The sequence below is a fragment of the Eubalaena glacialis genome, chromosome 10, assembly GCF_028564815.1.
Source record: "Eubalaena glacialis isolate mEubGla1 chromosome 10, mEubGla1.1.hap2.+ XY, whole genome shotgun sequence".
Classification (NCBI taxonomy): Eukaryota; Metazoa; Chordata; class Mammalia; order Artiodactyla; family Balaenidae; genus Eubalaena; species Eubalaena glacialis.
Genome location: NC_083725.1, coordinates 50,214,031 through 50,274,978, shown reverse-complemented (window position 1 = coordinate 50,274,978; position 60,948 = coordinate 50,214,031). Strand labels below are relative to the sequence as shown.

The 60,948-nt window shown below is 45.6% G+C and overlaps 1 protein-coding gene across 1 annotated transcript; it reads left to right on the top strand.

Moving 5' to 3' along the window:
• Positions 1 to 491: 491 nt before the first annotated feature.
• PANX1 (pannexin 1) lies at positions 492 to 41,188 on the top strand. The gene is made up of 5 exons (XM_061202699.1): positions 492 to 684; positions 25,501 to 25,640; positions 37,924 to 38,147; positions 39,229 to 39,887; positions 40,444 to 41,188. Exons 1-5 carry the CDS (start codon positions 504 to 506, stop codon positions 40,521 to 40,523), a joined length of 1,284 nt encoding a protein of 427 aa, XP_061058682.1. The 5' UTR covers positions 492 to 503; the 3' UTR covers positions 40,524 to 41,188.
• The last annotated feature ends 19,760 nt before the right edge of the window (positions 41,189 to 60,948 follow it).

Genomic DNA, 60,948 nt, shown 5'->3' with positions numbered 1-60,948 from the left:
GATGCTGCCGCGCCCACCCGCCCCGCGTCGCCTCAGCTTCCGGAAACTCCAAGCCCCTCTGTACTCCGGCTCTTCCGAGGTTCCGGAAGAGCGCAGCGGAGCTGGCCGAGAGCGCACGGGCTAGTCGCCAGGGCGCAGCGGCGGAGCCGCGGCGAGGCTAGCGCTTTGTTCCGCGGTTGGGTCTCGCGCTCTCGGGCGCGCGCATCCCGGGGACCTGCGGGTGCGGCTCTGCCCCAGGCCCGCGGCGGAGGAGCAGGGGCGATCCCGTGCGCCCGGAGCAGTCCCGGGAGCCGCCAGGCCAGGTGCCCAGAGAAGACAGCTGCGGCGCTTCGAGACACAAAGACCAGTGGGATGTGGAAGCAACTGGGGAGCCGGCAAAGGGAAAGCGAAAGCCGCGGGCTCGGTCAGTGACCGGGTGAAGGCGCCGCGCCGCCCTCCCGACGCCGGGGGTACCCGGGCCTGCCCTTGTGAGCCTTCCTGGCCCAGCCCGGTGCGCCGCAGCCATGGCCATTGCTCACCTGGCCACCGAGTACGTCTTCTCAGACTTCTTGCTGAAGGAGCCCTCGGAGCCCAAGTTCAAGGGGCTGCGGCTGGAGCTGGCCGTGGACAAGATGGTCACGTGCGTCGCCGTGGGGTTGCCGCTGCTGCTCATCTCGCTGGCCTTCGCACAGGAAATCTCGATTGGTAAGGCCCGGGGACAGCGGCACCGGGGCGGGCTGGGCCGGCGTTATCAGAGGTGCCCGGGTCTCTGGCGAGAAGTGATTTTACCGCGCGTCCCTGGCGGTGCCGGCCGTTGTCATGGGCGTGAACGTTGGGAAGGAAGGTAGCCCGAGTTGATGGGCCGCAGCATTCTTTGTTCGCGTGCTCCCTTTTTCCCCCCTGCTGTGGACCCTTCTCGCATCCCTGCTACCCGTTTCTGTTCCCTGCTGCCCACTGATCCCGACTCTGGCTTAGTGTTCAAGTCCCACTCTTAAGACCGGCGCCGTTGTCACCAGATTTGCCTCTCTTTTCCCTCCCACACATTTCTGCCGTCCCCCAAAATTTGTGTCAGAGAAGCTCCTGAGTGGCTAAACGGAGGACGTGAAGAAAAGTAGCCCATGAAAAGTGCTCTCTCCCTTATCTTACATTTAGTTGATGTGTACTGAGACTTCACCTCTGCAGGGTTGTGAATGATGGGAAATAACTGCTCTTGGCCAGTATTAGAAGGGATACCCAAATCCTCTACCTGGACGGCCTTATTTTGAATGTGAGATGAACGAGTCCCCTTCATGTAAACTCTCCTTTATCCTAATAACAGTTCTGTGAGATTCTGAGAGTCTGGTGGTTTGGTCAAGATCACGTGGCTAATAAGCAGCTGGTCTTCCTCATCATCTCTTCTGACTTTGAGCGCAGGAGAGAGTGTTTATGAGTCAAGAGGAAGGCAGTGTATGAGGCTAGACACAGCTCTGTGGGGAAGGAGGCCGGTGGGGCTGGACAATGGGGAAAGCTTATGTGTGAGATTGGGCTGGCCCTGAGCCCCTGCCCGTGGGTGGGATTTGGATAAGCAGAGGTGAGACCTTTGCCAAGATTTTGGGATGTCAGAGAATGGTACGTGTTCCTGGAAGGAGAGAAACAGCGAGGAGTGTCCTAACTGAGGCAGGAGGATTAGTCAGGGTTCCTGGAATATGAGAGTGAATATGGGCCTGGGTTAGTGAGAACAGAGGAGTACAGACTTGATGGTTTAAAAAGTGCAAAGTTATTATTTGAGCAGAGGCTGGACTGGTTGAAAACAGCCCTTAATAAGTAATAGCCTGAGGGTACATGTAGGGTCTGTGAAGGAGGGGAGTTGGAGCTAGGGAGGATGCCATAAAGATGAGGCATCAGTTGAGGTCTTGTGCGAGGGTGGGCGCCAAGACTAGAAGGGAAAGGATGGGAAATTTCCAAGATCAAGGAGTAATGATCCACTCTTGGGCCCCTAGCTTTTCATCGGCCGCAAAGGGCCGAGACTGATCAGAGATATCAGAAAGGCTGCAGGCCTGGGTGATTGGAGAATGATATTGATGGAAATGGTGAAGTTGAGGGAAGAGTTGGTTAGAAAAAGGTTACAGTGAGCTTGATTTTGTGATCCACACCACTAAGTTGTTCAACTTGGCAGGAAGTCGCCAAATTCATTTTGGAAGGCAGTCTTCAGTTTTCCTTGTCATTGGGCAGGCAAAGATAGTCAAGGCTTTCCCTCTGCCTTCCAGATGGCCGGGAGTTGAGGCTTCCGGTTGGAAGGAAAACCGCCAAGTAGCATGGGTCCTGGAGATAATCTTTCCCTTCAGCAAATGTTTCTTGAGTACCAGCTGTGGGCTGGACCCAGTGCTGGGCACTGAGGACCCAGGAGTCAGGGAGACATGGACCCTGTCGTGGAGGAGCCATCTGATGCCAGGAGGGAGAAGCTGGTTACCATTCATGATGAACCCCGTTCAGTTGCCCCACTTGACTTGTAAGCATAGGTTGTATTGCAAGTACCTCAGATTTCCTTTTGCAGTAATTTCCTTTCGCAGTATTTTTATGGCAAGGCAGAATCTGTGTTTGAAATGTTGAAAGGCTCAGTGGGAGGTGGATGAGTGTCATTCCGTATGGCTCCATAGAACACATGAGTGTCGCCATATGGTAGGTGCAGGAGGTCAGAGTTCTGTGCCACAGAAGGACCTTCATTTCTACCACACCTGTCCCCAGATGCCTCTAGAGGTGCAGCCCCTTTCACCTGGAGGTATATCTATATCTATATTTATATTTATATCTGTATCTAATCGAGAGAGAGTTAGTGAGTTAGTTTAGGAAATAGCTGAGTGACAACTCTGTGTAGAATTACAAGCATAATTAGGCTACATAGCCTTCAAGCTCTGAAATTCTAGGAGTATTTATCTAAATCGTTGAAGAAACTAATTCCCTAAGCATGCTACTTTTCAACAGACCAGACTCTGAATGGGATTCTTGTTCTTGGGGTCTTTTGATGGGTCTGCAGTACCCTCGGCTTAGGGCTATTCAGGATCTGGGAGCGAGATGTCCTCCCTCAGGGACTGCTTTGACTCTCTGGTGCCCTAGCCTGGTGTCTTAGGAGACGCTGGGAGAGCAGAGCTCCTATCTCCCACCAGGATGCTTCATGCCCGGCGACAGGGTGGCTGGACCAGATGAGCAGCAGGGGCAGCCACTGGACCCCTGGGGAAGGGTGCCTGGTCCGCCCAGGGAGCCTTCTCTCCCTGCTGCCCTCCCAGCAGGCAGCTGTAGTTCTGGACAGAGGGACTTGGTCCCTTGGGGTTAGCTCTGCTCTGCTGCTGTCATTTACAGGGCAGGCGCTGGGCCAGCCCCAGTGAGCCAGGGGACAGGGAGAGCTGCAGCTGCTTCCAATGCTGTGAGTTCCCAGTTCCCCTCGTGTTTCCTCCAACTGAGTCAGCAGCCAGGTGGCTTAAGTCATCTGCTCTGTCATGGCTGATTGTAGGCACATCTTTGGGAATGTGTTCGGGCTGCCCTTCAGCATGCACCAGGCGGCAAAGCTGATTCTTCTTTTCAGGGGTGTCTATAAGAATGGGCTGATACTTAGGGTCCCAGGGCAAAGGTCCCAAAACAGCACATCCTCAGCTCACATTTAAAGCCAAAGCACCAAGGGAGCCTCCTGGTCCCTTTCCAGAAAGATGCCTGCTATCCAGAGAGGCTACTGATACATACATGTTTTTCTTTGTTAATTTTTTTTTTTTTTTTTTTTGGTATTTTATTGTACAGATAGTACCTAAATACCTTCTCATGGTAAAGGATTCATAAACCTCCTTCACTATGTGTTAGAGGTGACCACCGTAAAACAGCCTTTCTCTGCATTAATATAACGTATACACATTTTTTTAAACCAAACTGAGTCACATTGTAGTCGTTTGCATTTTCCTGCTTAGTATGGAAAGCATACTGTGTGGAAAGGTGTGGAAAGCCTTCTGTGTCAGTACAGAGGTGTCACCTCACTGCTTTTTCATAGACAGGCAGGCAGATCTTCCATAGCGTGGAATGTTCTCATCATAGTTCAACCAGACACTCCCCTTGTGATGTACATTTAGGTTCTTCCGAATTGTCCACTATTACACATCAGGCTTGTTGGTACATAAATCTTTGTAACTACTCCCCTCCTCCCAGCATTGAAAGGAAAGGAGAAGAGACCAGTATCGGTTTCCAGAAGGATGAAGTCATTTTCCAGGATAGTTTTGCATTCCTGAGTTCTTATTTCAAGTAAGGAGAAGAAAATGCTGCTTTGTATACCCTCCACCTCCAGCTCCCTCAGAATGTGATGCTGTCAGACGAGTGGAAGAGGGATTTTGATGTGCTCCTGGTTTTAAGAAAGAAATAGCCTCTTTCAGGGGTAAGATTGCAACTTGCCATGGACTTTCTGATGTGTCCTCGTAGCACACTACATTTCCGTCCAAGCACTTATCACAAGTTGCTGTTAGGTAATTATTTGCATGATTATTTGTTGACTACTGTCTCGCCACCGGCCTGTAAGTTCATCAGGGACAGGGACCATCTGTCCTCTGCCGGGTTGACTGCTCTGTCCATAGCTTCCACCACAAAACTTGATACATAGTAGGCATTCAATAGAGTGTGTAAATGAATGGAATCATCAAGGATATCAGTAGGATTTTAGCATTTGGGGATCCTGAGTGTTAGTTATTCTGTTGTCTGTAAGATGGGATTTTATGTATCTTGAAAGAGTTCGTCTTAAAAAAAGTACCATCAAAAATATTTGAAAACTCTGTATAATGTCATTGGAGCTGACTAGCATAACAGGAATAGAGCGTAGAATGTGAACTGACAGATAATAAGCAAACATTTAGTAACGATGAGATCGATTTTAAAAATATACTAGAATTTACCCAAATAGCATTTGTTCTGTTTCAGTGTACACTGTTGCCTGACTTTGAAAGACCCAGTGAATTAGAAGATCTATTTTTAATTATTTACTAATCCCTTTCTCTTCCCCCCACCCCACAGAAAAAAAGAAAAGAAAATGAAGTTGTGGGAAAAACCCTATTATTTCAAAACAGATGAAACTCCCACCCTTAGCAGAAACTGAACATATGTCTTGAAATCTTTGCAGATTCTGGGTTTGGATTAGCAACATCCTTTTTCAAAGCCATGCAAACACCCACCCTTCCTCTGCACATTGCTTCCTTGGATTGCTTTCTTCTCAAACCCCTAACTGAGGCAGTGAGCTTAGTCCAGAGTGGGGGAGGGGAGGCAGTTTGGGAGCATCGTGCCCTGGCTGAGTGAGTTGGACACAGCTGTGTGCTTTGGGGTTACCGAGGGCAACTGGGGCCACTGGTTTCCAGGGGAGAAGGCACCGAAGTGAGCCTGGCTCTGTGTGGGGCGCAAGGTGTATGGCAGCAAAGGGAGATTCTTCTCATTTATTTATTCACCCTCTCTAAAGCTTGCACTCCTTTTTCTCAAAAGCCATTTGTGTATGTGTATATTTATCTGATTAAAAAGATATGGCTGACTGTAGAAAATATGGGAAATGTAGAAGAGAAAAGAGCTGTAATTCCACCACCGTTATAACACTGAGATAACCACTTAAATCTTGGTGTGTTTTCCCCCAGACTTTATTATGTATACATAGCTGACAACTTGTATTCTACTTTTTAAAAACCAAACTCCATTTCGGGTCATTTTTGCCTCATTCTTAAATCTTAAAAACTTGCTTTTTGTTGGCTACCAAATTAAATGTCGAATAGGTGTATTGAAACTGAACCCATTTACAAATTTTTTTGCTAATATAAATAGCATTGTGAGGAACACTCCTGAACATACACCTCTAAGCTATAAAGATCTCAGTATTTCAACAAATTATATAAATCTAATTACAAAATCAAAGAAGAGTGGCATTGTTTTCCGATTTTGCAAGTCTCCTTAAGGCCTGGCTCAGTAGAAGACCTGCCTGCTCCTATCAGCTTCTCATTCATTGTGCAGTGATATCGCACGTCAGTAGCCTCTGGAAACCCTACTGTACATACTCACAAGAGAATGAGAATGAGAAGGCAGATAACAACTTAATAATATTATGAAAAGAGGGTTCACATCATGAACCTCCTGGAAGAGTCTCAGTTTCCGGATCCCCCTCTGAGAACCATTCTCTGGGGTCAAACTGGAGAGTGGCGTTTGCAGTTAGAAGCACACGAGGTGTGCACGTTTCACGTTCAAAAGGCACTTCTAGTTGCCCTTCAGAACACAGTTTACACTCCTGTCAGCATGTAGGGAGCAGCCCTTCCCTTACTTCTTTACTGCTACTTAATATTTTCAGAGTTTTCCGTTTGCCATTCTCATGATTAAAAATAAAAATTCAAAAAATTTTTTAAAACTACACATAAAAAAAGTCTATTTTCTCTGATTAAAAAAAAAAGAAAGAAAGAAATGGCATCTCACTGTTTCAGCCTGTAGTTCCCTGTATGCACTGGGATTTCACAAAACATAGTTCTGGGCTCTTTCTCTGACACTTGGCAGTTTCTAGAGGCTGTTCATTGCCTCCAGGCTAATTACTATTGCCTTTTGGCCTGGAGTATTTGATCCTAGAGACTGTCAGGTCTCAGCTGGTTATCATTAGCTTATAAAATATTTCCCTCCTTCCTCCACCCTTCCCCAGTCTCTTTTTATCTTTTTTTTTTTTTTAAGCTAAAAGGTTAAAAAAATAAGTTGTTTCCCTTCTGACCCCTCTGTTTCCTGTTTAAATTTAATTAAGTAGCAAAACTAGCAAATACCATTTTTTAGGAAATATAAAGATGTCTTTACAAAATCTTTTTTTAATATTAACATGTACTCCACATTTGATGATCAAATGTGGGTTCTCAAAGTTGTCAAAAAGCATAGTCACTGCAGTGTGGAAAGGTGACTTTTCAGAGAGACAAGTGCTTATTCAGCTGTACCCTTTCTTGGCAAGGTTCACCTCTCTCTGATCAGGTTTTCTTTTGCAAAACAGATAATGATGATGTTAAACAAGATAATACATGGAAAGAGCCTGACACATGGCTTGTATTCAGTACATGTTGGTTGACTCAAACTAGTGGCATAAGCTTCTACAATCTGAAGGTAATTTGCAGTATTATGAGCAGCCGACAAAGCTGAGACGGAGGCCTCACGCTTCTCTCCAGGGATCGTGCAGATTCAGGTGCTATTCACACAGGCACTGGAGGCTCAGCTCGGATGAGTCTGGGTGACCGTAACTGTGACTTGCCCACCTTCCCTTCCCCTGTGTTCCTTGGAGAGAGGAGAGTCCAGGGGCTGATGGTCTTGACCTTCTTCTTCTTTTTTTTTTAATAAATTTTTAAAATTTATTTATGGCTGCATTGGGTCTTCGTTGCTGCGCACGGGCTTTCTCTAGTTGCGGCGAGCGGGGGCTACTCTTCGTTGCGGTGTGCGGGCTTCTCATTGCGGTGGCTTCTCTTGTTGCGGAGCACGGGCTCTAGGCACGCGGGTTCAGTAGTTGTGGCACGTGGGCTCAGTAGTTGTGGCTCGCGGGCTCTAGAGCGCAGGCTCAGTAGTTGTGGCACACGGGCTTAGTTGCTCCGTGACATGTGGGATCTTCCCGGACCAGGGCTTGAACCCGTGTCGCCTGCATTGGCAGGCGGGTTCTTAACCACTGCACCACCAGGGAAGTCCCGACATTCTTCTTCTTAATAAGGCTTTATTCTTTTTGAGTCTCTATAAACATTCTAAGCCCTTATGTTCTCCGTGCTTCTGTTTTGCACACATTGAAGTGAATTCCAGAACAGAAAAATTATGCACTTTGGAGAATTGAAGGAACACTCTTCCGGCATTTCTTGCTTACCAGAAAGGAACAGCTGTGTGGAGCGTATGTGACCGGAAGGCGTCTCACCTTGACTCAGTTTCATCCTTTGTAACATGAGGACATTGGACTAAAATTAGTTATTATGTGCACTCCAGTACCTTTCTGATTCTGGCAGTGGTTCATGCCTCGCCTTACTGTAATTATTCTTTCTTACCTTTTGTGTCCGTTCATTCACATCCTCATTCATGTCACTTATTCACTGAGCACTGCTCTGTGTTCTAGGATCTATCAGTGAAGGAGACAGACATTGTCCAGGAGCTTGCAGCCTGGCAGGGGAGACAGCTTCCCAATAATTACACAGTTCTGGCTGTGATAAGTGCTTTGAGACAAGTGCCACTGCAGGAGCTTCGTCCAGTCGGGGGCATTGAGATGGCTTTCTGAGGAAGTGACAGACATGATTTCTTGGAGAATGGAAACGGATCAGTGTTACTGGGGCCTGCTGAGCAGGGGGGAAGGGTGAGTGGTACAGATACGAGAGCTGGGCAAGGATCCGATCGTGGAGGGCCTCATGGGAATTTGGATTTTAGGGTTTATCCAGAGCAGTCGGAGGGCTTTTAGTTATACATGACATAATCAGGTACACATTTGAAAATCTCACCCCAGATACTTTGTGGAGACGGGAATGGAGATGTGGAGAGACTAGTTAGGGGCTGTCACGGTTAAGTTAAGGCTTACTAACTCTGTGCACTTGGAGGACGGGGACTGTTATATGTATCTTGGACTCCACCATGGTGCTTTGTATGGGGCAGATAGTTTATAAAAGTTTATCGAGAGCCATTGCTGGGAGCTCTGCGGGCACACGCGATACCTCCCCGTTGTTCTGGGATGTTGGAGCTGATTTGGGAAGGCCCCAAGCTGGCCGCATTCAGCGGTTCTGCTCTGGGGCTCCACGGTCTCGTGGAAGCCCGGCCTGGCACAGTGTACTGTGAGGAAGGCTGTGCCTGGCAGGGGTGGGCCGGGTCCATGTGGAAGCCTGGTCCAGGGTAGACCCCAGCAGCCGGCTCTCATCGCCTGGCACAGCAGGAAGCCCTGTCCGCTGAGGGCCTGGGAGAAGCTGCAGCTCTGGAAGGGCCTGGCCGGGGCCCTGCAGGTGAACAGCCAGAGGGGTTGGTGTCCAAAGGGAAATGTTGCCTCTCACCTCTGCACTTAGGCCATTGCTTCTAATGCCTTCCTTCCCCTGCTGTCCTTAGGAGCAATGTTAATAGCTGCTGTGTGTATGTGCACACACACACACATGTACATTTTCATTAAGACTTTACTTTTTTAGAGCAGTTTTAGTTTCACAGCAAAATTGAGGGGAAGGTACAGAGATTTGCCATGTACTCCCTGCTCCCACACATGCACAACCTTCTCTGTTATCAACGTTTCCCACCAGAGTCGTACATTCTGTGGGTTTGGAAAAGTGTATAATGACATGTATCCATCATTGTGGTATCATATGGAGTATTTTCACTACCCTCAAAATCCTCTGTGCTCTGCCTATTCAACCCTCACCTGTATAACCCTTGGCAACCACTGGCTTTTTTACAGTCTCTATAGTTTTGCCTTTTCTACAATATCATACAGTTGGAATCATGCAGTACGTAGCCTTTTCAGAGTGGCTTCTTTCACTTAGTAACATGCATTTAAGATTCCTCCATGTCTTTTCATGGCTTGGTAGCTGTTTCTTTTTAACACTGAATAATATTCCATTGTCTGGATGTACCACAGTTTATTTATCCATTCACCTACTGAAGGACGTCTTTGGTTGCTTCCAAGTTTTGGCAGTTACGAACAAAGCTGTAGTAAACATCCATGGGCAGGTTTTTGCGTGGACATGAGTTTTCAGGTCCTTTGGGTAAATACCAAGGAGCACGTTTGCTGTAAAAGTATGTTCAGTTTTGTAAGAAGCTGCCAAACTGTCTTCCAAAGTGGCTGTACTGTTTTGCATTCTGACCAGCAGTTAATGAAAGTTCCTATTGCTCCACATCCTCGCCAGCATTTGGTGTTGTCCGTGTTCCAGATTTTGGCCCTTCTGATAGGTGTGTACTGGTATCTTGTTGTTTCATGTGCTTATTTTCTATCTGCATACCTTCTTGGGTGAGGTGTCTGTTAAGGTCTTTGGCCCATTTTTTGAGTTGTTTGCTTCTTATTGTTGAGTGTTAAGAATTTTTTGTATATGTATTTTTTATTTGAGGTATAGTTGATTTACAATGTCGTGTTAGTTTCTGGTGCACAGCAAAGTGATTCAGCTATATATACATATATATACATTCTTTTTCAGATTCTTTTCCATTATAATTTACTACAAGATATTGAATATACAGGAGGACCTTGTTGTTTATCTATTATATATACAGTAGTTTGTATCTGCTAATCCCAAACTCCTAATTTATCCTCCCCCCCCCCACCGTGCTCCCCTTTTTTTTCTATAATCTATGACTGTACTAAAAGTCAAGGGGTATGTTTTATTTTAAATTTGGGTGCTGGATTTCTTTTTTTTTTTTTTTTTTTTTTTTTAACATCTTTATTGAAGTATAATTGCTTTACAATGGTGTGCTAGCTTCTGCTTTACAACAAAGTGAATCAGTTACACATATACATATGTTGCCATATCTCTTCCCTCTTGCATCTCCCTCCCTCCCACCCTCCCTATCCCACCCCTCTAGGTGGTCACAAAGCACCGAGCTGATCTCCCTGTGCTATGCGGCTGCTTCCCACTAGTTATCTATTTTACATTTGGTAGTGTATATATGTCCATGACACTCTCTCACCCTGTCACATCTTGCAGCTCTGTTTACAATAGCCAGGACATGGAAGCAACCTAGGTGTCCATCATCGGATGAATGGATAAAGAAGATGTGGCACATATATACAATGGAATATTACTCAGCCATAAAAAGAAATGAAATGGAGGTGTTTGTAATGAGGTGGATGGAGTTAGAGTCTGTCATACAGAGTGAAGTAAGTCAGAAAGAGAAAAACAAATACAGTATGCTAACACATATATATGGAATCTAAGGGAAAAAAAAAAAAAAAAAAAAAAAGAGGTCATGAAGAACCTAGTGGCAAGATGGGAATAAAGACACAGACCTACTAGAGAATGGACTTGAGGATATGGGGAGGGGGAGGGGTGAGACGTGCTCCCCTTTGGTAACCATAAGTTTGTTTTCTATGTGCATGAGTCTGTTTCTGTTTTATAGATACGTTCATTTGTATCGTTTTTTTAGATTCCACATGTAAGTGATATTATATGAAATTTGTCTTGCTCTGTCTGACTTACTTCGCTTAGCATGATAATCTCTAGGTCCATCCATGTTGCTGCAAATGACATTATTTCATTCTTTTCTATGGCTGAGTAATATTCCATTACATATATATATATACACCACATCTTCTATATCCAAGGAATTCTTTGTATATTTTTAATAACAGTCCTTTATCACGTGAAGCCACCATACATTGACACTGCCTGTGTGCTAGGTCCTTTTAGCATGATATTTTTCCCAGCAGAAATTCTTCAAAACAGGTATATATTTTAATTTTGGGGAGACTGTGGAATATTGGTTAAGATGTGAGTTTGGAGACAGACTGCCTGGGTTCCAATCCTGGTGCATCATGCATACACTGTGAGACGTTGGGCAAGTTACATAATTTCTCTGTGCCCCAGTTTCCTCATCAATAAATGGGGTAATAGTAAAACCTATCTCACAGGGTGGTGAGGATTAAATGCATTAACACACGTGAGCCCTAGAACCATGTCTGGGACATAGTAACCTTTCAGTAAAGGTTAGCTGCTACACACGCCCCAGTACTTAGGACTCTGACAGATGAGGAACTGAGGCCAATAGAGGCCAGATAACGTGCTCAAGGGCACACCGAGCAGAGCTGGAGTGCAGCTTTGATTCTGAAGCCTGAATTCTCGGGCACTGCTGTGTACTCTGCCCTCTCCCGTGTCCCGTGCGTGAGGAACAGTGCGCTGAAAGCAGAGCGTGCTTGTACCCAGCACAGAAGCTACTGGTTTGTTCTGGGTCTCGGCCCTGCTGCCACGGGATCATCCTCCCCACTCTCGGGACCATCTTCCCCATTCCTTGCTTTCTTGCTGGGGAGGGTGCCTCCTCCGTTAGAATCATGGCCAGCCCCATCCCCAGTTCAGCACTGCAGCCTCAGCAGGGCATCAGGACCATGGGTGCATGAATTACAGCCCTAAGGATATTAAAACACAGTCCCTCCACCCATCCTGCCAGACCTCCTTGCCATTATCAGAGCATCAAGTCTAGACTTCCCAGCATGTCATCCCAGGATGTCCTTTATCTGATTCCCAGATCTGGACTCTCTTCCAGGCACGGTGGTGTGCTCCCCTTTGTAATATGCGGTGAACTTTAGAGACTCCGAGCCTTTCTCGTGCTCTTTCCCAGCCTGGGTTTTCTCCTCTCCTCCCTTCAAGTATGAACGTCTGCCATGGCTCAGCCATTACCTCATGCAATTTTTTTGTTTGTTATCGTTAGTGGTTCATATTCTTGGCCTCCTCCTGGACCGCAAGCTCTTGGAGTACAGGGACCATGCTTTCTTTGTCTTTGAATCTCCCGTGGTACCATACCCAATAAATGCTTTTTGGGTGGAGCGACCATCAAGGTCTGCGTACCTTCGGGAGAACAGCTGTGCTCTGTTGTACCAGAAGAGAAACAGCAGGAACAGCCCTTGGGGAGAGCAAGGTCCTTGGCTCTTTCTGGTATGCTGCTGGCACAAAGGCTCTGTGGCATTAAATACCAAATGTAGACACTCAAGGCCTTCTACGACACAATAGGATTTCTTTGTTGCAGGAACTACAAAATCTAGCTCTTAAAATCTAGCAACTTTGAGGGAGAGGCGATACAAAAGGACTTAACAAAGTTGGGTCTAGTTTCAGGCTGGGGCCCCGTTAAATCTCAAATCCCGGTTATCCAAGGCCTGCTTTCACAATGCGTATGTTCAAGATTTACAGAAGATAAGACCAACAGGTAAACCAGTAAGAACGGTGAAATTCAAATAATTACAAATGCACTGAAGAAAATAATACAGGATGTGACAAAGGAACCGTATATCTTTGTATCTCCAGCGCTTACCATGGTGCACCCGATGCATAGAAATAAAAACAGCTACCATTTATTGAGTTCTTCCTATCTGCTTGCACTGTGGCAGATATTTCATTAATCCTTATAGGAATTCTATGAGGTTTTGCAAACAAGAAAAATTAGGTTCAGAGAGGTTAAGTAACTTGCTAGCAAGTAAAAGAGAAAACTTAATAACTATTGGATATAATGGGATCTTAAAGCAATATTCAGGAAATAAAGATTCTAGAACCTCTTCTTATAGATGTACCTAATTTTTTCCATTTAGGCTAAAATCCCTTCCCCACACCTAACTGGACTTCCATGTTGTTTCACACAAATTAGGCCTCTGTGTCAGTGAGGACCAGTTGGACAATAATTTTCTTCTAACCCTTTTTATACTTAAAAGTATCTATTAACTTGCCCCTTGGCCTTAAATGAGCTGTTCCTTAAATGTTTTTTTTCTTAAGCCCCCTCCCCCTGCCTTGGGGGGCAGCGTCCATTTCTCATGTTCATTTTGGGATGGTGCCTGGTTTCCCCACTGCCCTCTTACAATGCAAAAACCGAGACCTCATTTCCTCTAGTGGAAGTGTGACCCGCCTCGGGTTACTGCAAGGATTTATTTCTGGCTCTCACATGTCCTTCTTGCTGTGATGTTTCTGATGATGTAGATTGTTTGATCTTCCTTCCCTCCATGGGTGCAGCCTCCATCCCTACTGGGTGAACATCTCTATTGGTTGGCCCCCTCCACCCTGCCAACAATCTTTAACTGCATCGGGTCTTAGTTGGCAGCATGTGGGATCTTCATTGCGGCACACAGGCTTCTCTCTAGTTGTGGTGCACGGGCTCCAGGGCGCCTGGGCTCAGTAGTTGTGGCATGCAGGCTCTCTAGTTGTGGCGTGCAGGCTCAGTAGTTGCAGTGCGCTGGCTTAGTTGCCCCACAGCATGTGGGATCTTAGTTCCCCAACCAGGGATCGAACCCGCGTCGCCTGTGTTAGAAGGCAGATTCTTAACTGCTGGACCACCAGGGAAGTCCCTGGCCCTGAGGTTTTTGAGGACAATTTCTTTTCAGCTCAGGACCAGCTGCCAGGGAAATTGAGGCCGGCCCTTTCCTGCTCTGCTTGTGTTACTGGCTGGCCTTGCTGTCCACAGCGCCTGTCCTTCTCCACGGCGCCCTGCCTCCACCTTCTCCTTCCCCTGGTCACTTGTTCTCAGGGTGTCATCACATTGGGGAAAGAGGAGGGCCACACACTTGGGATTGTATGGAACCTACACCAAGTATTAGCTGTCTGCCTCTGGAAGTTGCTTAACCTCTCTGAGCCTCTGTTTCCTCATCTGACAAATGACACCAAATGATAACTAGTTCACAGGTTCTTTTATTTGATTGAGTGAGAGCATCTAATTCCTATCTAATCGTAGTATTTAGTAAATCACATCTGTTCTTGGTGATTCTGTGATGGAAAGTAGCCTATATGTGATTAGCACATAGGGAATACCAGTATCATGTGTGAGTCACATTGGTTCATACACTTTTTTTCCAGCATGTGAATGATTTGTGCCACCAAGGAAGAAGATCTGGATGAAGCAAGCTTCAGAGGAATATGGCGCACATGATGCCCATTAACCCCACGCTCTCCCTCTTGGCTGCACATGGTCAAATGCCCTGTTTTGAAGGTGCTATCTGTCGGTCTGTCTGGCGGTTTTGTCTGGTCTTTGTGTGTTTCACTTTTTTACTTGGGTGCATAACTCAGCAGCCTTTCTTACACACCCTTCATCACACTACTGTGTTTTTAATCAGGATTGTTGCTGTTTGATTAGTGCTCTAGGTACAAAATCTGCAGAGACTTTGAGTGATCTGCCTCAATCCTATATACTCCATAGCTCTGTTATTTTAGTGATTTTGCAGAATACTACTTTTTTTTTTTTAAATACACAAATTGTATTATAGCAGAGATGTTTGTATTGATTTCCCTTTTTACCTTTCATCTACCTTTTGTGTTAATCTTCATTTCACAGAAGCAAAACCTTTGCCCTGGACCAGGCTAGGACCTAGAGGTGATGGAAGAGACTTCAGGCAGACGTGTGCTGTGACTATTTCTTCATACTCTCTCTCACCTGGACTATTTTTTTTTTTTTATTTGTGTTATCGTTATTTTTATTTTTATTATTTTTAAATTAATTCTTATTAGAGTATAGTTGATTTACAATGTTGTGCTAGTTTCTGCTATACAGCAAAGTGAATCAGCTACGCATATACACATATACACTCTTTTTTAGATTCTATTCCCATATAGGTCATTACAGAGTATTGAGTAGAGTTCCCTGTACTATACAGTAGGTTCTTATTAGTTATCTATTTGATACATAGTAGTGTGTATATGTCAATCCCAATCTCCCAATTTATCCCTCCCCCCTCTTCCCCCTTGGTAACCATAAATTTGTTTTCTACATCTGTGACTCTACTTCTGTTTTATAAATTTTTTTAGATTCCACATGTAAGTGGTATCATATTTGTCTTTCTCTGACTTACTTCACTCAGTATGACAATCTCTAGGTCCATCCATGTTGCTGCAAATGGCATTATTTCATTCTTTTTTATGTCACTTGGACTATTGCAATAGATTCCTGACTGGTCTCTACTTCGGTTCTTGACCCTGAATGGCCAGTTTTTGACATAGCATCCAGAGTGAACCTTTTAAAATAAATACCAGAAGATGTCTTTGCTTTAAAAATTCTGAAATATTATTATTATTTTTTTTTTTTTTTGGCTGCATTGGGTCTTCGTTGCTGCACGCGGGCTTTCTCTAGTTACAGCGGGGGGTGCTACTCTTCGTTGTGGTGCACAGGCTTCTCGTTGCGGTAGCTTCTCTTGTTGCGGAGCACAGGCTCTAGGTGTGCAGGCTTCAGTAGTTGCAGCACGTGGGCCCCAGAGCGTGTGGGCTTCAGTAGTTGCGGCGCGCGGGCTCAGTAGTCGTGGTGCACGGGCTTAGTTGCTCTGCAGCATGTGGGATCTTCCCAGACCAGAGATTGAACCTGTGTCCCCTGCATTGGCAGGCGGATTCCTAACGACTGTGCCACCAAGGAAGTCCCTAAAAGTTCTGAAATTATTTTGTGTGAATTTTTAGGATTGAGCCAATGAGTAACTATGTTGATGTATTTGGGAGCTAAGGGTCTAAATGAAAGAAAGATACAAACATGGAATGAGGGAAGACAAGGAAGATCCCAGTGGTGTTGGATTGGAATTAGAAGTCTCAAGTCTCATCATAAACTCACACACACACACACACACACACACACAAATCGATTTCCTATCTGTCTGTTGAAAGGGCCTGGGAGCAATGACATCTCAGTAGCAGTGAGCACAGCTAGCATCCAAATCTTTGTTTTAAAATTTTATTACCAGGACTTCCCTGGTGGCGCAGTGGTTAAGAATCCACCTGCTAGTGCAGGGGACACGGGACACGGGTTCGAGCCCTGGTCCGGGAAGATTGCACATGCTGCGGAGCAACTAAGCCTGTGCACCACAACTACTGAGCCTGCGCTCTAGAGCCTATGAGCCACAACTACTGAGCCTGCGTGCTGCAACTACTGAAGCCGGCAAGCCTAGAGCCCATGCTCCACAACAAGAGAAGCCACCGCAATGAGAAACCTGCGCACTGCAGTGAAGAGTAGCCCCCCACTCGCCACAACTAGAGAAAGCCCGCGCGCAACAACGAGGACCCAATGCAGCCAAAAATTAAATAAATAAATAAACTTATTAAAAAAATTTTTTTTATTACCGACTAAAGGAACCGAAGGCTCGTTGGAGAAATGGCCAATTTTAGGGCTGGGGCAGGGAAAGTACAAGATAAGCCCAGAGCATTTTGTGCCAGGAAGTATGGAAGTGCTCAAAACCAAGGGGAGCATGTTAGGTACAGGAGCTAGTTTGAAACAATTTAAGCATCAAAATAAATAAAAGTAACGGATTATAAAATATTGAAAAACAAAAGACTACATGAGTCCATGTTTATGCTAAAAAAGAAAAACATGTGGGGAAGGTGAAGTTCCTTTTTATAGTAAAATGCCAGCTAATAAATGTAGAGGGAAGAATAAAGTTGGAAAATCTTCATTTTGCAACCACAGTTGAAGTATTTGACTCACCACTGGGTGAAAGCTTGTTGGGGAACAGAATACTTACAGTCTAGGAGGGTCGTCTCCCCATAGACCACTTATTTCTCATGGGAAAAAGGCACTTTTACAGCAGAGCCCTGGCAGAAGGCACCTTAACCAAGTGACCATCATCAGTGACATTACCTGTCATGGGGGAAACTGTTGTCAGGTGCCTCCAGGGGTGTCCTGTGGATGACCAACAGCCCTTCCCTTATTGGGATCCCTGCCAATAATGCAGAACCTAGATCAGAGCATGGAGAAACAATGAACAAACACAAATGAAGGGGTGTCGCACAAAACAGAGGGCCAATGCTCTTCACACATTAGGGTCTTGAATGACAGAGAAGGGCTGTGGAACCCTCCCAGGATAAAGCGACTAGGGAGACATGACATCTGAATGTACTGTGTGTGGTGAGGGATTGGATCCTGAGTAGAGGAAAAAAAAAAATTGCCGTAAAGGATAGTTCGGGAAATCTGAATATAGATAGCAGTAGTGTTTTCTTTTTTTTGTTGTTGTTTTTTAATTTGGTAATTGAACTGGGTTATGTAAGAGAATATCTTATTTTAGAAGATACACACTTTTGAGAGGAAAGGGTCATAATCTCTGCAAGTGGTTCAGAAAAAAGGTATATATTATACATACATGTATATAAAAGGAGGATGTGTGGCAGAATGTTGACAATGGTATTTCATTGTAATGTTATTTTTTATGGTGATACTGTATTTTATACATTTACAAATTTTATTTATTTTTTCCAGTTTTATTGAGCTGTAATTGACACATAATATTGCATAAGTTTAAGGTGTGCAACATAATGAATTGATATATGTATATATTGTGAAGTGATCACCGCAGTAAATTTCATTAATATCATCACCTCAAATAGTTATAATTTTTTTTCTTATGATGAGAACTTTAAAGATCTACTTGCTTAGCTTTCAAATATACCATACGGTATGGTTAACTATAGGCACTGTGCTGACGTTACATCCCAGAACTTATTTATCTTATAACTGGAAGTTTTTACCTTTTGACCACCTTTACCCATTTCCCTCACCCCACCATGCCCGGCCTCTGGCAACTACCAATCTGTTTTCTGTCTCAGTGAATTCAGTTCTATTAGATAAAACATATAAATAAGATCAGAACTATTTGTCTTTCTCTGTCTAATTTATTTCACTAAACATAATGCCCTCAAGGTCCATCCGTGTTGACACAAATTACAGGATTTCCTTCTCTTTTATAGCTGAATATCATTGTAATATTCTTGTAACTTTTCTATAGGTCTGAAAAAAATTCAAAATAAAATGTTTAATTTTAAAAAAGAGATGAGGTAAACAAAGCAAAATGTCAATATTGTTTTAAACCCCTAGGTATCTGTTATGTTATTTTCTGTAATTTTCTGTATGTTTGAACTAGTTAATCTCAGATGATCAAAATTAAAAAAAAATAATATTTAAATACATTGAGTACTTTTTTTGCATCTTTACTAGAACATTAAGTTTTCATATCTTTTTTCCCTGGTACCCAGGTCATTGAAACTTTATTCACTGGACAATTGTCAGGTTTTACGTTGGATTAATACAAGTTCTTCTTTTGTGTGGTCTAGACGTTCTGGATGTACTGAGGGACTGGATTCTCCACCTCAGGAAAGCGACACTTCAAACCGCTGCTTAGTTGTCTAGTCTCTTCTTCTGGGTATAGTGCTGGCCTCATGGTTCCTTCAAGCTGCAGTCTCTGTCTGGCTCCCTTTTCACTTCCGCTCTTGCACTTAGCAGGCTGTATAATATTATATTGTTTACGCCATCATTCTTGACTGAATTAAAGGAGCCCTGCAGTTTCCATCGGAGGCTCGCCACCTTGACTGTATGTCCCCTTGGCTGTCTGCCCTGTAGTCACAAATCCTGGACCATGTGGTCCGGGCTGTTATTCCCTTCCATACGTGAGAGCATTGTGCACTGATGGGCCTTTGTCTAATTTGGTAGACCCAGAAGCAGAAAACTATTAATGCAGAAATGCCAAACAGTTTATTGCTTGGGATGGGTAGTGAAGTATCTGGGGACTTCTTGGGACTCATTTAGAAGATAACACTAGATTATGCCCATCTTATCAAGGAGCAGATATTAGCTCTGGTTGGGTTGTCTTTAAAAGCCAGGCTTAGCTGTGGGAAAAAAGAGAACTGGTGAATCACCTTGGTTTAAAGGAAAAGAAAACTATCATTCCAATTCAGTTTTTTCAGTTTGGGCTACAGAGAGTACTTATATATTTTCACACTGGTTTAAAACACCTGTGCCGTGGGGTCAGTTCCCGCAAAGCAAAAGTGAAGGCAAGAATGGACCATTTGGGACTTTATTTATTTGCTTGTGTTGGAAGCTAGAGGTTGGTTTGAAGTCGCCTGGAGAGGTGAAAGGGGAGGAATTTGTTTCTTTTTTAGAGAGAGAAGTAGTCCTGAGATTCTTGGAATTTTACTCTATTTTATCAGGGTTGGGATCTCTGAGTATTTGGCAAGAAGGGATCCTTTGGGGCAGACTTCATTTGGTCTTATGTTGGTGTCAAGGGTGCTTGAAACATTTTCAGGCCTGTTTCATCCTTATGAGTTCTTGTTACTATTTCATGTTTATTTTTAAGCGCTGACCACTACCCATCTCTTTCTCTATCACACAGTCAGGGTCCCTTTCTATGTGATTATCCCCATTGAACTTGAGAGTTTATAATACAGTTGTTTTCAGTTTTTTTGGCAACCTTAAAATATAGCAAAAACTTTCAAATTCAGTGCTTCATAGGTTGTATTATGACCTACCTGGATCCCCTGGGTATGTGTATATATATGTGTGAATGGTGTGTGTATGTGTATCATTTACATTAAAGTGAAATAGAACTGAGTTTTTGTTTTGCAAAATAAAAACATTTTGCAAACTTTTAAAATATTCTATCGATAGTAATGACTGCTGTGTTCCCTTTCTGCCTCCCAGAAACAGCAAGCCCAGGACTTACTGTTTTGTTCAAAGAAACTTTCCTGTCTCCCTCCTTCTCTTTTGACCTTCTCTGACCCAACTTTCTTCAATAACCTGTGCTTCTTGCCTCCTCTTTCTCGTGTTTGGAAGGTAAAGATGGAAACCTGGGTTGATACCCCATCTCTATAACCCACTAGTCACGAGATCCTCACTTTCCTCATTTTTAAAATGGGGTCAGTGTACACAGCAAAGGGGGGGGGTTCCCTTTTCTTGCTTCTGCTGCCCCTTCACTCTCTTCACTGTGCTGGTTACCAGGTTAGAATCTCTTCCGTTTGAAAATTCCTCTAATGTCCTCCCAGGCAGTTAACTAGATCTTTCTATTGGTGTTTTGTTAAACTTGCGATTTTGGCGAGTTGCATTAACTTCTCAGGAAGCCTGATTCCTGCGCTACCCTCACAGTTGCATGTAGCATTTAAATGCAGAAGCAACACAGATAACTTACTCCCACACAGCACCCGGGGAGGGAGGATGCATGTTTGTCGGAAGATGCTGGGGGCTTGCTCAGAACTCACAGCCCTTCACATGTGGGCCCTCCTAAGCAACTGGGTGACAATAATGAGAAGAATGAAAGAAAGCTTATCAAAAAAAGATGGACAGCAAAACGAGGCCAAAGCCCCTCTGGATGGGGTGGACCAGGAACAGAGAGCCTTGTACTAGCCTTGCACTAGCTAGTGTTGGTGCCACGGAGAAGCTGCTGGGCTGGCCCACCTCCCTGGCTCCCATCCTGTCTCCCCTCAGGCTGTGTTACCCTCTGGTTCTCCACCAGCTGCGTCTGTGGTACAGGAACTGGTTTTAGCTGGGCTGACACTTAGGGAGAAGGGGTGACCCACGCCCTAGGCTCCAGACCGGGGCCCGGAGGCTGGGTGGAGGGATGTCTGTGACATGGGTCACTTGTTAGCAGATGTTGCAGCTGCTGCCACGGAGCCCCCGGAGCACACGTTTCCTGCCTGTGATCTTTCGTTCTATCCGGCCAGACACATATGGAAAGCCCACAGCTCTGTCTGCACTCTCAGCTGGACAGAAGTGGTGGTATTGTTCTTGGTGTAAAGCCAAAACTTATTTCTCGGTTTCTGTACAGTTGTGAAAGGCGGTGCAGATCTCACTTAAAGCTACTCTCTAGAAATCAGAGTGCCCTCATTCAGCCAACACGCGGCAGAGCGGAGTGGAAAGGGCATGGGACCCAGGCTGGAGGATCACTGTGGATTAGGGACTCTGTTTCCTCAGCTGGGATAGTAGTATCTGACAGGAAGACTTGACTGTTAGTTGAGATACTATTTATCATAATACTTGGGAACGTTTAAAGCACCCAGACAGGTGTTATTTATTTGATACAGGGTGCTCTATGAAGTTGAGAGGGAGGGAAGGAGGGACGGAGGGAGGGAAAGAGAGAGAGAGTGTGTGTGTGTGTGTGTGTATGTTCACTCTGCTAGCCAAGAGTTGAGATATTACTAGAGGAGATAAGACGTGCATGTCTGTACCACATGGTTGAAGGTGATTATCTGTCTCTGATGGCTTTAAAGGGCTCTGGGAGTTGAGTGGGGACAGTTTCATGCAGAGGGTGATATCTGAGCTGGGCTTTGAAGGATGGGCCATGGAGGTGGACATGGAGGGGCATTGACTTTAACAAGTATTGGAGAGAGGGCCCCCCGGGCAGAGGGATTGATGTGAGGAAAGGCACAGATTTAGGAGCAAATGGGGCCTGTGCAAGCCACAGCAATAATTGGGTTGGATTGGAGCATCAGTTTGGATTTGTCTTCTGGGTGATGGGGAACCAATGAAAAAATGTTGAGCCAAGGGAGTGTCAAGATCAGAACTGAGCTTGAGGGTGGATGATCTGGCAACAGTTTAAAAAGGTGGAGGAAGGAGACCGGAAGCTCTCCTTACTGGAAGACTACTAGGAAAATATATAAAACACCTGTTTACCTCCCAATAGTATTGGTTTTTTTCTTCCAGTTTTATTGAGGTATCATTGACAGACAGCACTGTATAAGTTTAAGGTGTACAGGGTAATGATTTGACTTATACACATCCTGAAATGATGACCACAGTAAGTTTAGTGAACACCCATTGTCTCATATAGATACAAAATAAAAGGCAAAACAATTTTTCTTTGTGATGAGAACTCTTAGGATTTGCTGTCTTAACCACTTTCATATAGAACGTACCGCAGTGTTCATTATATGTATCATGTTGCACGTTACGTCCCTAACGCTTATTTACCTTATAACTGGAAGTTTGTACATTTGACTGCCTTCATCCAGTTCCCCCGCCCCCCATCTTCCACCTCTGATAACCACAAATCTGATCTCTTTTTCTATGAGTGTGTTTGGTTGTGAAGTACAATTGACCTACAACACTGTGTTAGTTCCTGGTGCACAACATAGTGATTTTGACATTTTTATCCGTTACAAAATGATCACCCCCCAATATCATTTTGAAGAGTAAATGAGATAAAGGATGTGGAGTTAACATTTGGAGATGAATCACGATGGTCCAGGTCCCGAGCATCCTAGCCCCATGGCTGCAGCTGAGCCTCCTGACATGGGTGCTTTTAGGCCAGGCTAGGCTGTCCGGCCCTGGGTGAAGGTGTTAGGGCTGTACAGCCCAGCTCGGGCAGGTCCCTGCACCCTCCTGCTTGGACCTCCTGCAGGTCCCTCCCTTTACTCCTGCCCTTCGCTCCCAATTTAGCTCCTGCCCCTTCCTGGCTCTTAACTTCCTTTGTTTCCCGTTTCTGGCCTGGGAATATCCAATACCCAGGGCTTGATCTGCTCCTTTTCTCAGATTTGACCTTGACCCTTGCTAGGAAGCTCTGCCCATGCTGGTTAGTTGGAGTAACCAAGTGTTCAAACCACCCCGCTCCACCAGAGCCCCGGCTCCCAGGACCTCCTCCAGCTCGGCCTTGTTGGAGTGACTGGTCCAGAGAGGGGCATTTTAAGAGACTGAGAGTTAGATACAGATTCAAATTCTGATGCTACCACTGACTTCCTTGGGTGAGGGATTGCTGAATTACTGTGAGCTTCGGTTTCCTCCAGGGTAAAATGAAGATGAGACCTATCTGTCTGTCTATTCCCCTCCCTCGATTTGGTTGTGAGGTTTAAATGAGGTAATGTAATGATTTAAAGGTGGTGTGGTGTCCTGTGAATATTGGTTGTCTTTTCTTCTGATCTACCATTCCAGATGAAGAATAGTTACTTAGGAGCTCAACACGTGCTCAACCTGTCTGTAGACTCTGTTAAATTTCCTTTCTTCTTCGTTTGCAAAAGCTTTGGTGTGAAGAAGTTGAGTTATTTATGCTCCAGCAGTTTCCATCACTGCCCTGGGGGAGGTCCCTGAGGTCCCAGGACAACTTGAAGCACTTTTCCTATGGAAAGAAGGTTACTAGATGCTGGCTACATGCACGAGGACTACAGGCCAGACAGGTTTCCATGAAATCCTAACAGCATTGTCCATTTTCAGGAGAATGTGTTTGGACAGATGCTGCTAAGCAAGCAACTGGCCAGAAACCATCCATCTATAACCTGGGGCCTGTCTGTCCTTCTTACGGTATCTGCTGTTTTATGCCCAGTAAGCCTTGGTGTCTGGGACCTCATTAGAAGCATTTGACAAAGGAATAACTGATGCAAGAGCAGAGTAAAGCTAGCCCCGGGGGTCCTGTGCTATCCTGATTGCTCTATTTTTTATAAAATGTAAGAACTCAAGTTTAATGGGATAAGAGTTGGAAGGGACCTTAAAATGTCTTTCCCACCCCCAACTCATATTTAAGCCATTCCTGGTTGGCAAGAAGTTACCCTATTAGAGGATGCTTTCAGAAAGTGTGTGACTTTTCACAGTCATCTCCAAGGGCTGTATCTGAGAAGTCCCTTCTTGACGTCTGTGGGCATAAAGGCACCTGATGAAGAAGAGGGGGTACTCAGAGCCTGGCCCGTTGTACCCCCTTCACCACAAGAATCTACTCTCCGGACAACATACCATCACTACCCTCTCCTATCACAAGTATAAAGGCCGACCGCTCACCAGAGGAGGGCGACCCTTTGAGGCTTTTTATGTCCCTCATGAAGGGACCAGGGAAGTCCAGCTCAGTGTCTTCCTACTGTCCTGTCCTCTCTGCAGGGTGGGGAGGGAGAATGGTGGGCACCCCTCTCCCGCATCTTTAAAGCTGTAACAGAATCTTCTAGCCACTTGGTACAGAAGGATGTGCAGTGTGCAACTGCCGGGAACCAGGTACACTACTCAGAATCTAGACATTAATGTCATCCCCATTTGGAGATCCCTGGCTTTGTAAGTAAGTGACCTGAGGTCACCCGGCTGTGAGGGTCAGAGTTAGGTTTAGATACAGCTAACATCAGAGCCCAGGCACTTGGCACTGTCCCGCTGTGCAGGCTGTGGAAGAGAGCGTGTCAGCTGTCCCCCAGCAGCTGGTCCCTGTGCCTGGAAGGGACACATGTTCCTGTACCTGCTTGATGGGGCAGGGGAGTGGGGCTGGGCTCAGGGCTGCCAGGCGAGGCTCAGCACCAGGCCCTCTGCCTGCTGGCAAGGAGGGGAGACACAGCTTCAGCCCTGCACCCCGAAAGTCCTACTGGCCTGTTTTCCACGGTGGCCCACGTGAGTCAGGAGGCACTCAGGAGCATGAAGAATCTTCCAGGTAGTAACGGTAGCATTTGCGGAGCGATGGAGTTCTCAGTTTGCAGAGGAGAAAACCGAGGTCCAGAGCCCCTTCCCAGAAGAGCAAGTTAACGGCAGAGCCTCGAGTGGGACCCAGCTCTCCTGGTTTCCCATCCCGCGCCCATCTCCCTGCCTGTAGGTTTGCAGTTTGGAGCACCTGCCTTCTGAATGGAAACCACTTGGGCTGCAGTTTTGGCCTGTGCCTTCTTTTTTCTTAGAGGAGTTGGAAAACGGTCGATTTGCCGTCCAGTGTTATATTACCAAATGTTCCATCAGCCTTCTCTTCCTCAGGCTGAATGTTCTTTGTTTCTTTGCTCTAAAAAGGACTCCTTTTCTGGTTCAATTTTCTGTATTGACTCTCCTCCTCTCTCCCTACTCCCCACCCTATAACCCTCTCCTTCCTCTCAATCCTCACCCCAAATTAAACCAACTCGGCATGTTTCCTTTGCACGTGTTTGGCTCTGGTTCCTTTCCTGCTCACTTTTCCTTTATGATGGTTTCACTTCTTTGAAGAGTTTTTCCCCACCTGAGCCCAAGCTGCTGTCATGACCAGTGTTGGCCAGAAAGCTCGCAAATATTCAGCTTTACTGCAGACTTGGGGGTTTGGTTTTGGTGCTGGCCTCGCTCCTGTAGTGGTGTTTGGTGACTTAGCAAACACCTGAACGTCTGAGGCAGGGAGGGAGGGATGATGGGCGGGGCAGGAAGGGTCCAGACACCTGCACTTTCATTTACTTGGAACAATCTGTTCTTGTTTCTTAGGTACCCAAATAAGCTGCTTCTCCCCCAGTTCTTTCTCGTGGCGTCAGGCCTCCTTCGTGGACTCTTATTGTTGGGCAGCCGTCCAGCAGAAGGACTCCTTGCAGGGTGACTCTGGAAACCTTCCATTGTGTCTGCATAAGGTAACTGGGGACATTGCAAAAATCACCTGTCTGCTTTATAGACGTGGGAACTGAGGCCCAGAGAGGCTGCACCAGTCCAAAGCCACATGGATGCATGTGGCCAACCAGGGCTGTAACTCAGATCGTAAAACTGTAGCACATTAAAATCAGAAGGAACCTCAGAGATTACTTGGTCCAGCACCTTCCTTGAGCAGATGGGAAACTGAGGCGCTCCTTGATTTTAGCTGCATAGTGGCCGGCACCTCATGTGTCTCGGTGGCCTTTCTACCCTTGATGCCCAGCGGTGTCTGAACCATACGAGGCTCTCAGTACTTTTTTTATGCCTCAGTGAGCTTTGTTAGAGAACAGCAGAGTTGGGACTCAGAGCTTCGGCCAGCTCCTATTCCACCACACACAGGGTCTCTTGGAAAAAGTAAGGACCAACGTAGAGGTCAGTAGCTTCCAGCGCATGTGTTATTGCAGCATCGAGAAGCCCAGGGATGACGCCGTCTGGGGGTATTGGTTGCAGCACAGTTTTTGGAATACATGCCTTTGCTTTCTGATGGGTCCACGTGCTGCAAGGAAGGGGAGATGCTACCTGGGAGACACCAATGTCCTGCAGAGAAGAGGAGCAGGTCAGGAGCTCCGTGGTCGGGGGAGTGTGGAGGCAGAGCTCACAAAGGCTGGGCAGTGTGGAACTTGGGCCAGAGTTGGCAGGTTTGTGCAGGAGGACGTTCTCTGCGTAATGAAGCAGCTCCGTTGGGTCTTCTCCATACTTGTGAAAGTAGGACTTTGTTTCAGCCTGTCATTACTTTCAGCCACTGGTTCTTTTGTTCACCGTGAAAATGAATAGAATGTTTGTGTATCTTCAGCATCCACCAAGGAAAGCATGGTATGTTAGGTTTTTTTTGTTTGTTTGTTTGTTTTTTTATTTATTTATTTTTGGCTGCGTTGGGTCTTCGTTGCTGCGTGCAGGCTTTCTCTAGTTGCAGTGAACGGGGGCTACTCTTTGTTGCGGTGCGCGGGCTTCTCATTGCAGTGGCTTCTCTTGTTGCAGAGTATGGGCTCTAGGCATGTGGGCTTCAGTAGATGTGGCACATGGGCTCAGTAGTTGTGGCACGTGGGCTTAGTTGCTCCGTGGCATGTGGGATCTTCCCAGACCAGGGCTCAAACCCATGTCCCCTGCATGGGCAGGCGGATTCTTAACCACTGCACCACCCAGGAAGTCCCGGTATGTTAGCTTCTAAAAAACCAAAGGCTGACGTTTGTTTGACTCTCTCCTGCCTTGACCTGTTGCTGAACACACAGTCAGCATCCTTTTTTAAAAAGAACAGTTTAAGTCCTTTGCTGTGACTCAGGCTTGTTTCCCTCATGTTTATGTATTGCGTGCCATTTGGCACAATGATGCCCTACACTGACTCCTTTCTTCTTTGGAGTTGGGCTTTTCTCTTGGACTTTCAGCCTTAGTGTCAGTTGAGTCCTCATCAACTTTGCATGACGTAGTAGCCCGGGCAGCAAGTAATAAGGATCTTCCGTATGAATGGGCACAGTTCTAGAGACTGAACATCTTTGTTTGCAAATCTAAATGCGTGCTGTTGTAGTTTAAATCTGTTTGTTTTAATGGTCTTCTGGGAATGGAAAGTTGTAATCAGTGGCTGGGCTGGAGATTGATGGATCCACAGAATAGGAATGTGTATCCTGGGATTGTCCAATGTAAGAGTTGGCAGGGACGTTGGAGACTGCAAAACCTTTAGAGCAGGAAGAAATACAAAGATTGTGATCCAAATGCATTTTACACGTGAGGATAAGGACACCTTGAGAGGTCACGCCCAGGAGTCACAGGACTAGTTGCTGGCTGTAAGATGAGAATCAGGTCTCTGGGCTCCCACTGCCCCTGCAGGATAGGAGGGGAAGTCTTGTAGAGCAGCGTGGGTAGTCAAGCCTTAAGTTTTCAGTGTTAGTGAAAGATGAAGGAGCTCTCTTTCTGTTGATGGTAGTCTAGCTTGTTTTGGTGGAAGTTTGGCTGAGGATCTGAGCAGAGTTCTTGCCAGATTCACAGGGCTGGAGACAAAAATTGAATAGGCCAAGTTGGAAGGACCCTGGTCAACACCGTAGGCTTGAAAGGCCATCACTGAGGAGTGAGGGGTGATCCAGAGTTCAGCCAGCCCTCATAGGGTCTAGAGTCTTGGTTCAGAGCATTTCAGTATCAATTGAATGAAGAAGATTTGGGATTGTCAGTGTCTCTAGTTCACCTGCCAGCCAGAAGCAAAAATAAGCCAGTCCTCCCTGGAGGAAGTAACTTCATCCAGAGCCTCAGATTCTTGCTCCAGTTTTTTCATATGTGATGTTCAGCACTCAATCAAAAATAACCAGAGTACGAGAGAAAACCCAGAACTAGAAACAGACCCACAGGAGATTCAGATAAGATAGGAGGATCTTACTTGGATAAGTGTGACTTTCTTAGCCAGGCCAGATTCTGTAATCACAGCTGCCTTATTTTCACATTGATGCCTTTTCAAGTGGTGTGTGTATGTGAGAAAGTATACACATCATAAGAGTCACCGTTTTAGCCGTTTTTAGGTGTGCAGTTCAGTGGCATTAAGTACATTCACTCTGTTGTGCAGCCATCATCACCATGCATCTGAACTTTTTTGTCTTCCCAAACTGACACTCTGTACTCATTAAACACTAACTCCCTGTCTCCCCTTCCCCAACCCTGGCAACCACCACTCTGCTCTCTGTCTCTTTGAGTCTGCCTACTCTAGGTACCTCATATAAGTGGAATCAAATAATATTTGTTCTTTTGTGTCTGGCTTATTTCACTTAGCATAATGTTTTCCAGTTTCACCCGTGTTGTAGCATGCATCGGAATCCTCTTCCTTTTAAAGGCTGAATAATATTCCATTGTATGTATACGCCACATTTTGTTTATCCATTCATCCATCAGTGGATACTTGAGTTGTTTCCACCTCTTGGCTTTTGTGAATAATGCTGCTGTGAACATGGGTGTATAGATATCAGTTCGAGTCCCTGCTTTCGGTTCTTTTGAGTACATGCCCAAATGTTGGGTTGCTGGATTCTTTTTTCAAGTTTAGAAAGCTTTTCCTGTTGGATTTCTTTTGGCCTCTCCACACTCAATGGGCTCATGACTCTTCAGCTGGCTGGGACCATCTCCTCCAGGCTCCTCATTTCACAGAGGGGATGCGGAGGACGACGGCAGGCGATGCCTTGTCCAAAGTCCCATGGCCAGATGGGTTGAGCACATGGCCTCTGTCAGATTTCAGGTGTTTTTCACATGTGAAAAGGTGCAGGTTTGATTTGTGTGGCTTCAGAAATCTAGACTCTCACCTGTTAGTGAAAGTTTACCAGTTGGTGAACTTTAGCTCAGCACCAAGAGGGTCTTTCCAGCAGAAGAGCTGTCCAGTGGGGGAGCCCACTGTGGACCCAGGGGGTCCTTAATTCAGGGTGGACGTGAAGATGTGTGTCATCTTCCCATATCTCTACTCCTCACTCTGTGCTTCCGTCATGTAAAAACCCACCTCCTTAGATTAGTTCTTCGTTCTTGACACCCAGCTATATCATCCCCACCCCCTCATTCATTCAGGACTTTGGTGAGAGTTCTTTACCCTAGGGTGCCTTCTGGGTCCTCCCAGATGACGCATCTGATGCACCATTCTCTTTCTCCAAGGACTTTCACCTCCTTTCCACTTGTCACCGTTCCGGTGGACGCCTCGCTCTGTGTGCCTCATTACCTAGAGCTACGTTAGGACATCCCACCCCGTACCGCCACCTCCTGCCCTCCGAGGCCCTCCCCCACCCCCTTCAGAGCAGACGGCAGCTCGGACACGAGAACACCCTCAGCTCCCTGCCATCACACGTCCCCGATGTCCCCACGCAGCACCAGCCTTCCCTGTCCTTTTGGTGAATGGATGAGGCCCCTTCTCCCGAATGAAGCTGCTCTCCTGTGTGACCCACCGTGCTCTGGATCCCCCTCCCCGGCTGCAGGAACACCTCCTTCCCATCTTTCTCCTCTGCATCCTCAACCCATCCCTTCTCGCAGGCTGTCTTCCCACTGACATTTTAGCACGTCCGTCTCCACCAAACTGATCTTGCCAAGGTCACCTACGACCTCCCTGTTGCTAAGTTAATTCTCACTCGCTGGGGCTTATGCTACTTGGCTTCTCTCTGACATCCAGTCCGGTGGACCACGCCCTCCTGCAGATGCTCTCTTGACTCTCTGGTTAGAGTCTCCCTTTGTCCATCTCTGAGAAGTTGGAGTTCTGTCCTAGGCCACCTCCTCTGCACCCCCTCCCTGGACCATTTCATGGCCCTGGTTTCAGTTTCTTTCCGTGGGCTGTTCACAGCCAGGTCTTTGTCTCCAACCCAGCCTTCTCTCTTGAGCTCCAGACCCACACACCCAGCTGAACCCTGAACTTGAACACTTGAAGGTCTGGCACGTGCCTCCGGCACAGCTTGTTCAGAGCTGAACTTCCGTTTCCTGCCTGTCCCCACTGTGACCTCTAGCTCAGTTAATGACACCACCAACCATCCTGTTACATCAGCCAGAAGTCTGAGGGCCATTTTGACTCTTTCTCCATCCCCACATCCTGTTAGTCACTGAGCCCCATCAGGTCTGTTTTCATAAGGAGCTCTTAAACTCTTCATCCTTCTGTCCAGCCCCTAGGGCAGCCGGCCGTCCTCTTGCCCATCTTGCTGCTGTCATTCCTACTCTCCTTCTACCCCTTTCCACATAATCACAGGTGTTCTTTTTTGCCTGACTGTCATTTCCCTAAACAAAACCCTCCAGTGTCCCTATGAAATGTCTTTATTTCTTTAAAAAAAACAAAACAAAACAAAACTATTTTGGCTAACAAGGTTCACTCTCCCTCTGGCCCTTGTGAACCACTGCAGCCTCACTTCCAAATCCGGTGAACTCCTAATGCATTTTCCCAGTCTCAGCTTAAATATCATTTCCACCTAGAAGCTTCCTCTAAACCTCTAGACTGAGGGTTGTTGCCAGTTCAGACTGCTTCAAGGGCCAGGTGGGTCAATGTGAAGCTTCCAGGAATAAAACTGTGGGCCTGCTGTGTAGACAGTAGACTACATGCCCTGCCTCAGACACTCAGATCCTAGAAATGGGCCAGTGGCCAAGCAGAATATCAGCTTCACTCCACCCTGGTCTGTGTTGCTTGGTTGTGTATTCCCAGAGCAGCCTGTACTTTTCCTGGAATCACCCTGGGATATGGTCATTACTTGTCTTAATTCTCCTTAATTGATTCTTTATTTCCAAGACTCTAAGTTCCATGCAGGCGGAGACCATGACGTGTCTTGTTCATCACTGTACCCCGAGAACAATGCACAGTCCACAGTGGGTGATCAGGGCACACATATGGAAGGGAGGAGAGGAATGAGGTGGCTTGCAGGTCCTGATCAGAACCAGACTTAGGTCTCTAGGAGCATTCTGACTGGTGCTCACAATGAGGGGGTTAGAGGCACAGGGTTTATGTGAACACTTCTCAACTCACTTCTGATGCCAGAGTTAAAACCAGGAGACCCAAATTCCCACCCCAAAGAAGTTACTCAGTGTAATATTGAAGTATGTATTGGTGTAGTTTATGGCAGTGGTAGAATTCATGCTGTCATCCCTCCCCACCTACTTCTTTCATTTCTCCTGCCCTGTTTCAGCTCCCTTTCTCTCCCGCTCCCTTTATTTCTAGTAGCCTCTAGTATCTCAGGAGTCTCTGGTGGAAATACGGGTGCATTCAAGGGGCCAGCAGGTGGCACTCTAGGACTGTTAGACAACTGGCCTTTTTTGGGTGTTCTGGTCTCTTTGTTCAAGTTCATAAAGTAGGCCACTGTTAGGCAAGATTTCTTTCTGAAACAGAAAAGCCAGTTTTTGACTGAAAAACAACAAGAAAATAAAATTAACAGTTGTCAAATCTTGCTATATTTCCTTTAAGTGGATTCACAGAAACTTAGTTGCAGGGGTTCTCTGAGGCTTCCAGACCAGAGTTTTTCAAACCTTAGCATTATCTGTGTGAAAACACAGGGTCCTAGGCCCCATCCAGAACACAAGTTGGAACCTGTGGGGTTAAGGCCAGGAATGTGGTTTTTTATCTACTTTTTAGGAGAGTCTGCTTCTGCTGGGCCAGGTTGGGTTCCAGTGTAGACACCACTCATCTAAACCAGTGTTTCCCAAACTCTGTGTGCACGCAGATCACCTGGAGATCTTATTGAAATATAGACTCAGATTCAGCAGGTCTGATGGGGGCCTGCATTCTGCATTTCTAACAAGCTCCCAGCTGATACTGAGGGTGCTTGTCTGTGGACCACTCTTTGCAAAGCAAAGATCCAGGGCAGGGGCTGGCAAACTGACATACATGCTCCAGCCAAATCCAGCCCATCACCCATTTCTGCAGATAGTTTTATTGGAATACAGCCATGCCCATTCATTTACACGTTATTACCTGTGTCTGCTTTTATACTATGACAGAGTTGCCTAGTTGTGACAGAGGCCATATGGCTCACAGGCATTTCCCGTCTGGCCCTTTGCGGGAAAAGGTTTGCCCATCCCTGATCTAGAGCTCTGAAGCCCTCCCAGATGATCCAGTGAAAGAGAACTCCCTGCCTCATAGGATAGTCCATATCATGTTCATACAGATCTTTAGGAAGGTTTTTCCTTGCTTCCTTATAACTTGGTTCTAATTCTATTGACAGGAGTCTTTTCTTCTTTCACACACAAATGCTCTGCTTGCCATCTTCTCTTTTACAGGTCTCTCCTCCTGTTAGGTCCCTCCCAGAATGTCACCCAGCACGAAGCCTGCTGCCTTGGGTGTCTTCCCTTGAGTGCAGAATAGAATGACATACCCCCTTAATTCTCTCTCCTCTGTAAACTGCCCATGGAATGCATCAGCCATTCTGGGGAGCTCTTCACTCATTGGACTTCCCATATTTGAGGTTATCTTTAAATGCATCACTATCCAAACAACATGCATTCAAGAACCCACATCTTTCACGAATCCTTATGTATCGCTTCCCCTATGGAATTTGTTCTTGGTTTACCTGCTTCCTGCCAACTGACCCTTAAATGTTAGGGTCTCATGTCCTCCCTGGTTCTCTTGTCTTCTTCTCCGTGTTCTCCTTGGATGATCCCAGCCATGTTCTTGGCTTTGACCATCTATGAGCTACAAAAGCCAGAGTTGCGAGGATGGCCAGATTGTCTTCTTTTTTTTAGTTATGTACGACACACCTCCACCAGGGCAGTGCCTTAACTACACCTCCACCACCCCTGCCTTAACTACAGATATCTCGCGTTCAGACTCTCATCTTCTCAGGTCTGCCTGACTCCCCTCTGCTGTGAATCTTTTCCTCCTTGCTTCTTTATTTCAACTACTGGTACCACCACCCATGCCCTCATGTAAGCCAGAAACCCAGGATTAGCCTTAGTTCTTCCCCTTTTCCATCCATCACTTCCAACTGGGCACTGGAAGGTATGTTTCCCCCTCTGTGTAGTCTCAAGTCTGTCTTCCTCTCCCCATTGCTGCTGCCTTAGTTAGTGCTTATCCCTTAGCCCCTCTTTGCTGCAGTAAGCTCCTGCCTCGTCTCTCCTCTCCAGTGTCTTTCTTTCTTCACGGCTGTAATAATCTTTGTAAAATAAATTCCCATCATGCCCCCCACCGGCGGCTTCCCATACTGTGGGAGCTTCATAATTCGGTCCCTGCTTCCCCTTTGTATGAGTCTCCTAGGACTGCCGTGACAAATGACCACAAACTCAGTAGCTTGAAAGAACAGAAATGTCTTCTCTCCTAGATTTGGAAATCAGGGTGTCAGCAGAGTCGGTTCCTTCTATGGGGCTCAGAGGGGAGGATCCATTGCATGCCTCTCTGCTAGTTTGTGGTGGTGGGCGGCAATCCTTGGCATTCCTTGCCTTGTAGATGCATCGCTCCAGTCTCTGCGTCTGTCTTCACGTGGTGTCTCCCCTGTGTGTCTCTGTGTGCTTAGAGGGATACCAGTCACTGGATTAGGGCCCACCTTAAGTTAGTATGACCTCATCTTCACTAGTTACATCTGCAAAAACTCTATGTCCAAACAGTGTCATGTTCTGAGGTTCGGGGTGGACATGAGTTTTTGAACCTACTACACACCCTTCCAGCCTCAGCTCTTACTACTTCCTCAGCTGTGGGCTTGCTCATTTACTTTGGTGCCAGGGATGGGTGAGAATTCACCAGGTAGACAAGGAGAAAGAATTCTAGACAGAGGAAAGAGGATGTCTGAAGGGCCACAGAGAGCTGAGTCTTAACATAATAGTGCTTTTTTTTTTTTTAATTTATTTTTGGCTGCATTGGGTCTTTGTTGCTGTGCGCGGGCTTTCTCTAGTTGCGGCGAGCGGGGGCTACTCTTCGTTGTGGTGTGCAGGCTTCTCATTGCAGTGGCTTCTCTCGTTGTGGAGCGTGGGCTCTAGGTCCGCGGGCTTCAGTGATTGTGGCACGTGGGCTCAGTAGTTGTGGCTCGCAGGCTCTAGAGCACAGGCTCAGTAGTTGTGGCACACGGGCTTAGTTGCTTGGTGGCATGTGGGATCTTCCCAGACCAGGCCTCGAACCCGTGTCCCCTGCATTGCCAGGCAGATTCTTAACCACTGCGCCACCAGGGAAGTCCCCATAATAGTGCTTTATGGGTTTTTTGTTGTTGTTGTTTTGCCTCACTGAAATTTAAGACATAGCTCAGACGTTACCTCTTTTACAAAGCCTTCCCTCACCTCCCCAAGGACATCTCTATTCCCTCAGTACTACATATTTTGTGATCATCACTTTTACGTTTTGATTATTTAATTATTAACTGGTATTCCCACCTGACCTGTGTGGTCCTGGGGCAAACTGTGCACTTCCTCTTTGGGGCCATGCTCCCAGCCCACTGCCTGATACCTGGCAGGTGCCCAGGATGTGTTTTTGAATGAATTTACCCATCCGCATTTAATCCCATAAGACGTGATCACATCCGTTTCACGGAAGGAGTCGTTCAGTCCTAATTGGATGCTCCTTTGCCTTAGATGAGCTAGGAGGGAGGCTGAACATGGAGGGAGGCTGGGGCAGATCCCCTCCAAGGTCCCTGCCATCTGGAGGGTCTGTTGTTCTAACTACAACCCTTTCCAGAAACAAAACAAAATTTTAAGGCAGATAGACTGAAAAGTGTACCTAGTTCTTGGTTTCAGCTTGCTGTGAGAAGCTTCACCAACTTTGGAATAGCTCAGCACTAACTAACATGGGCATCGTACAGAATCATGCAATCATAGCTTTGAAAGATGCCAAGCATCTCAGAACTAATTGGGAGTAGACAGAGCTTAGAAACAAAGCTGTTCCCATCCAGCAGATGTACTCATAAAGCTCGGTAGTTTTTCCATGTTCCTTATTTGGGCAAAAGGATTTTAAAGACTATAATGCTTTTTTTGGATTCTGATTTCATTTGAATTCATTTTAAAGCCATCTTGCTGCAGATTCACTGCAAATCACCTTTTTACGTTTGATGAAAAAGAAAACAGAGGTTTAACTATGGAGAAAAACTAAGAAACGGGGCATTCAACTACATTCCCCTAGAGGTGATCAAGGTACAAGGATATTTTAGAAGAAAGCAAACACCTTTAAACATTCACGTAATACCTTTAAACATTCATTTTTCAAATTGCAGTGAGCATTGTTGAGCTATTCATTGGTGCTAATTATTGCACCGTGTTGGCATGTTAGAAAAATTGCTACAGACTGTAAACAGTCACTTCCTAATTCAAAAGAACAGTTTGAGATAAAATGCTATTGTTCAAGTAGCTTTGAACCAAAAGTGACTTATACACGTATTCCACAGCCCCAAGTTAGAAATACTGTTCCCTCTGTGGTTCCCAGAGGAAATGTCTGTTTCTTTCAGTTATGGAAGCAGCACCAACTCAACGTCACACAGTTAAATTTTGATACTAATGGGCACCCTTCAAAGTGACTAGCATTGAAGGAACACTGCGTTTCAGTGTAGCCAACTATGAATTATGTAGCCAAAATGCAGCTAATCACAGCCTGTTGTGTATGTCATTGTGTAGCAGCTCTTTGCAAATTGGATTAGTAGTTTTGAGGACCCCATCCCATGCCAGAACCCCAAAGGGAAGCAGCTGCGTTGGTGAGGGCTTTGCGGAGTTTCTGAGCCATTTGTGCTATTTCTCTTGCCCTTGGGGCAGGGATTCCTTAAGCGGGCTCCATGATAGCATCAGGAAGTCCACGAGCTAGGATAAGAAAACAGAGGGCAGCTTTATTTTTTATGTACTTCAAGCTAAAACTTAACATTAAAAAATATGTATGTAAGTAGGCAAGAATCTCTAGTGGTATTAGTGCCATGTGTGACTGTCACCCACAGAAATCACAGCTATCTTGGAGTATTTTTTACTCTTCATCACTTCAGAGTTACTGTGTTGTTGGACCATCTGTTAGATCCCATTAAATGTGTTGACAAAGACGCACATACACATTTGTCTTTTAATGTTGTGACAGCTGTATATCAACATCATCCATTTCCTTTGCGAATTTATGTGTTATTTTATGCATTTAAAAATGTGACTCTTCATGAAAAACAAGGAAAGACTGAGGAGCTGTCACAGAACCAAGCTGTCTAGGGAGACGTGACAATAAAACTCAATGGATACCCTGGATGGGATCTTGAAACAGAAAGAAGACAATAATGGGAACACTGGAGAAATCCAAATAAAAGCCTGAAATGTAGCTAATGGTAATGTGCCAACGATGGTTCCTTCGTCTTGACAAGTGTGCCATGGAGATGTCCGATGTCAACAGAGGGGAAAACTGGATGAAGGTTATTCGAGAACGCACTGGACCATCTTTGCAACTTTTCTGTACATCTGATCTATAGTGAGAGTCACACTCTTACTTGGTCTGCTGCCGGCTCCCAGAGAGGTCGGGGTGGGAGTTTTGTGTCAACTCAAGGCCATCGTAACCTCTTCCTGTTACAACTCCGAGGAGCTGTGGAGAGAGACCAATCCAAAGGCAGGGAGGAGTTTTCCAGAGAAGTAAAATAATTTGCAGTGTATTACGGTGAAAGAGCCATGGCTCTGGGATCAGAAAGGTCAAGCTTCATATTCCGTCTCTATCACCAGCTTTGTGCTCTGTGGCCAGAAACTGCTCTGGGCGTCCTCTTTGCAAAGTGAGGCCATCGGCAATGGCTTTGCCAGGGTCATTGTGAGGATTGAAGATAACGTGCCCACTCAGTAGCCTTTCCGTTGGTTTTAGCTGCTGTGTTTTAGAGCCTATGACATGCCAGGCACCATGCAAAGCATTTTCCATAAATTATCTAATTTAATCTTTATAACACCTGTATTACGTGACCATTTGATAGATAGGGAAACTGAGGTCAGAGGCTCAGCAACCTCGCTGCGAAGACCACTACGCTGAGTTTAACTTCAGATCTGTTCTGGCTGCAGCTTCCTGCGTCTTCTCTGAGGCTAAGCCTTTCCGTACTGCCCTGCGGACCTGGTTACTGGATGCTCTTCGCTCCCTCTGACTTCTGAATCCCCTCTCATTTGTTTTGAATGTACATCCAGATCGGGTTGCTCCCCTCATGACTGTCACCCATTGTGGTTGGCTTCTCCGGGCTTGAGATTATCTGGCTGTAAAATGAGGATGTTGGGTTGCCCTCACGGTCTGTCCACTATGGAAGTCCGTTCTGCATTTTGTGAATTTTACCTGCTTATTTTAGCTGTTTCATGGGCTGATTACAGGATCACTGAAGCCAACATTTTTCTAATTTGTTTTGAGCAACGTTATGCATTTCTGTCATTCTCCCAAATTCCAGAGAGGAAAAAAAACAGAGTTCTAAAAGCCTTAGTGACCTCCTAAAACCATAGCAATTAAAAAAAAAAAAAAAAAAAAAAAGAAGAACCCAGAGGCCACTGTGACATTTACATGTTCCTTAATTGCGATTTTGTCAAGGGATTATTCTAAAGGACAGGGGGAATAATTTTATTTTTTTGTTTCCTTCTGTAATTAGGGAGGAGACACCATGTGTCACCATGTAGTTGCGAGTGATTTCAAATTAAAGTCTATCGAAGTGGAGGGGGGAAAGGTAGTTACCAGCGTCATGTATTACCTGGACAGGTGAATTTAGCCATAAGAAGTAGTTATTGGGTAAGGAGCCTGACTTTCACAAGCAATGTGGGCGTGCACTTTTGTGTCAAAATGAGAAAACCGCTAGCAGCGCTTAGCACGGTTACTTCGGGGGGTGGTCTGTTGATCCCGTGATTCGCTCTCCTATTTTTCAGTTTTTCCCCTACATCCTGTTACTGGTGGCCATCCTGCTGTACCTTCCCTCCCTGTTCTGGCGTTTCGCAGCTGTTCCTCATCTTTGCTCAGATTTGAAATTTATCATGGAAGAACTTGACAAAGTTTACAACCGCGCAATTAGAGCTGCGAAGAGCGTGCGTGACCTGGACTTGAGAGACGGTGCCTGCCCAGCTCGAGAAGTTAATGAGAACCTGGGGCAAAGGTAACTTAGCCCCCAGCAGCTAGCCCATCAGGATTTGGGAGTATGAGTTAGCAGCCCTTCTCCTGCCCATCTGGGCTTAGGCTTCTCACTACCAGTACATGGGGAACTGTCATCCACCTGGTGACCCCCTTTGGGAGCCAGGAAGGCCCACTGCCCCAAATCTCACCCCCACCTGTCTGCCCCAGCACCTGTCGTCACATCAAGAGTCCTTCCCTTGTGGAGTGAAACATCGCTGTCTCATGTTCTCAAATGCAGCGCTGGTTGCTTTGACCTACCCCTTCATGGAGAAGCACAGAGGATGATGAGGCCCCTGAGCACAGAGAACAGATGGGAGGGAAATGGGGAACAAGTAGACAGCGCCTTGCTTTTTTCACATTCTTGCTCTGGTTTTTGTTATTGACAATAGCAATATTATTAATAGCTCTCATTTTTAAAAATACTTAATATAGCTCAGACACTTGAGTTTTCTAAATTACGTTATCTCATCCTCAAAACATCATTACAGATAACGGCATTTATTTATCCCCCCCCCTTTTTTTTTTCTAGGTAAATAACACTGTCTTATAGCTTTAGGTGGGAGACCTGGGACCTGGACCCGGTCTGTGGGCCCGCAGGCTAAACCCACACCCACCACCCACCTGTTGACCTTCTGCTGCTCGCCTATAGGAGGCATATGTGTTCCGGTTAGGCTAGAAAAATTTTCTTTACCTTATTCTACACACTTGAATGGTAAATATAGGTTAAAAACACAGCAGCAGAATAAGAACTAGCAAATTTATTTAACAAACATTTAACATTCCCTAGGTGCCCGGAGTTGTTCTAAGAATTTGCAAGTAGAACATTTAATGAACTAGACCTTCCTTAAAATATTAAGGGGGGAAAGTGTTTTATTATTGCTTTCCCTACTTTTTTTTTTTTAAAAAAAAAACCCTGATTTTATTCCCTGGTACTCTAGTGAAGTTACAGGTAGAGAAGTATGGGAGGGAAGGCATTGGAGATTTTCGGTGTGATACTGTTGAATGTGTTTCTATTTGACAGTCTTGGTTAAGGGTTTAAATTATTTTTATTTGTTTCTTTTCAGTTTGTGGGAGATATCAGAAAGCCACTTCAAGTACCCAATTGTGGAGCAGTACTTAAAGACAAAGAAAAACTCCAAAAATTTAATTGTCAAGTACATCAGCTGTCGGGTGCTGTCACTCAGCATTATACTGTTAGCAGGCGTCTACCTGGGCTATTACTTTAGCCTCTCCTCCCTCTCGGATGAGTTCATCTGCAACATCAAATCCGGCATCCTGAAAAATGACAGCACTGTCCCCGATCGGTTCCAGTGCAAACTCATTGCCGTCGGCATCTTCCAGTTGCTCAGTTTCATCAACCTCGTGGTGTATGTCGTGCTGGCTCCCCTGGTGGTCTACACGCTGTTTGTTCCATTCCGACAGAAGACGGATGTTCTCAAAGTGTATGAAATCCTGCCCACTTTTGACGTTCTGCATTTCAAGTCGGAAGGGTACAACGACTTGAGCCTCTACATTCTTTTCTTGGAGGAGAATATTAGTGAACTCAAGTCGTACAAGTGTCTTAAGGTTCTGGAGAATATTAAAAGCAGTTGTCAGGGCATTGACCCCATGCTTCTTCTGACGAACCTCGGCATGATCAAGATGGACGTGGTTGATGGCAAAAATCCTGAGCCCGTGGAGAGGATGGCAGAGGAGCAAGGGGACCAGACGGCAGATCTCAAAGGTAGGCTTAGCTCTCAGGGTGGAAGCTGGGGAAGCCCACAGAGCACCTCTGCAGCCGCCTTTTATGAATGACTGACAGTCTTTACCCCTGCCCACCGTTGTTAAACCATTTTCCTGGTGTGGTTTTAGGTGAAACCCCTCAGTGCTGGAGAGAGAGGGGAAAGCATTGGTGCTGCCCCAAATTTCCAGAGGAAAGCATCTGTGCTTTCTCTGGGCTGTGCTCTCTTCCTTCTCCTCATTTTCTGTCTTTCTCATACTCCACCCCTTGCTCAAGCATTCTTCTCTGATGTCATTCTTGCTAATTTTTGTCTTGTTTTACTGGCTTTTCTCCCTATACTGCTGATCGTCTTGTCTGTCATTCTCCATCGCTTACAAAAGAGACTGAGAGTTTATTGATTTAATTGTCGCTCTGACCCAACTTCAGCTGCTCTGCAATGAGGCTAAGATTAACTGGGTAAGGCAAAGACCAGGAGGTAGATTTATAGCAGAAGTTAATTAGTGCTGATGGGTCCTGCCGAGGGACTTCTGTCATAAATACTTGTTTTCCATTTTGACAGATTTGAATGTACACAATGGAACGAAAATAAATAATGGAGAGCAGAATGCTCGACAGAGACTTCTGGATACTTCTTGCTGATGATTTTTTCCCGTGAACTTCAGATCAGTGACCTGGGCAACATGGGATTCATTTTGGCTGAAGCACCTCTGGCAGGTACCCAGCTGGTTCACAGTAGATGATTCTCAGCAGAGATACTGAGTATGTCTTACTGAGTCCCTGGTGAAAACGATGGTCAACAAAACGTTGTGGAGGATGGTTCATGAGCTTCCTACGAGACAACGTGGAGACAAGTAAGCCACAGCAAACGTAGATGTGTACGTCATCATCAGACAGAAGGTGGAAAGACTAATCCTAGTAAGAGTAACAGACCTTTTAGGGCCTCAGAGAAAAACACCTTTACGTACAGATGGTGCAACGAGCCTCAGAGCTACTGGAAAGCAAGGACTTTGGGAGTTTTTTTTGTTTTGTTTTATGAAATAATAATAAACATGTCAGGGTATAATTTAATATGAATCTTGTCTGTGCCCTAGTGACTGTTGGATGAGAAAAATATTCACTGGCTGACTGTGGACCCATAGGTGGATCTGCTCCTGGCAGTATCCTACATTGGAAGAGTTGCTGGAGCCTCGATTCTTGTACACCAGGCTCTGGACCCTGCTACCTGTCAACCTTGACCAACCGAGATCCTCTAGCCACTATGTGATGCCCTCTGCTGCAAAGGGCAGCGGACCCAAGTGCTGCTCTGACTGAGAACTTTGTTAATAAGATAGCATCGAAAGGATATTGTGACTTCCATACAGAAAAGAATGCTTCTGAAAGAGCCCAGTGGGGAAAGCTGAACATACAGAACAAATTAATCCAATCACTTTGGAAGAGGTTGTCTGCAGGGAAGTCCTCTGTTGTCGAAAGCATTTGAGACAGGATGTTACTTAAACAAATTCACAGAACACAGAAAGCTTAAAGTGAGGGACATTTTGCCTATTACGATCAGAGCATATAAATGACATCTGCCACATGGGTGTGCTTGGAGCCAGAACAACTTCACAGTTTATTTATATTTAAGAACATCTTTTAAAAATTCATTTAAATTTAGAATCGTGTGATGTCAAAATTGAGGCCATTTGGGAAGAACATTCTAGCATTGACGGGGAATTATAGAATAAATGTTACAAATGGGTATATAGTGTATCACCCAAGCATTGTTTCATAAACATTTAAGGCTGACCCAGAATATCAAAAACCTTTTTCCAATCCTGATCATGTAAATAGATCCTACACTATGTTTACATTTTATACAAAATTCTTAAAAATGCCATCTGTGGACCTCCCTGTTTTTATTCTTAGAAAGTTAATACATTGCTAGTGAATAATCCTCAGGAGCTTCAACGTTTATGGATGGCTCTTAGGGACAGTTGTTTACCTAATCTAATTACATAAGCTGCTCTCCACCTTTCAGAATATTCACAAAAGCAGATTTTATTTGTGCTTCTGTGATGGTTTCTGAGATGGAAAGCTAATGATAAATATCCAGGATGCAATCAGTGTTTTACATTATTCTTACTGCATAATATTTATTACCATTGAATAATAGTGTGACTTAGAAATGTCAGTAACCTAAATCATCAATTTTGCTGCATTTTTATATCACTATATCTGAGATGTTACATCGCAGTTCTCTACACTGGTTTCTTTTTATCATTTGAAAAATTTCTGAAATATATTTTTCTGTGCTATCCTTTTTTTTTCAAAAAGCCTCAACTTCTTTATAGACAGCCCCTAATTTATAGTTTGAAGTGGTAAAAGTAGATACATTATTTTAGGAGACCAGGGACTCTCTAAGCCCTGTCACATGTAATTCTTTAATTAGAGCCCTTAACCTCTGTGCATCCCCCCATCCCTACTCTCTGAGTTCCAATAACATCTGTGATGTCCCGGACATCATGCTAGTGACTGGCTACAAGGATGTGAATAAGGCAGGTCCTCATCTTTGAGGAGTTTAGAGACTAATAAAAGGCAGTGAAGACAGAGGCAGGTATCTAGAGGAAGAGTGACCACACTGAAGGCCCTTCCAGAAAACTCCCAGCAAATGCTCTGTGTTCTCAGGAGACACCATATTGTTTTTCTCTTTCCCATCATTTCTGTAGCTGATGGTTTTGAGAGGCTAGTTACAGTTCTTCCCAGAGGTTCTTTAGCCACGTGTCCCCCAGGCTGAAGCTTAAACAAAACAATAACACAGTGATTTTGAACAGAAAGAGCTCCAATCACCTTTTGTACCTTACTTGCAGGGTTCGGGGAACCCAAGCCTTGGGGTACATGATGCTGTCCATGAATAGTCATGGCGCTAAGAGTCTGATGTGGATGTCTGGTCATACATTTTGGCTTGAGAAAATGTGTTATTAGGAAAGTTAACTCCATCCACTGCTGGCTTAGAGGGAGGACTACTTTTGAGGTGGCAGGTTTCCAAGGATGAGGAGTCATCATTGCTTTACAAAAGGGGGCAAACAGATCCTCAATGACCACCGCCAGTAGTAGCTGACTTTGTTTCTGGCTTGTGTCTTCCTAATAAACCACCACGAGGCCTCTAAACCAGACTCGTAACACCAGCGTTACAGCTGGGGCTGGGACTGATTGTTCTGACAGCAGTTTCCAGCTCCACTTTTAATTTCAGCAAGAGACAGGCAGAGATCCTCTAATATGGAGGCTCTTAAACTTTTGGGAGGTTACAAACCCCCCCTTGTAAGTATATTCTTTTTTTTTTTTTTTTTTTGTAAGTATAAGTCTTTAAAGCTATGGACCCTCTCCTCAGATATACACACAACACTACATACACCTTCAAGGGTCATCGTGGTCCACGCACCCCAGGTTAAGAAGCTGTGCTCTAATGCCTGGGGACCGAGCTGCACGGCAGGGAGGCTCCCATGGCCCTTGTGGAAAGCTTCTGCTTCCGACAGTAAGTCTCAGCTGTACATTTACTTAGTGAAACCACGTTTGCACACTTTTGAATGAACTGTCGTCCCCTTTGAGTAACTGACATCATTTCCTAGAGTCAGACTGAAAAAGTCAATTAAAAGAGCCGGTGGGGTGGGGGCGGTAGCTTGGAGTGATCAGGCAGCTGGCATGGACCGCTCTTCTCTCTCTGGCCACCAGAAGTGATCTTATTCCAAACCCAAGTCATTGCCCCTCTGCAGCCAGCCTCACTGGAATGTGGGGAGGGAGGGCATACACCTGACCTGTAAGATGCTTTGTCCTACTTTGTAGTCGTCCTGGGAGAATGCGAGAAACGTCCCATTGTACGGCGGGTCTGGTTGCATGTTTGTGTTTCATGTGTGGAAGCTTCCTTCCTGTTCTGAGTGCCCTCTCCTTTCCAAAAATGAGCTAAGGTGGGATGGCAGGGCACCGTGGGCATTGGCCCTGTGAGAACTGTTCAGCTCTTAGAAGCGGATTGTTGCACAGCTTTTAAAATGCATCCGTGTTGGTTTCTTTTGCTTATCTCCAGGATAAATCGAAGATCTAGGAGGGTGGGAGTTTTTACCCATTGTTATATCACAAGCTCCTGAAAAACAATGGCTGGCGTGTAGTAGGCATTCTGTAAATATTTGAATAAATGAACACACCGTTATAATAAATCCTAGTTTGTGGGCAACTGTAATTTGATTTTAAAAGGCAAATGGTCCTCTGCAAGGGAGGGGAGGCTCATTTAGCCTCTTGGTGGAGAGATGAGTAGTTCTGCAAATGAATAGGTTTCTGCATGTAAGTAGTGACGATTTTTAGCTTTTTATTGTGGAGTAAGCTGTGATCACTTTCCAAGTTCAATACAAGTTCAGTGTTGCCTCGCAATGATTAGGGCAATTGAAATTATAAAGGTCCTTGTCTCGGTAATTTCCCAAAATAACCTCTTGAAAAGGAAAGTTGAAATGTGCAGTTGTGAGTAATTGAGGTTTCATCTGATGGCGCTGGGATGAAATGGCTCCTTCTGGGCAGTCATTGGCATTTTCGCCCTGTTTTTCACAAGTAAAGTGAAACCTTTGGAAAAGGTTGGCAAAGATGGTACTGTGTCGTTTGTGGAATATAATAGATATTAATCCGTGATTGGTTTGTCCTGCCTGCTTTAGGTGAAGTGTATTGTTTCTGCGTTCTCTTTTTAGCTGTAAAAATACTTTGTCAGTTAAAGCATGCGGTTTGATCAGTCATTGTTCTTCAAGTTCCTGAAATTTATAACCGTTTCTTATGCCTTGAGTGCCTCCCCCTGCCCCACCAGAAGAGGAAGAAAGAATTCCACAACGTCACAAGTGTTTCCTACAAAACCTGAAGCTGTCTGCTCCTCTTTAACAAGTTGGCTCATTTTAAAGCACCAGAATGACAATTTAATGGTATTCTATAATGTGGTGCTCTAGGCGTAAATTCTTTCTAATGACTGCATTTCTTCAAAACTTCTAAAGAAAAATAAGTACGTTCTTTCTGCTATGTCATTTGGTAAGAATGATTGGTTTCTATTCCACAGAGGTTGAAGGATGGGAACCAATTACGGTCTTAGAAAATGACCTTTAAAAAAAGCCAAGAACCTTGAAAGCTCTGCATTTGGGTGGTTATCACTGTTATATTTCATATTTACACATAAGTCACCTGTCCGCATCCTACATTCTGACCATGCTGACTTCTCTTTAAGGAGAGTTGAAAGGCTGAAAATCAAGGCTGCTGTGTCTATACATACAAGTGAAGCAGTGTTCTTGTTCTGCACTGTCCTGTGTACCTAAATAAAACTTCTTTTCTAATGAAAAATGTGTCTTAATATTTCTCACCTTCTCTTCAGGGAAGATGTAGCAGAAGCTGAGTTCTGAAATGTCTTGAGGCTCATTCCTCTCTGCTGAATACACAAAATTCAGTAGGCTTCATGGCACATATTAAAATCCAGTTGTCAGTAACTAAAGGAAAAAAGTCCTTGATGAAGGGCCCACAGATTCTGGAATTTCTAAAGCAGAAATCAGATGCTTTCTGATTGGGAATTGTTTGCCTGGGTTTGGAGAGGAAGGAATAGAGGCTGTATACAACCCAAACATGGGTTGGCCTGCCTCCCTCTCTTAAGAAGGGGACTCCCTTGTACAACGGTCAATTAACACAATTGACTGTTGTGGATAATAAATCAGCTGCATGAAATCTTAATACAGTGCCTGCCGCATAGTGAGTACTCCATAAGTGCTAGCTGAGACTGTCATCACCTCCTCCAGCTCTCCCACTGTTTCTTAGGGTGGCCCCCCCCGGGAACCTTGGAGGTTGTATTAGTTGTCTCTTGTTCCATAACTCTTTACTATAATCACGGCAGCTTAAAGCAAAACATATTTATTATCTGGCAGTTTTCTAGGTTAGAAGTCTGGACATGGCTGAGCTGGGTCCCCTCCCCAGCGTCTGACAAGGCTGCAATCAAGGTGTGGATGGGCTGCATTCTCATCTGGAGGCGACCCTGGGGAAGGAGCCACTTCCAAGCTCCCTCGGGTTATTGGCAGAATTCATTTCCTTGCGATTGTCTGACTGCTTATTCTGACTGTTGGCCGGAGGCCACCCACAGGTCCTGGCGTGTGGGTTTCTCTAGCATGACTGTGTATGTCATCAAGCCCATAGGACTGTCTTTCACAACAGGAAGGGCCTGGTCCCTCTTAAGGGTTTTGACCTGATGAAGTCTCTCCCTCTTGATGAACTCAAAATGAACTGCTTTGCAGCTGCATTTCATCTGCAAAATTCCTCCTCCTTTGCCTCGTTCTGTTGCCTGGAGGCGAGTCACAGGTGCTGCCCCACTTGGGGAGGAGATTACACAGGACATGAACATCAGGGAATCACAGGGGCCACCTTAGTGTCTTGCCTGCCAGGGAAGTCATCCTAAATCCCAGCCTCTCTGTTTCCGAGTCTGCGGTTTAACCTATCCCGCACCCTTCTGAGGCACTCATCCCCAACACTGTTTTTCAGGCTCTTGTCACTGCTTCCCTGAATTCCACTAATGGTCCTTCTGTGTCTAACGCATCTTCCGCATTCAGTGGCCTTTGTGGGAAGCAGATCTGATGATGCCAGCCCTCATCACCACCCCAGCCCCACCACTTCTAAATCCCTCGGGACTCTCCATGGATTTCAGTATAAAAAGCAAACTTTAGGGGCTTCCCTGGTGGCGCAGTGGTTGAGAATCTGCCTGCCAATGCAGGGGACACGGGTTCGAGCCCTGGTCTGGGAAGATCCCACATGCCGCGGAGCAACTGGGCCCGTGAGCCATAACTACTGAGCCTGCGCGTCTGGAGCCTGTGCTCCGCAACAAGAGAGGCCGCGATAGTGAGAGGCCCGCGCACCGCGATGAAGAGCGGCCCCCACTTGCCGCAACTGGAGAAAGCCCTCGCACAGAAACGAAGACCCAACAAAGCCATAAATTAATTAATTAATTAATTTAAAAAAAACAAAAACAAATAGAATCAATAGTAACTTTAAAAAAAAAAAAAAAGCAAACTTTAGGGGACCTGCCTCCTGCCCACTGCTTCAGGCTCATCCCCGCCGTCCCTCCTGTCTTTGATGGCGGCCACATGTACTGTTCCTTCAAGGTCTCTCTGCTTCCTCAGGTGCTCGTCTCTGTCCCCATCCCCTCTTACCTTTTATTCAAAAGTCAGCTCCATGTTTGTGGGAATGCAAAATGGTGCAGCCATTCTGGAAAACAGCGTGGCGGGCTCTCAAAAAAAATTATAGAATTACCGTATGATCCAACAATTCCACTTATGGGTATGTGTTAGTCAGCTCACGCTGCCATAACAAAATACCAGAGGCTGGGTGGCTTAAACAACAGAGATTTACTTTCTCACAGTTCTGGACTCTAGACGTCCAAGATTGAGATTCCAATCAAAGCAGTGTCTGGTGAAGACTCTCTCCCTGACTTGGAGACAGCTGTCTTCTTGTTATGTCCTCACAAGGCCTTTCCTTGGTGCATGCACATGGGTGAGGGGGAGAGGTCTCTCTTCTTTTTCTTATAAGACTACCAGTTCTATGGGATTAGGACCCCACCCTGATGACCTCATTTAACCTTAATTACCTCCTAAAGATCCTATCTCCAAATAGTCACATTGGAAGTTAGGGCTTCAACATATGAATTTTAGGGGGACACAGTTCAGTCCACAGCAGGGTGTAAACCCAAGAGAATTGAAGGTAGGGTCTTGAAGAGGTGGTTGTACACCCATGTTCATAGCACTGTTGTTCACAATAACCAAAGGTGGAAGCAGTCAAAATGTCCATCAATGGATGAACAGATAAAGAAAGTATGGTACATACATACCTCCCTTGTAGCATGGTACATGCTACAACATAGATGAAACTTTAGGACATTATGTGTGGTGAAACATGAGTATTTTACCACAATTAAAAAAAAAAACTCCAGCACCTCCTACAAGAAGCTCTCATGACTTCCCCGCTCCTCTTCCCCTGATTCAGATGTCCCCCCTGTGCTCAAGATTACACGCTGCCTGGGTGCTTGGCGCACTGCAGTATTGCATGGGGCCGGGAAAGCTCTTGAAGGCAGTGCTTTCCTCGTTCTGTAACCAAGCAGGACCCCATGGGGCCTCCCCCATATCCTCTGCTTAAGCTCCTCTCTGAAGTATCGAGATAATAGTATTCGATGTACATTTCCTGAGTTGTTCTGCGGATATGAAACCCCACCCCCTCTCCAACAAATGGAAGATGTTAACTACTTGACTACCTGTGAGCACATAGCCCCAGGCCTCCTGGAGCCTAAGGACTGCTAATGTCAACCCCTGTGACACCACCCTGCTACCTCACCATCAGCCAGTCAGAGAATTGTGCACATGCTGATCACATACCCTGCGACCCCCCTCCCTCACCTGGCTTTTAAAAGTGCTTTGCAGAAACCCTACAAGGAGTTTGGGGCTTTTAGGGCATGAGCAACCCGTCTCCTTGCATGGCCCTGCAATAAACCTTTCTCTGCTCCAAACTCCACTGTTTCAGTTTGTTTGGCCTCACTGTGCATTGGGCACACAAACTTGGTGTTAACAGTTCTTGTATCCCCAGCACCTGGCCCACAGCCTGACACCCAGACACTAAGGAACTATTTATACCCTCGTATACCCATGAATGTCTTCTGAGAATACCCAGTGTAGATGAGAGCATCAGATCAGAAGGGAACTGTCCCCTCCCCCAGCCCAGCCCATCATCGGGTCTCTACCACCACTCTGTCCATTTTGCCCAATTAGAGGTGCCACGTACAACACACCCTCCATTTCCTTCTCTCACTTTAGTGACCGAGGGCTGAATTGGGGGTCTTTCCGAAACACCTGTAAAGAACCCTCCTGGTTGGTGATTTCTCCATCTGCACCCGTGTGAATTGATATCTGAGCGACCTCATTTCTTTCTCTAAGGTGTTGGGCTGCACCCTGCAGGTCTGCAAGCCCTGTCCTTGCCCAACCTCAAGACGAAAGAAAGAGCCTGGAATCAGCGACAGAGACATCAGTGGTTTAATGGGCAGAGGTGTTAGGAAGCTTTGACTGAAACCGCCTGCCTTGGCCAGGCACGATGATAACAACTTGTCTGAGCCGTCTCACAACTGGAGGTCCCGCTAAGGAACACAGTGCTGCCGCTGAAAACTAATGGGAGAATTTGGGAGGGGCCAAAAGAGGGAGGAGATGACCAACGTCCCAGAGCCCTTCGTGCTGGAATCCGTCTTGGCTGAGAGATGTGTGCGCCACCAGGAAGGACCCCGAGTCAGACTATGGGCCAAGCAAGACTACTAGCCCGAGACAAGCCGGACACTAACCCCATTACCATAAACCCTGAGACTGCGAGCCACGTGACAGAGCAGTTCCCCTGGGTTCCCTTACCCTTCTGCCCTCCGCTCAGGCCCCTTCCCAATAAAGTCATTTGCTTTGTCAGCACGTGCGTCTCCTTGGACAGTTCATTTCTAAGTGTTAGACAAGAGCCCACTCTCGGACCCTGGAAGGGGTCCTCCTTCCTGCAACAGGGGGAGCTTACATGTCTGAAGCAGGGCACTGGAGGGACACCCCATCCTTGAGCACCAGACGGCGGGCAGGACATGGCAGCACTCTTCGCTCCGGAGGGAAGGGGGAGGTTACCGGTTACAGAGGGAATTGACATCAGGTCACCTGAGAAACCAGCAGAGGATCATACCCCTCACTGCCCCTTTGATAAATTATCCTAGTAGAGAGAATTCTGCTCTAAAGATTAGAACAATCACTAGCTGGGACTGGGGGCAAGTATGTAGGCGTTTACTGATTAGGCTCTCTGATTAAGAGGGAAGGTGAGTCAGGTGAGTAGGGTGTGGGTGAGGCAGGAACTGGTCCAGCAGGGGATGTACAGAGAGCAAGAGAACAGCCATCTGGAGTGGCCTGATCATACATAGGGGTTCTAACATACACCACCTTATTTAAACACTGATGCCAGTGGAGTAAGAGAACGGTGACACCTTCTGTTTGTGACTTGTGCCCAGTCAGGAAAGAGGCTTAGTCTATGCTGCTTCCCCTATACCACCACCACCACCACACCGGGGTGAGGGCAGGGTATAAAGAAAGATGCTGGAGGCTGATGACCAGGGCCAGCAGCTCTGTGCTTCTTCTGATAAAACCGAATTACAGTAACTAAACCGCAGAATGGAGAATTTGTTGATTTGAATCCTACCTCTTCCCGTCAAATAACATCAGTGTTCCAGTTCCCTTCTTGGAAGTGAGATGAAAAAAGAGAAAGAACAAATAAATGCTTCTTTGTGGTTCTCTAGAGACTGCAGACCCCTCAGGGAAAGCAGAAGGAAGTCAAATCCAGTGATTGATTGAAGGAAAATCAAGATACATTTTCCAAGAGCCATGTTCCAATGCTTCAGTGCATCTTTTCTCAGACAGGAAGAAAAGAAAAACCAGAGAAACCAAAATGCTATCAAGAATCACTTCCAAATCCCCAGAAATGTAATTCACATTACCTCAGGAAGCAAAGAGATAGAGCTTCCATGGAAACTTCAAAGATATGAAAGGAAATGTTCTCATGGTAATTTCAGAGGTAAAGAAACCCATAAAGATTTTAACATTTGTGCATTTGGTCATTTTGAATATCACAACTGTCTGTCGCAAAGGAAGCTTTAAGCACAGAGGCCCTTGAGGCTCTTTACTATCTTTCAAAGTACTTAATAAATTATCACCCCTTGAGATAAGGGAGGCTACACTTTTTAAGGAAAGAGAAAAGAAATTGCCCCAAACTATGGCAGCTGCAAATGGGAGCAGAAAAAAGAGTAAACATTAGACAGAACAAGGGTAGTCTAGAGGGCTCCCCAATAGAATATGATGAGAGCCACATAAATAATTAAAGTTTTTCTAGTAGCCACATAAAAATAATAAAATGAAACAGGAGAAATCAATGTTAAGAATTATTTCAGCTAACCCAACATATCCAAATTCTCATTATTTCAACATGTAATTGATATAAGAAATACTGAGATATTACACATTTTTTTAACTGAGTGTTGAAATCCAGCCCATCTCATTTCAGATTAGCCTCCCTCAAAGTGCTCAGTGGTCACATGTGGTCAGTGGCTACCATACTGGACAGAGCAGGTCAAAACAGAATGTTTCACCCATGTCCGCTCTCACCCCATGGCATGAACTTTAATGACTTGTGTCTTTGCCAATGTCTTTCTTTTGGCCTCGGGGTCTTGAAGTCCAACTCCTCTCCGAAATATTATCTGTCTCTTTCATCAGAAAGAACTGGGTGCACATTCTCTGTCCTCTGAAACACAATTCTATGAGTACGTACCACCTGCTCACCAAGAGATGCGCATTAAATACCTCCTTCCTCCCCTTGCCGCAGCTTTAATCTGGAGTAAGAGTGGCTGCTCCCCCAACCTGCATGCACTCTTGCCTTAATTGCTGTTCTGTTTGTTGTTTGCTACTTGTCCTTGTTCTCCTCAAACAGGCTGAAGGCTCTTGTCTTAGTGTCTTCATGGTGAAACAGAGCAGGACCCTGTGGGTAACCCCCCACCTCCACCCCATACAAATCCTTTCTGTGTCTTCCGTTTCTTGTTTGTAGGAAATAGGCTTCATTCAGCCTCCTTGACTTTCTCTGAGTTCCAAAGGGCAGATTCAAACAGTTGCTAATCAGGGAAGAGAGGGAATGCAGAAACAAGGGAGAAGCAGTCAAGAAACAATAGTGCAGTTATGGAGCAGGGTCCTGGTTCCTCCTCAAGGAATAAAATAACAAAATACTCTTGAGTTCTGTAGGAACTAAGGCCCCCATGCAGGTGGAGCCTGGTGACTTCAGGCTGAGCACAAGATCCCTGGAGCCCCACCCTGTAACCTCACAACCAACCAATCAGAAGAAAGTCTGTACACAGTGGAAGATAACAAAGACTCTGACCCCCCCTCCCCAAATGATTCTCCCTTTAAAAACTTTGATGGTCAAGCAGAATCTTCAGAGTTGGTTTTTGGACACAAGTCCACCTTCTCCCCAGGTTGCCAGCCTCCTGAATAAGCAACTTTTCCTTTCCTACCAGCACTTGTCTTTCAAGTATTGGCTTTTGAGTGGTGGGCAGCCGAACCTGAGTTCAGTAACAATAGTAGACCTCCCCCAACCTCAGTCTAGCCAGTGCCAGCAGAGCCAGATGAAGTGAGATGGGAGGGAGAGCAAGGACAAGTGGGGGTGAAGACGTGTGTTTTACTCCTCTGAGTGCAAACTGCAGGTGCTCAGGGTCATTCTTTCTCCTTCAACCAAGGCCTTGATGATGGAGGGAAGGAAGCGTAGTAGAGTCCCTCCAAAAGGGTTTTCCCACAAATGAGCTGGCTAAGTCACAGCCTCTCACTGCCCAGGTGGGAGACATGAATACTCTATGTGCTCCCTTGGCAGGATCAGACACTGGACAGCTCCACAAAGAAATCTCTGAAGCCCGAAGTGGAAGGAATTTGGGACTGAATGAGCCAGCTTCTGACAGCTCCCTTTCCATACCAAGGCCCTATGGTGGAAGAGAAGCTTGCAACTCTGGGGTCAGAGGAGAAGTGGAATCGAAACTTTACTTTCCTGCTTAGAGTGCTATGACGTCGATGAGCCTCAGGTCTTTCATCTGTAGAATGGGATAGTAATATCCCACAGGACTTTTTTTTTTAACTTTTAATTTGGAAATAATTATAGACCCACAGGAAATTGCAAACATAGTACAGAGCGGTCCCCTGTACTCTTCACCCAGCTTTCCCTAATAGTAATATCTTACATAATCACAGCATAATATCAAAGCCAGGGACTTGATAGTGGTACACTCTACAGACTTTATTCAGCTTTCACCAGTTTTATATGCACTCCTGTGTGTGTGTGTGTGTGTGCGCACAATTCTATGCAATTTCATCACACGTATGGATGTGTGTGACCACCACCACAATCAAGATACAGAACAGTTCCATGACTACAGAAGAACTCCTTCATGCTACCCCTTTATAGCCACTGACCCATTCCCAATCTCTGGCAATCACTAATCAGTTCTCCATCTCTGTAATTTTGTCATTTCTAGAATGCTACACATATGGAATCATACAGCTGTTGACCAATAAAAGAAAAAAACACAACCTGAATGTTGAGAATTGTGTTTTATTCAAGGACATTCTGAGGACTATAGGCTGGGAAGGCAGCCTCTCAGATAGCTCTGAGGGAGTGTTTCAAAGAGATAAGGGTGGAGCCATGATATATAGGAGTTTGTTGCTGAGAAAAAATGTAGTAAAACATCAAAGATTATTGCTAATCACAAAAAAACAGACATCTCAAGTTAATGATTTTAGTGCTTTTCCATATATGGGAAGATGCAAGAGTTTGGGCTCATTGAAATTATTCCTTTCATATGCACCTTAACTATCTAGGGCCAGTGTCCTGTTTTTCTCCATTCTGAAGTCCCCTCAGGGCACACCCAGGGGCAGCTGCAGTGCCTGATGGCTCTATGGTCAGGACATCCTTTATTTACTGAAATGGCAGGCGGCATTCTTTGTCCACACAAGATACAACCTTTTGAATTGGCCTTTTTTTCACTCAGCTCAATGCCATCCAAGTTGTTGCATGTATCAATAGTTTGTTCCTTTTTATTACTAAAGAGTATTCTGCACAAGCTTGTTTGAGGACCCCACAGAAGAGCACAAGAGTAGCACAGACCAGCAAGTCACTAGCACAGGGCTCAGTAAATGTCAGTTCTTCTTTCCTGGCAGCTGATTCTGAGGTCTTGCTGAAGATGGACACCAGCTTGGGGCAGCGATCGCCACGGCCCATGAGTTCAACTCAGTTTGTCTTTCTGCTGGATAATCCTGTGGTCAGAGCACATCTAGTCCACTCCTTCCTTTTAGAGCCAAGGATAGTAAGGCCCAGAGAGGGGAGGAGGAGAATATAAGACCCCAGGTCCTGGATGCTGAGCCTGGGGCTCCCTTCCACTGCCCTGTGCCTGCTTCTGGGCCTGCAGGCTATGCCAGGTGGCCAATCCCCCGCTTGGCCCTGGGGCAATCTTTGTTCAGCACATCAGCTGGGGAACTGGGCTCCTTACCAAGCCGGTGAGTCACCCCTGAGCACCAATCGGGTTGGGGCAGGGACCCAAAGATGGTGAGCTTTTCCCTAGATACAAAGCTCTGATGAGGATGAAGACTTCATGACTTCAAACTCTGCTCAGCTACAAGATGAGATGGGAGTTCACTCACTCAACAAAGGCTTCTCAAACTCCTACTGGGACCGATGATGGGGACACAAAGTTGAACAAACCAACAGGCCTCAATTTCATGGAGTTTCCTGGGATAGATGGTGACAAGAAAGGGAGGGGGAAGCCAAGGAATACTGTTGCCACAAAAATAGAAATGAGGTTTTTTCCTCTCCTGATAACCAGGAAAATAAAGGAAACAGTGAACAGGCTACCTAAACTGGCCTTAGTTAATCAATCCTAGTTTTATTTTAACTGTTACTAATCTGTAGTGTCTGTAGTTAGATTTGTCCTTTACAAAGCTAACGTGTCATCCCTAATCCTGTGTAATTTAGGTAATTTATATCTTGCACCTGGTATTTATTCTTTACTCTCCCTATAATCTCTCTTTTTTTTTTTTAATAAATTAATTCTATTTATTTATTTATTTTGGCTGCTTTGGGTGTTCGTTGCTGCACGGGCTACTCTTCATTGCGGTGCGTGGGCTTCTCATTGTGGTGGCTTCTGTTGTTATGGAGCATGGGCTCTAGGCACGCGGACTTCAGTAGTTGTGGCACACGGGCTCAGTAGTTGTGGCGCACGGGCTTTGTTGCTCCGTGGCATGTGGGATCTTCCCGGACCAGGGCTCGAACCCGTGTCCCCTGCATTGGCAGGCGGATTCTTAACCACTGTGCCACCAGGGAAGTCCCTCCCTATAATCTCTTGTAGCAAATCACCCCTTGTAGCTGTTTGCATTTCAGAAAGGAGGTCGCAGACCGGTAACCCAGAGACGAACAGACCCAGTTACCAGGCTGCCAGACCCAATTATTGGGTTGCCTTACTCCAGCAGTGATTGTTTTGAAATAATGCAAGAAGAGGAAGAATGCAAGACCTTCACCATTTTGATCCTTATCACTCACTGCAGACCGTGATCTCCCCTATAAGAATCCCTGTAATTCCCTAGGAAGGGGGGGGTGCACAGTTCTTTTTTTTTTTTTTTTTTTAAATAACTTAAGCAGGTACTTTATTTTTTTTTAACATCTTTATTGGAGTATAATTGCTTTACAATGGTGTGTTAGTTTCTGCTTTATAACAAAGTGAATCAGCTATACATATATATATATCCCCATATCCCCTCCCTCTTGCGTCTCCCTCCCACCCTCCCTATCCCACCCCTGTAGGTGGACACAAAGCACCAAGCTGATCTCCCTGTGCTATGGGGTGCACAGTTCTTGAGGCACTAGCCTGCTGTGTCTTCCCTTTGCCTGGCAAAGAAAATAAAAAGCCTCTCTATTTCTTATCTTCCAAATCTCTGTCTCCGTATTTTTATTTGGCATTGGTGCACAGGGAGCCGAGATTTTGGCAACAATACTAAGCCTTCATTTCTATCTGTCATTTCACCTCTCCCAGCCGTCTCTGCCCAAGGAGGAGCTCAGACTAAACACCTCTGACATCTAATGTCTGTTCTCTGGATCCAAGTCCTCTCCCGACCGTCCCTCACTGGCTACCAGGAACCCAGACAGAAGGAAGAAGGGAAATTGTATTTGTTGAGCACCTGTATGCCAGCATTAAATAATATACATTGGCTCACTAAATCTTCACAATCTAGCGAGGACGTTCCCTTAGTTTGGGGGTGAGAGACATAGGCAAGTGGTTAAGGGAATGGGCGCTCAAGCCACCCGGGTTCTTTCTGTCTCGAGACCACCCTCTGACTGCTGTGTGCCCTTGGTTCCTGGCTCCGCTGGGCCTTGGTTCCTTCATCTATAACATGCGTCATGGGGTTTGGTGAGAATGAAAGAGATTGTCTAAATAAAGGCGCTAAACATAGTGCCAGCACATAGAAAACACTCAAAGCTTAAAAAAAAAAAAAAAAGTCTAAGCATTTTCTTTGTTCACAAGTAAACCATGTTTGAAAACTAGAAAATCCCAAACTATTGGAGCATAATAGAATGCACTGTGGCATACTGAAAAAGTTCAATTTCAGTTTTGATCAGAAAATCTGGTTTAGCACCTGAACTCTGAAACAACGGGTGATGGTGGGAAAGTCATATAAAATGTTTCTCTTTGTATGTACCAATGTCTACCTTTCAGGGCTGTTGTGAGGATTCAGTGCGACAATGCACCTGGCACTCAAGAGGAGCTCAACAAATAGTAGCTGTTTCTCTTCCCTCAAAGAGAAACCCACTCACAACAGCTAAGTGCAAGGGATCACTCCGAGTTTCTTCATGGCAGCCGGTGGTGGGACATTCGGCTGGGAAAGCATCCTGGAAAAGTGATTGCAAAGCCTGGAAGAGCTCCACCTTTTCTAAGAGCAGCCACACGCCCTGCCCTTAATCCCCGGGTTTTGTGGCTGGGCCCCATGTGAGTGGCAGCAAAGACAGGGGAGGGTTGTGAGAGTGACGTGGGTATTTTCAAAGCTACTTGGGACTATCCCTGAGTCAGAGAGCCCCTGAAGAGCAGCCAGATGGGCCTTGTGGGTGTGAACCTTGGAGCATTTGGAGCGGAGGCTGGAGAAGCTACGGGGGGGAACCCCAGTCCACGGCTCTGGGCAAGCCTGGGTGGGTGCTCGGGAGACCAACGCATCACGCACGTCCCAGCTCTGACGTCAGCGCTCCTGTCTCCAAGCCTGAGCCCCCGCTCACCCCTTCCCGGCCACTCTCAGTTTCTATTCCCCCTTTCTCTTTTTTTCTTTATTATATTTTTAATTAAAAAAAATAAAGATGATGCAAGCTGTTCGTGATTACATATGCGTTTCCAAAAAAGAAATCAGACAAGACAGAGATATATGGAGTGAGAGTCCCGCCTTCACTGTCCCCCGTCCGCCTCCCAAGCCCCGCGCCACTGCCCTGCGGGAGTCACGGTCACCGTCTAGGTGTCAGCCTCCTCGCCTCTCATGGGTGCGACATCCCTCCCCCAGCTTCGTCTCCCCATGAGTCCCTGCCTCGCTGTGCCCACTTAATGGTTTTAGGACTGAATTGTCCAGGAAAGGGAAGAGCGTCATAATTTTCGCACACATACATTTTTCAACCAACAAACCATTTTAGTCAAGCGTTACTGGGTCCGGAGAACTTCTTTCTCCAGTGGATTTAAAGAGGGTTAAGAGGGTGGGCTCTGAAGGCGGGCAGCCGGGCTCCTCCCTGTGGTTTTGCCCCATGACTTGAGCAAGCTCTTCAACCTCCTTGCAACCCAGTATGCATTTGGAAGATGGGGATAATAACATCTACCTCAGAAGACTTGTGAGGATGAAATGAGGGACCACGTGGAAGAGCTACGTGCCTGGCACAGGGGAAGCCCAATGTGAGGACTCCTTGTTTGATTAGAATTTGTTGTGTTTGCCTTAAAATTTAACTCTCAGACAGTCATCTTTTTTTTTTTTGGCCCCCCTGCGTGGCTTGCGGAATCATAGTTACCAGAACCAGGATAGAACCGGGGTCCCCAGCAGTGAAAGCCCGGAGTCCTAATCGCTGGACCACCAGGGAATTCCCCCATCTCGGACAGTAATCTTTTTTTTTTTTTTTTTTTTTTTTTTTTTTTTTTTTTTCGGACAGTAATCTTTTATAGCATTTTCAGGTTTTTAGTGGTCACCTCACAATATGAATCCATCCAATGTACAGTATCCAAATGAGCGTGGTGAATTTAGGCTTCTGATGATGAAGCCCAAAGGAGTCGGGTCTGGTGGGTGGGGCTTACCAGCAGGTGCATTCCTGTTTTCCTGGTTAGGGTAGTAATATATGTTCCTAGGGGGAGAATTTGGAGAGTACACACAAAATATAAAATAAAAATCAACTGTAATGTGTATGGCTTGCCCAGGTCATTTGACAAGAGTGACAGTTGTTGAGGTTTGTTGAGGATTCTTTGCCAAATGCTTTACAGGCATGGACTCATTTGATGCTTGGGACATTAATAGGATATATCTATATCTATCTATCTGTATATGTATATATATGTATATATATCTGCCCCTGGTTCCTGACACTGGGATCCTGAAACCCTTATAATTTCCTGGGTGATAGGAGTGTCTTTTGTTCTAATGAGGTGACTCTGAGTGGGCTCCTGGATGGCTCCTGGATGGGGGCTGGTCATTGGAAAGACCAAGTCATGATTAGAAGCTTAGAATTTTCAGCCCCGCCCTCCATCCTCCAGAGAGGGTAAGGGGATGGAAATGGAGTTAGTAATCGATCATGCCTACATGAGGAAGCCTCCGTAAAAAAATCCCAATAACACGGGGTTTCGAGAGCTTCCAGGTGGGCGGACGCATCCATGAACTGAGAGGGTGATGCACCCCAACTCCATAGGGACAGAAGCCCCTGCACTGGGGACCCTCCCAGACCTCACCCTATGTATCTCTTCATCTGGTTGTTTATCTGTATCCTTTATCATATCCTTTAATAAACCTGTAAACATAAGTCAATGTTTCCCTGAGTTCTGTGAGCTGCTCTCGCAAATAATCAGATCCAAGGAGGAGCAGGTCATGAGAATCTCTGATTTATAGCCAAGCTGAACAGAAGTTGTGGGTAACCTGGGGACCTGCTACTTGGGATTGGCATCTGAAGCGTGGAGGGGACAGTCTCGTGGGATTGAGCCCTTAACCTGTGGGATCGGATGCTTCCAGGTAGATAGTGTCAAAATTGAATTAAATTGTAGGACACCCAGCGGATGTCACAGAGAATTGCTTGTTGGTGTGGGAAACAAACTCACACATTTGCTGACCAGGAGTGTCAGAAGTAAAGTGTTCTGTGTGAAGGAAGAGGAGCCACACAGGAGGAGAACTGGCTGGTTTTCCTAACACAACGCCCATCAACACTGTAAGAGACAGATACTGTCCATCCCAATTTTACAGATGTGGAAAGAGAAGCATATTGAGATGCATTCAGGCTCCACCCCCACTTCCCACTCCCCTCGGGGGATCCCGAAGTGTCATGTCTTCAGAGAAACTTGCTCTGACACCGAGACTCCCCGTTATACAGAATCAGAGCAATTAATCCTTTTCTTATTGTTCTTATATGTTTGTAAAATTGTTTTGTAGTTATTTACTTAGTGATTTGCTTATAGTCTCCCCACCCCCAGCCTACAGGCTTCTCAGAGGCAGTTCCTAGTCTGTGCCTAGCTTTCCCTGGTAGGCCTAGATGCTAAATAAATTCTTGTTTAAAAAGAGATGCATTCACCCCAAACCAAACAGCTTTTGAAGGAGAAGTGGAATCTGGGTTCCAAAGGCTGTGCTCTTAACTGTTCTGCCAGGCCTATCCTCTTCTTTGAAAGGTGAGGCCTGAGGTGCTCACAGCAGAATCAGCCTGGCATCATTCCTTCATTTCTTTACTGTACGGACACGTCACACGCTTCACGGTAACAGATACTAGGGTCAGTCAGACCCCGTCCCTACCCTTGAGGGCACACGGGCTAGAAGTAGAGAAGCAGAGTGGGTGGTAAAGCCCCACAACACTTGACAAATGCTCTCAAGGGGGGTGTGTAAAACACCCCTTGGGATATTGTATAGGAACACAGAGAGGGAAACTTCACAGAAGAGGTCGCATTTGGGTTGGCTTCTCATTTACCAGATAAAGGGGCCAGAATGGTAGTTGCATTCCAGTCAGGGACCTGCAAGGGCACATGAATGAAGGTGTGAAAGGTGAAAGTATATGGCCCACAGTTCACGGTGAAAAGGAGTGGGCCGGGCCCCATCTCTTCTCGGTTCACCTCCATCCCAGGCCACCTCAGTCATCCTGCAGTCTCCAGGATAAGCCAGCAGTCAGGCAGTAGATACAAAGACAGCTCCCCATCAAGTCAAAGGAAGGGACAGGTGGAGGTACACAGGTTTGGGGTCAGTGAGGGAAGTTTTGCCCAGGAAAATAGAACCTGCACTAAGCACCTGCGTTGGTAGGCACTGGGCTAGGGCATTTAATCTAAATTGACGAATTTATTCCTCACCACACATTAGCAAATAGGTTTGATTTGGTATTCCCCTAATGCTGGATTTTAATTCATGAAGGAAAGACATAAGAAAAGCCACTTTAAAATTATTTCATTTGCCATAAAACACATATAACATAAATATGTAATTTAACCATTGTCAAGTATACAATTAAGAAGCGTTAATTACTTTCACAATGCTGTGCAACCATTACTGTTATCTATTTCCAGAGCTTTTTTTTATCACACCAAACATAAAATATGTACCCATTAAGCAATAACGCCCCATTCCACATCCTCTCCACCTAGCTCCTGGTAAGCTCTAATCCACTCTCTGTTTCTATGAATTTGCCTATTCTAGATATTTCATATAAGTGAAATAATACAATATTTGTCCTTCTGTGTCAGGCTTATTTCAGTTAGCATAATGCTTTCAAGGTTCATCCATATTGTAGCATGTATCACAACTCTGTTCCTTTTTATGGCTGAATAATATTCCATTATATGGATATATCACATTTTGTTTATCCATTTATTTGTTGATGGACACTTGGGTTGTTCATTGCAGTATCATTTACAATAGCCAAGATATAGAAATAACCTAAGTGTTCATTGACAGATAAATTGAATATTATTCAGCCATAAAAAAGAATGAAATCCTGCCATTGTGACACTAAGGATGGACCTTAAGGGTGTTATGCTAAGTGAAATAAGTCAGACAGAGAAAGCCAAATACTGTATGATCTCACTTATACATTTCATCTATTAAAACCAAACTCATAGAAACAAAGAACAGATTGGCAGTTGCCAGAGGCAGGGGGTGAGGGGTGAGGGAAATGGGTGAAGGTGGTCAAAAGGTAAAAGCTTCCAGTCATAAGATAAATAACCTCTGGGGATGTAAATGTACAGCATGGTAACTACAGTCAACAG

Bases quoted from the DNA above. Each gene is read 5' to 3' on its own strand.
- PANX1 (XM_061202699.1), top strand. From the start codon at position 504: ATGGCCATTGCTCACCTGGCCACCGAGTACGTCTTCTCAGACTTCTTG. The intron at 38,148-39,228 runs GTAACTTAGCCC...GTTTCTTTTCAG, and splicing joins AATGAGAACCTGGGGCAAAG to TTTGTGGGAGATATCAGAAA. The intron at 39,888-40,443 runs GTAGGCTTAGCT...CCATTTTGACAG, and splicing joins CCAGACGGCAGATCTCAAAG to ATTTGAATGTACACAATGGA.